The 63,077-nt window shown below is 41.6% G+C and overlaps 8 protein-coding genes and 1 pseudogene across 10 annotated transcripts in view; 3 read left to right on the forward strand and 6 right to left on the reverse strand.

Annotated features, from left to right (window-relative positions):
• Positions 1 to 497: 497 nt before the first annotated feature.
• LOC121758340 (transcription factor MYB101-like) lies at positions 498 to 3,578 on the reverse strand. The gene is made up of 3 exons (XM_042153749.1): positions 3,221 to 3,578; positions 1,849 to 2,446; positions 498 to 909 (listed from the first exon to the last, which is right to left on the reverse strand). Exons 1-3 carry the CDS (start codon positions 3,515 to 3,517, stop codon positions 674 to 676), a joined length of 1,131 nt encoding a protein of 376 aa, XP_042009683.1. The 5' UTR covers positions 3,518 to 3,578; the 3' UTR covers positions 498 to 673.
• Positions 3,579 to 6,245: 2,667 nt separating this feature from the next.
• LOC121759193 lies at positions 6,246 to 11,346 on the reverse strand (annotated as a pseudogene).
• LOC121759192 lies at positions 6,980 to 8,900 on the reverse strand. Of its 3 annotated transcripts, none has more exons than XM_042154694.1 (3): positions 8,279 to 8,900; positions 7,542 to 8,175; positions 6,980 to 7,271 (listed from the first exon to the last, which is right to left on the reverse strand). In XM_042154694.1, the coding sequence occupies exons 2-3, from the start codon at positions 8,172 to 8,174 to the stop codon at positions 7,110 to 7,112; spliced, it is 795 nt and encodes a 264-aa protein (XP_042010628.1). In that variant the 5' UTR covers position 8,175; positions 8,279 to 8,900; the 3' UTR covers positions 6,980 to 7,109. The 3 variants fall into 3 exon arrangements, with proteins under 3 accessions (XP_042010628.1, XP_042010626.1, XP_042010625.1); XM_042154692.1 differs by having other exon boundaries at positions 7,542 to 8,178; positions 8,279 to 8,898; XM_042154691.1 differs by having other exon boundaries at positions 7,542 to 8,896.
• Positions 11,347 to 12,153: 807 nt separating the features above from the next.
• On the reverse strand, positions 12,154 to 12,864 carry LOC121758616 (premnaspirodiene oxygenase-like). The gene has a single exon (XM_042153991.1). The coding sequence runs from the start codon at positions 12,822 to 12,824 to the stop codon at positions 12,246 to 12,248; it is 579 nt and encodes a 192-aa protein (XP_042009925.1). The 5' UTR covers positions 12,825 to 12,864; the 3' UTR covers positions 12,154 to 12,245.
• Positions 12,865 to 23,909: 11,045 nt separating this feature from the next.
• On the reverse strand, positions 23,910 to 25,711 carry LOC121757976 (premnaspirodiene oxygenase-like). The gene is made up of 2 exons (XM_042153419.1): positions 24,796 to 25,711; positions 23,910 to 24,702 (listed from the first exon to the last, which is right to left on the reverse strand). Exons 1-2 carry the CDS (start codon positions 25,708 to 25,710, stop codon positions 24,085 to 24,087), a joined length of 1,533 nt encoding a protein of 510 aa, XP_042009353.1. The 5' UTR covers position 25,711; the 3' UTR covers positions 23,910 to 24,084.
• A 4,376-nt stretch (positions 25,712 to 30,087) lies between these two features.
• LOC121759075 (premnaspirodiene oxygenase-like) lies at positions 30,088 to 31,383 on the forward strand. Its single transcript, XM_042154577.1, has 2 exons — positions 30,088 to 30,723; positions 30,910 to 31,383. Exons 1-2 carry the CDS (start codon positions 30,088 to 30,090, stop codon positions 31,381 to 31,383), a joined length of 1,110 nt encoding a protein of 369 aa, XP_042010511.1.
• Positions 31,384 to 42,763: 11,380 nt separating this feature from the next.
• Positions 42,764 to 44,565, reverse strand: LOC121757977 (premnaspirodiene oxygenase-like). The gene is made up of 2 exons (XM_042153420.1): positions 43,650 to 44,565; positions 42,764 to 43,556 (listed from the first exon to the last, which is right to left on the reverse strand). Exons 1-2 carry the CDS (start codon positions 44,562 to 44,564, stop codon positions 42,939 to 42,941), a joined length of 1,533 nt encoding a protein of 510 aa, XP_042009354.1. The 5' UTR covers position 44,565; the 3' UTR covers positions 42,764 to 42,938.
• A 4,375-nt stretch (positions 44,566 to 48,940) lies between these two features.
• On the forward strand, positions 48,941 to 50,236 carry LOC121759076 (premnaspirodiene oxygenase-like). The gene is made up of 2 exons (XM_042154578.1): positions 48,941 to 49,576; positions 49,763 to 50,236. The coding sequence occupies exons 1-2, from the start codon at positions 48,941 to 48,943 to the stop codon at positions 50,234 to 50,236; spliced, it is 1,110 nt and encodes a 369-aa protein (XP_042010512.1).
• A 9,810-nt stretch (positions 50,237 to 60,046) lies between these two features.
• Positions 60,047 to 63,077, forward strand: part of LOC121759078 — a 3,180-nt gene continuing 149 nt past the window's right edge. Inside the window, exon 1 of the mRNA XM_042154579.1 lies at positions 60,047 to 63,077. This exon is cut by the window's right edge and continues 149 nt beyond it. Within this exon, the coding sequence (XP_042010513.1) occupies positions 60,047 to 63,077 (3,031 nt within the window).

Here is a 63,077-nt window from a genome sequence, read left to right on the forward strand (position 1 = left end):
TACATCATATTTAGTAGTACCAAAAAAATTAGGATTAATGATCGAATCCATCTGAACTTTAGTAGTTTATCAATTTTATCATGGATTTTTGAAATTTATAAAATTTATCTATACTTTTTAATAATTGTATTATTATATCCTAGTATTTTTTTCAACTTGTATCAATTTCGATTTTAGAATTTTACTCCCACATATAGTGAAATCGTGACATGACAGTATCGGAAAATGGCCTATATTATTTTTAACCCAAAAATTAGTTATATACACGAATATAAATATTTATTTCTACTTTTAGAATCAATTATTTGGAAACAATTAATTGTTTAAATTGGTAACAGTTGAAAAAAATAAGATAGAATTGTGTAAGTAAAAAAGCTGTGAATTGACACAATTACTAAAAAAAATAAGGTTTAAATGATAAAATTACTAAAAGTTGAAATTGTTTCGATCATGAACTCAAAATTTGATCCAAATAACGTTTCCAAGGAATACACCCATAAAGAAAGTACACTTCATGAACCAACACACAATAATATTTGAAACTACACCCTATTCAAATCCATATATATAACACATATTCATAAGATAATCTTTCAATCTTTTACCTTTCCAAATATATATACTCTCAACTCTTCAAGATTGATGCATTTGGTAGGGTTCTTGATTAATCATATTAGTAAATGCTTGGCATATTATTCCAAAGGCAAGATCCTGCAACCGGGTTGTACTCTGAGGTGATGGGTTGACTATGCATGGTGTTGCTTGTACCATTGGTCAAAATTGGCGATTCGCTTCCATCTTCTTCATTCCAATCAGGGATCGGAACGGATAGCGGGAAGTTATCTAGAAGGCTCATTAGTTCGTCGTCCATTGGAGTGATGCCCATTCCGGGAGCCTTCGCATCGACACCTATGCCAAACCATAAGTTGTGAACAAGATCAGTAGCAATGTATCACAAAATACGATAGCTTAACCTAATACATATTAGGTCAATCTAGCTACATTTGCAAGAAAAAGGTAAATTGAATTGAAGAATGAGGTTAAGTCTTGATACACAATAGGTTTAGGGCAATCACCATTGACAATAAAAATAATTTGATTTCATAATATATAATATATTTGAACTCAATCAATAAAATAATATCTTCGTGTACATTTAACTTTTCAATTAAATGTAAGATTATATGTGGCATTTAACTTGTCAGAAAGGAGAAGTTCACAACTGTACCGCAACATCATTAATGTTAATATGGCGGCACAATAATTGACATTTTGTCGATGAGCGATGACTTTGCCGATACTATAATCAGCAAAATGCATTTAAATACATTAGCAATAGTATTCATGCTATGTGACCATATTATGCCATAAAACAATTCTTAAATCACAAATTACATTTAAATTTACTTTGGTATCAACTAAATGAAGAACCAAATTACTATTAAATCAAGCTTAATTGACATTTATCAATAAAACATAAAACTACATAAATCACAATCATCGATATAAGTCATCCAAACCAAAAATTGACTACAAATTCTAATTAGGGTTTTGTATAACACAAACACCAATCAATAATCATCAAATCAATCCAAAATCCATACTCCACTAAACTAAAACTAAGCACATAAATCTCATATGTGCTAGTACATTGTACTCATATTTACTATATGTTGTATTCTTATTCTTTTCAATAATAAACAAAAAAGGTAGCAATCCAATCAACCCAAAACTATAAATCAAACTATTTTGAATCAAATAAGTTTTTTTTTTTTTTTTGAAAAGGATCAATAATAGTTTCTCATCTAGTTAAATCAAATAAATTTCGATTATAAGAATTAATCATACCTTCATTGCTACCATTCGAGCTCGAACCACCATGGCTGAAATCGAGATTCATTTCTTCTTCGCGCAAATTTCCATCCAACAAATCCTCCAACAGCCCGCTTCTACTCCTCCCGGCCGCCTCATCGCTCGACGAAGCTGCCGGAGTCACCGCCGCCGATTGGATCGAAGGCTCCAATCCATATCCGACTGAATTGACCGAATTGAAACCGATCATCGGCAGCTGATTCAACAGCCCTTGATTGATGAAAGTCGACGAAGCCATCGTCGGATTCAAGGCGTCCAGCGACATCGTCAGGCCTCCGCCGTTGCTGTCGTGGTAGAGCTTCAGCTGACGGTGATGACTATTCGGAGCGGAATTGATCATCAGCGGCGGAGGAGGAGCGAAGGCGAGCAGCGGAGACGGGTTGTGGCGGTGGGATACGGCGAGGAGAGAGGAGAGGGACGGTATGGTTGTTTGTGGCGGCGGATTGTGGCGCTGCTCCTCCTCGAATTGTTGTTGCCGGTGCTCGAAGGGGTAGATCGGTAATCCGGCCTTCAGGCGCCGCTTCAGGCGAGTGTTCCAGTAATTTTTGATCTCGTTATCTGTTCTTCCTGGAATCTGTTAAAATCAAATAAAAAAAACTTAAATAGAATTAGTCGTCACATACATATATGCACATATAGAACATAAAACTCAAATTTAATTAATACTCCATTTCAGTTACCAAAAAAAACTCGAGAAAGAATTGGCCTTCACCAAGCATACACAAAAAAAACACACACATACTTGTAGAGAAGCCATACAAGACAAAGTTTACAGGTTTAATTAATTATAAAAAAAAATAAATTTGTGAAAGAATTGGCTTTCACTTAATAATACACATACATACAGAACCATTGAGAGACATGAGAAACCACAAAAACCAAATTTAATGTTTCAATTACAAAAAAAAAGAAGAAACTTGAGAAAGTAATGGTGAGAAAGAATTAACCTTCACCCAAACACACACACACACACACACACACACACACACATATATATGTATGTATATAGAGAGACTTGAGAAGCCATAGGATCCAAATTTAATGTTTCAATTACAAAAAAAAAATTACTTGAGAAAGAATTGCCCACAACACACATAGAATAGAGAGAGACTTGCTAAACCATACAAGGCAAATTTAATGTTTCAATTACCAAACAAAGAAACTTGAGAAAGAAATGGTAAGAAAGAATTGGTTTTCTCCCAAACACACACACACACACCCTATTTCAATCATAAAAAAAGTTAAAAGAAAACACACACATATGTATTTTTTTTATGCATTTAGAAATGCTTAAAACCAGAAATGGCGCACATATGTATAAAGAGAGAGAGAGAGAAAAGAGAGGGACCTGAGAAGCCATGCGAGCCCATTTGTTCCCCATTTGGGAATGAAGCTCAACAATCAGACCTTCTTCCTCTAGAGAGAAAGCTCCCTTCTTAAGATTAGGCCTCAAATGGTTAGCCCATCTCAGCCTACAGCTCTTCCCACACCTCACCAGCCCCGAGTTCCTCTGCACCGCGTTCCAGTTCCCCTCCCCGTGCTTCTTCACGTATTCGATCAACACCAAGTCCTCAGCCGCTGTCCACGGCCCCTTCTTCAACGTCGAATTAGAACTCCTTAAACCCCTCCCAACCTCCGGCTCCATCAACCCTTTTCTTTGAATTGATGAGAGAATTACACAAAGACAAAGAAAGAAAGAAAGAAAGAAAGAGAGGTGTTGAGTAAAGGAAAGAATGGAGACTGTGTGAGAGTGTGAGAGGTGATGGTAATTTATAGGTGAAGCCTTATACTTCGGCCCCTTGTTGAATGCTCCTCCTCCATTTCACAATTTGGTTGTGGAATTACCAAATCGCCCCTTCCTTTCTAATTGAGGCTAATCGGCGATAAGGTTAATTTGCCTGTAAATACACGACCTATAATTGCGTTTTGGTTCTTTGTCAAAAAAGATGCATGGCTTTTCGAGTTTGGAATTTTGTTAATTACTTGATTTTTTTTAAGTTTAGCACGAGATTTGCACGGTGTATTAATTTCTTATACCGCGTGGTGTAAGAATACAAATTCCGGTAGAATAAAAGAGGAAAAGATAGAGTTTTGTGGCTATAGATTTTAAGCCATTCCATGACTATTTTCGGTGAGTATCTTTGGATTTTAAATCAGTCTGAGTTGTTTCCTGCAAAATTTACACTCATGCGAATCTCACGATTAGTGCTAGTTAAAAACTACTATAACTTTATGTATGGTTAATATATTTATTAATAATTTAAAATATAGTAACAATAAATCATGAAAAGAAATAAAAAGAAGTATGGGTTTTGATTTGTGCAATGACCTTGGTCCGAATTCAGATAGACTTTTGTTTTGCATGTTTTTCATGAACCATGGTTTCATCACGGTATTCATTCAATATGTATATTTTAGTATGAGATCGTATTAATCTCTAGTAATTCACATGTATTGCACTTGATTTTAAGTTACTTACCTTATTTCATACATTGTCGAGATTCAATTTAATGTTATATGCATTTGTTTCTAAATGTGTAATAGTGAAACACCTATAAATTTGAGTTTGATGGACAACCTTGATAAAAGAAAAATAAATATGTCATAACTTTAATTAATCTATCTTGATCCATTAAACAAAGAAAAAGCTAAGATAATTTCCTATTGTTCCGAGTAATCCACAAGCAACCATTCCACTTCATAATATTCTAAATTTCTAATACCACTGCTCTCTCTAGAGCATATAAAAAATGGTCTCATGTTCCACTATTTTTTTCATTCAATTTTCTTTGTATACTTCTTAAAACTCATGTCAAACTCAAATGAGACTCAAAAATGGTCTAATTACCATGTGGCTCAGCCACTGGCTAGCTGGCCAGCCATACCGTTGAATTCGAAATCAATTTGGATTTGGATTTGGATGGCGTGAGTGAGATATTTGTTTCGTGTTAACTCTCTTCTGATTTTATTGAATCATAGAGTGAATGAGGTGATAAATATTTAATTTATTCTTTAACGTGGAACAAATTCGCTATCGTATTTTCTGTCTTTTTGATTGTTAGTTTTTGAATATGTAAGAATTGTAAATTTTTTTAATTTTGAATTATAAGCTCGAATTTATTTTATGTAATAATTATAAAATGTTTTATTATGGAACAAGCTTAAAGTGGGCTTAAATAGTTCAGAGCTTGGGCCTCTAGTGAAACTGCGTTCAATTAGGCTTTTGTAAAAGCCCAATAAAATTCCAAGTAACCTGTATTCTTAATGGGTTAGACTGGTTTTGCCCGAACCAGTTCAGTTACTAGATTTAGGCGTTAGAATACTAGTCAAGTAAAACTAATAGGGTAGGGCCAAAATAATAATTATCCAAATACTACTACTAAACTTAAAAAGAGGGGGGAAAATTCAATTTATGTACTAACTACTCTCTCGGTCCTTCATTAAATATCTCATATTTCTTTCTTTACGCATCTATCATTAAATATCTCATTTTATTTTTTCTATATTTGGTATGTGGATCCTACATTTTATTAGCTCATTTTTTCTCATATTTTATTAATATAAAATTGATATATTTAAAAATAGAACTCACATTTCATTAACTTTTTTGCCCATTTCTTTTATAAAGTAAATTTTTTTCCAAATATAGGAAATTTAATCATAGATGAGGAGAGTAACCAATACAAAATTAAATGTTGGTTCGACTTAACTCATTTGCACCCTTAATTAAAATGATCATAATATTTAAAAGTACAGACACCACGTAACTGCGGATTTTTTTATAGATGATAAAAAATAGTTCCCTATCTACTTCTATGTTGACTCGAACAACCGATCTAAGTTATTGTGGAACTTCTAATATCAATTAGTACTTCTAAGTTATTGTGGAACTTCTAATATCAATTAGTACTTCTTTCATCCCCCATCATTTGTGTCGCTTCTTAATTTTTAGACATCTCCTAGATGTCTTATTTCACTTGCATATTGATAAATAGACTTGATATTCCAGTTACTCATTTCACTCGTATTTTATTATATTACTCTTTCCATCTCATAAAAATATGTGCACTTTTTATTTTTATCTATTCCATAAAAATATTAGCATTTTTATTTATGGAAAGCTGCCATCAACTCAGTACTCATATACATTAATTTATTTACAACTTATATCACTATGGCCCACCATTACAACTCATGAAACACTAATAGTAATGTGAGTCTCACTATCCACTAATACTACTTTAACTATTCTTCCCTACCTCTTTTTTACATTACCAATTGTTACATTAATTCTTGTGCCATTTCAAATGCACTTATTTCTTTGGGACGGAGGAAATACCAAACATCAAAATACTATGATTTAATTTTTATTTCTTAAAGTCTGCGGTCATTCATAATGGGACACGTGTATTAAGGGACGAGGCAAAGTATATAAATAAACCTAAAAAACCAAACAAACAAAATACAGATACGACTTCTCCATCAGTTCCTTGAGGAATTCTCTCGAAAATAGCAAGTTTTACATTATCAATCTATTAGCTAATTATACGGAGTTGCAACCACAAATAAATCTTGTGTTCTTGAAGCTACTACCCCAAAAGTTTCAGTCATGTCCAAATCCTCAGCCCTGAAACTTTCTGGAAGCTTCCAATCGAAGTTGTACAATAACTGGGCTAGAGCCGACTCCACGGTAGCCAAGCCGAATGCCATCCCAGGGCACATTCTTTTTCCAGTTCCAAATGGCAAATATTCGAAATCACCACCTACAAAATCCACAGCCTGATTCTCGAATCTCTCGGGCTCAAACGTCTCTGGATCTTTCCAATACCTCGGGTCCCTCTGCATCGCCCAAATATTTACCATCACCATCGCTCTAGCAGGTATGGTGTATCCGTTGATAACGCGTTCCTCGTTGCAAGCTCTAGGCAGCATCGGACTAGGAGGGTGCAATCTTAGAATTTCTTTGATCACCAGTTGTAGATATATTTCAGATTACAAACGGTGTTGCTCTGTTCGACTATGCGGCACCGATACGGATACGCGTATCGGTATCCGAAGGATACGGATACGCGGATACGGCTCTTTCCCAAACAACCCGATACGCGGATACGTTTTAACTATTTTTTTTAATAAATAATAATAGTGCAAAATAAATTACAAAATAGATATTCTAATTCAACATAGAGACATTAAAGGTCTATTACACTCAAAATAACATGATAGCAGCAGGTTCTAAATTAGGAAATAATTAAAAGGTAGTAGCAAACTAGCATCAAGCCATCAACATCAAGCTTCTTCCTCATTCCCCGTCTCCTCCAGCTCCACACCTTCATCCTCGGCATCACCCAATCCAAATGATACAGCCTGCAACTCAGGTTCATCAATGGAGAGGTCAGCAACTTCAAGAAGACCAACACCACTAAGGGAATCAAAAGAATCTCCCCCAACATCCCACATCCTTGTCTCTCCTTTCTTGTATGCATCAGTTCTTCTTGACAAATGTCTCAGATTTGAGTGCACAAAGACCAAATCTTCAGCCCGCTCAGGAGTTAAGGCATTTCTCTTGACACTATGGATGAAGCTATATGTGCTCCAATTTCTTTCACAGCAAGAAGAAGAGGCCGGTTGGCTGAGCAGTTTCATGGCCATGTGCTCTTTGTACTCTCCAATAGAGTCTCTATGTGCCTTCTTTCTTGCTTGAGCAGTGATTCCCTTGCCCTGTTATACCCAGGTATTGTGTAACTTGGCAAATTGCGGCTGCAAGCAAATGCAAAAGCTTCTCTAAAATATGGGTTTCTCAGAAAGTTGAAAGAAATCCCTCCAGAAAACATTGCTCTAACAATTAAAGCATCCAAGTGCTTGCGGTCTTGCAATGCCCATGATTTTTCCAATTGAGAAACAGGCCCCCTCTTGGTCCTCTTGCTGTTGTCTGAAGGAGCTACAGGCAAAGAAACAGTGCATGCCTTTGATCTTTCCAATAGCTCCTTACACTTTTCCACTTCCCTCCTCATGTCACTCAGCATTTCAAATGAAACATTTGGACATGTCTTAATCCCCTGTCTTAATTTTTGCAGCAAATGAGCTTCAACTCTTGTATAGCTAGTGCTTTTTGAAAATGGACAATAGTTGCATCTCCATAATATATTTCCTCCACCAGGTTTAGGCTTCTCTAGAATGGTGACATGATCCCACAATGGAGCCCTGATATCAGTTATTTGTCTGGACCCAGATCCAACACTAGAACTAGCAGCAGAACTAGCACTAGAACTAGCAGCAGTAGCACTCAGATTTGGAGATGCCATACTGCTGAAATTATAATTGAATTGAATTGGGGGAGCAAAAAACTGAATTATAACATAGAAAAGCGATGGCAAAAATAGATACATAAAACTGAATTATAACATACCGAATCTATGGAGGCGGGGAGTTTTTGACCTAGCTGCGGCTTTCTCAATTGTGTGGAATCTTATATTGTATAGAGCATCATTATTTATAGAGCTAGATTTGTTCATCCAGCTGCAATGGGCTACATCACAAATGGGCTTTTTGGTCCAGCCCGTTAATTCTATCGGGCCGGCTCCTTTAGATGGGCTTTAAACTGGGCCGTATCCACCGAGATACGTATCGAATCTGAGGTTTCCCGGCCCAATACGGCCCATCCCGCGGATACGCCCAGGATACGTATCCGTCGCGTATCCGTCGCGTATCGGTATCGGATACGTATCCGATACGCGATACGGCAACAAAGTGAAGTATCCGTGTTATATAGCTGTTCGATACTCGGATTTTCTTTCTAGGCTTGTCGTACTTCAGCTTGTGCCTTGGCCATTATTAGAAATGAGTCACTCACCCCTTAAAAAGGTCATAAGGGGGAGGGTTATTATATAGAAGAGATAGGATAAACTCCATCATCAACTTGGGTGGGACAAGATATTAGAATTTTAACACGCCCCTCACGTGTGGGCCGGAATGACACATCAGACTTCCATCACGTGGGTAGGTAAGAGAAGAGATAAAGAAAATAAACTCCATCATCAACTTGGGTCCGCTCTGATACCATATTAGAAATTGGTCACTCACCCCTTAAAAGGCCTCATAAGGGGGAGGGTTATCCACACTTATATAGAAGAGATAGGATCATCACCAAGCCGATGTGGGACAAGATATTAGAATTTTAACGGCCATCACTCGAGGGTGCCTCAATAGTTCTACCATGGTCCAATCAATTGTCACCGCCGTAGTATCAGTTCCAGCAGTAAAAATATCCGCATAGTGTAATAGTTCAATTTTGTTAATTTTTGTGAATGGAGTGTATTGAAAAAAAACGTTAATCGAAGCGACAAACAGGATGATCTAATCAAGTCAAACTTACTTTGAATAAATTTGACTAAAACCTTGTGCATAAATAAATTTTCCTTACTAGTATAAACAATCGATTATTCTATAAGGATATACGCATAGTATGATGAAATGAAATGCTGGTAGAATATAACGATGGTGCGAAATACATGGATAATTTTGTCAAAGAATAAAATATAGCACCATTGACTAATACCATAGGTGACTATTCCTAATCTAGTGGAAGTGATGATTCCAAATAATCCGTCCGTCCACGAAAAATAGGGCACATTTGTCATTTTTGGTTGTCCACAAAAAATAGGCACATTCAAAAAAGAAAGTTTTTAACAATTTCTCTCTTACTTTTTTCCATTCTTTCTTACTAATAATATAGACCACACATTCCACTAACACTATTTCTCTCTTACTTTACCAATTCTACGTTAAAACTCGTGTCATTCACAAAATGCCCTATTTTTCGTGGACGGAGGGAGTAACATGAATTGCCTGATCTACATGGTTCCATTCAAAAATTAATGATGACATTTATTCTTAAATAAAGGGATGTACTTTTTTTATCAAGTTGGATAAGCTCTATATCAAACTAGACCAAATTTAAAGCCCACAGATTGTTGGATCGGTCATTTTTTCTGTATCAGCCCAAATACCTTGGCGACTTGTGATAGAAATCCATGAGATTTCATTCCGAAACTATGTAGCTAGCAACCATATTTCTCTTTACACCAAAGTGAGATACTCCACTTATTTGTTCCAATTATTTGATTTGCCAATAGAGCCTATTGTAATGCTTCCTCCGATCGCCATTAAATGTCTCATATTTGACCAGAATGAGTTTTAAGAAGTTGTATGACTTTATGAAGTAAAGTGGGTAGAAAAGTGGGTAAAATGTGGGGTCTACTTTTATATATTGATTTTATAATAAAATGTGAGTGAAATGTAGGATCCACTTGTAAAAGTGAAATGAAACATTTATTGGCGGACGGATGAAAAGGGAAAAATGAGATATTTAATGGCAGACGGATGGAGTAATAGAATTACTCCTATCAAGCAATACTGTACATAATTCATCCTATTCAATTCATAGAGAAATTTACTTACAAACAACACAGCCTTGATGTTATGGTTGTCGATGGGAAACTGCAGCTGCCCTTCCTCCATAGCCCATAGAAACACATCCACCAAATCCTCACCCCCAAACTCCGAATTCCGGCCGCGATTCCTCCTATGCCGGTCTATAATGTCATCCAAAATCACAACCAGCTCGCGCCGCATCTTCTTCATCCGCCGCAGCCTCGTCCAGCTCAGCGCAGCCGCAATCCTCGACGATGGAAACAGATCCGCCACCTCAAACCCCGCCGCCATCTGCAGCGAATCCGCCATCATCTTCATCAGCGTCTCATTATCCTCGCTTATGCCCCCAAAGGCAGCGCGACAAGTGACGAAGCTCGACAAAGAGAAGATATTCTCCGTCAAATTCACGGAGCTTCCAGAAGATTGGCGCAAGGAATCCACCAACCGATTAGACTCGTCTCCTCGGATTGATTCGAATAACCGAACCATTTTCGAGCTGAAGAGCTCGTTGACGCAGAGCTTCCGCATCTGGCGCTAGTAGTCGCCGTAGGGGCTGAAAGCGACGTCGTTGCAGTTGTGTACCTGTTGGCAAATGAAATAAAAAACTATAAAAATATCACATGTCGATGTAAAAAAATAGAACTGAAACCACTGTATAAGTCTCATGAGCCATTTCTCATATCACCAATTAATTTTAGGATGAAACCTTCTATCAATACCACATGATCTCGGCTGCAACGGTCCTAGGCCGGTCCACGAAGCAGGGGTCGAGGTCTTTGAGCATTTTTTTCGCGATGTCAGAAGACGAGACGACGATGGTGGACTTGCCGAGCTTGAGGTGCATCAAGGGGCCGTGTTTGTTGGATAGATCTCTGAAGCAGCGGAAGGGAGGGTTTCTCATCTGATGAAGGTTTCCGATTATAGGAAGTTTTCGAGGGGCCGGGTGGAAGCCGTTTCATCGATTTGCTACTTTTGGATTTCTTCCATTTTTTGAAGAAAATGAAGATTGCAGGAAGAATGAGAGCTGTGATTAGGTAAAGCATTTTTTTGATGGAATAATTGAAGAGGATAGATAGAATGGGTGCTATATATACTAAAAAATCAACATTTTTACTCTTTCCTACTTTAATTTACTGAAATCTCGTGGACAAAAGAATGCATCAATAGTATAACATGTAAAAAATGTAATTTTGAAGTATTTGACTGATTATTTTAAAAATAACATGATTTATTAATAAAATTTTATTTTAAAGTAAATTTCATTGAAATAGTATGGATAAAGGAACCCACCTGGTATAGATGGTTGGCCTTTCACTTTCGTTTAATTTGATAGATGGTTGGTTGGCCTTTCAATCTAGTAGCATTATTTTATTTTGAATATAGTGTACTCAATTCTTTTATTTTATTAATCGAGTATTCAGTAATACACGACATAAGCGCATACAATGTTTCTTTCAAGCTTCTAGCAATAGTTAGATATTATAGTTTAATGTAAAAAAAGGTACGTATTCCTAACATTCATTAATTTCCCCCAACTGTTTGGCCGATGTAACTTATTACTCCCTCTTCTTCTTTCTTCTTTTTTTTCGTTATTTATTACTCCCTCCTATCTTTATTAAATTTCTCAAATGATGCATGTTTTAAGAATTATTTGACTTAAGAAAATGGATAGAAAAAATTAGTGGGGTGTGATCCCGAAATTTATATATTAATTTTTTAATAAAATGTAAGTGGAATGACAACAACAAACTAATTTTAAGGAGACACAAAATCGAGTCCCAATTACTTGCATTGAAATTTTATTAAAAATAACAACAATATAGGACGCAAAAGAAAGTGTTCCAAAATTAAGGTCGAATAATTCAAACCTAATTCTTATTATTGATGGGTTCAAGTAAAAGCATAACGGAAAAGAACCGAAAAAGAAAAACCATTGAAGGAGTCTACGACTCAATTGTAGGCGTATATGGAATGGCGATAACAAATAAATGTTGTTGTCTTGAAGCTGTATTTCCAACATTTTCAGTCATGTCCAAATTCTCAGGATTGACACCTCGCGGAAGTTCCCAGTCAAAGTTGTAGAGCAATTGAGCTAGAGCCGACTCCACGGCAGCTAAACCGAACGTCGGCCCGGGGCATATTCTTCTTCCAATCCCAAACGGCGAGTATTTGAAATCACCACCTACGAAATTCAGATCTTCAGTCTCGAATCTCTCGGGCTCAAACCTCTCTGGATTTTCCCAGTAGCTCGGGTCCCTCTGCATGGCCCAAATATTTACCAACACCATTGAGCCAGCCGGTATGGTGCATCCGTTGATCACGTGTTCCTTGTTGCAAGATCTAGGAAGCATCGGAACCGGAGGATGCAGCCTCAGAGTCTCTTTGATCACCAGTTTTAGATATTTCAAATCATAAACGACGTCGTTTTGTTCAATTTTATTAGTATTACTTTCATCCAAGGCTTGTCTTACTTCAGCTTGTACCTTGGTCATCACTCGAGGGTGCCTCAACAATTCTACCATGGTCCAATCGATAGTTGATGCTGAAGTATCAATTCCAGCAGTGAAAACATCCTGCATTTTTATATAAAAAAAGTGATTTTGTAAATTGATACTCCTTCCGCCCTTATTAAATTTCCAACTTTGACTCAACACAGTGAGTGAAATAATTTATACTCCCTACGTCCCTGAAAATTTGTCACTTATTTCCTTTTTCGTACGTCCCTAAAAATTTATCACCTTTCACTTTTACCATTTTTGTAGTAGAACCTACATTCCACTAACTCATTGACACTTACATTTTATTTTAAAACTAATGCTCACTCCGTCCCATAGAAATAAGCCATATTTCCTTTTTCGTTCGTCCATTTATGGTAACCATTTTCTCCTTCCTTTTTACTTTATTATTTATGGGTCCCACTAACCCCTACACATTTTCAACTACTTTTTCTCCTTCTCTTAATTTACCAATTATTCATTAAAACCCGTGCTGATACCAAATGGCCTATTTCTATGGGACGGAGGGAGTATATAAAAGTAGGACCTACACACCATTAACTTTTTCAACTCAGTTTCTATTACATTTCTTAGAACCCGTGCCCGATCAAATGGTGACAAATTTTAAGGGATGGGGGGAATAATAAAATATGAATGAAAAAAGTTAGTGGATCGTGAGATGTATTTTGCGGGAAATGAGACATTTAATAGAGGGACAAAAGAGACTACTTACAAACAACACAGCCTTAATGTTGTTGTTATCAATAGGAAACTTGAGCTCCTCTTCTTCCATAGCCCTAGAAACACATCAACCAAATTCTCACCCCCAAACTCCGAATTCCCCTGTTTCCGGATTCAACCAGCTTCCTTCTATGTCTGTCGATAATATCGTCCAAAATCTTGTCGAGCCTTCCCCGCATCGTCTTCATGAGCCGCAGTTTCCTCCAGCTCATCGCGCCGGCAATTCTCCACGACGGGAACAGATCCACCATCTCAAACCCTCCGACCATCTTCTGCGAATCCGCCATCATCTTAATCAACGTCTCACTATCCTTGCACGCGCCGCCGAAGGCAGCGCGGCAAGTGATGGAGCTCGACATTGCGAACAGCTTCTCCGTGAAATTCACGGGGCTTCCGGAAGATTCCCGTAACGAACGGACCAAGCGAGCATTCTCGTCCTCTCGGATCGATTGGAACAGACGCACCATTTTCGGGGTGAGAAGCTCGTTGACGCAGAGCTTCCGCATCTGGCGCTAGTAGTCACCGTAGGGGCTGAAGGCGATGTCGCTACGGTCGTAAAACATGATCTTGCTGGCCACGCTGATACGGACCCCGTACCGGACCCGCACCAGCCGGCGATGGAAGCAGCTAGAGAGGGACCGACACCGGCGATTGAACCAGCGCGAGAAGCACCGGCGTCGGGGGAGAAGGACATGCACACGTCGATCGCGACGGCTAAGGCGAGGAGGAACCGACGCCCGCCCGTCCTGTTCGGTGATTACGTCCCGAAGTAGTTAGGAGTATTATTTTCCTTTTTATTTATTTTTATTCTTTATTATTGGATATTATTTATTTTGTCTATTTAATTACATTAAAGAGTCGAGCGTAATTATAAGCTCCGTTTCGGGTTTTCTTTGTTGGTTCTTTCCCGAGATGAATTAGGATTAGGAGTCGAACCAACCCTATGGTCCTTAGTCTATAAATAGGGCTATGTTCATACACTTTATCATAAATGAGAATTACGTTATTTGCCCACAAAATACACGCGTATTGCTAACCCTAGTTTGCCGCTGCCCGACGGAGGAACCTCCGTGCACAGCCGCCACTAGAAGTCACCGCCGATCCTGTTGCAGGACACCGGGAGTATTTCTGATCGCCGAGCAAGTCAGCCGCCGATCGTGGTTAAGGAATTGAGTCCTTAACGTCTGGTGCTTTCATCCAGTACTCATGAAACGTTTTGACAACAACAACTACAACCACAACAACGGTAAAGCCGTTTGGGGCTCCGGACGTCACGATTCCTACCCGGCGTTTAGGTTTGGATGCCGTCCTCCGAGGACGAGCCGCCGCGAGGGTGGGGGTTTTCGGGGACACCATGGGGACGACGGTGAGGCAGAGACTCGCCAACCGGAGGAGGCGCGACTTGAGGAAACCGGCCCCGCTACCCTCGATCATGTGTTGGAGAGATTGGGAAAATTCGAGACAGAGAGAGATGATACAGACCGTCGTGTCGAGAATCTTGACCCTTCTTGGTCGCGTGAAACGGAGCCACCTTCGGGTTTTGGCGTCGGAGATGACTGGGAGTTCGACGAGGCGCGTCGCATGAGATCGGGAGACAGGGCTGGTCACGGGAGAAACCCTAATTGGGGTTTCCGCGAGGGTTCGCAGGACACCAGGCCTATACGCGATAACTTCGGTCGTAATGGGCCCGGTTGGACGACACAAGGCAACCGCAATCCGAGGGTGGGGGGTTCGATCAAGCTTATAATCGCCCGAAGACGTGTTGGGACCCCCCTCAAAGATATCAGGGTAATGCGCAGGTTTCGAGAGGCAGCAGGGGTGTAGGATGGATCCACCGCGATTCGACGGGTTAGACGCGACAAATTGGATCTCTAGAGTCCAATATTACTTCAATCACCTTATGATGCCCGAGGCTCAACGATTACATTATGCGGTGATGTTATTTGACCAACCGACTGCAGAATGGGTTTATAATTATTGTGCAAACAACGAGTTCGTTACGTGGAACGAATTTCTGGAGGATGTTCGGGATCGCTTCGATAGGAGGAGCTTTCAGAATTATTTTGGGCTGCTAGAAAAACTCACGCAAACGGGGCCACTGTTGGAGTACCACAATACGTTCGAAAAATACTTGAATCGGGTCCATGGGGTCCCGGAATCGGAGTTGTTCACTTTGTTTGTAGCAGGCCTCAAACCGGACATTCAGGAGTGCGTGAGGTTACACAGACCGGAGTCATTGTCAGCCGCGATGGCCTTGACTTTGGAGTGGACGGAAGCTACGCATGAGCGCGGACCGCATCAAGCCTTTTCAGCCGCACAACGTCGGCCTTGGCAGAACCGTGAGGGCCGAGGGCAGGCAAGCACCTCAGCGGCACCGACATCGGCAACAGGCACAGCCGCCGCATGACAGACCTCGAGTTCAGTGGCTCGCAGTGGGGAAAGGCCGCGGCCCGGCGCGATTCGGGTATCCCAAGCTGAAAAGACGGAGCACGCCCGTCAGGGTTTGTGTTACTATTGCCCCGAGAAGTAGAGTGTCGGGACGTGTGCAAACAGAGACTACTATGCTACGCGGAGGAAGAAGAGGGTGATGATGATGAGTCGGAGGGATTTCCGACTGATGAGGCTGTGCCGACTGACGTGTCGCATATTCACGCGATGGATGGGGGTCGTCAATCTCGGCCTATGAAGGTCGTGGGGTGTTATACACGATCGCCAAGTGTGTGTCCTAATTGACACAGGGAGCGACCGGGATTTTCTCCACCCGAAGGTTGCAGAATCATTGCACTTATCGCTCTCGCCTATTCGTCCATTCAACGTGATTGTGGGCAACGGGGCGGCCCTTCTTTGCACACACGTTTCCAGACAGACGAAATTGGAGGTGCAGGGCTAGGTTTTCATGGTGGATCTCCATATTTTACCTATTCACGGTCCAGATGTGATTCTGGGAATGGACTGGCTTGAATCGTTGGGGAAGGTGACCGCGGATTTCGCAGGAAAAACATTGGAATTTGTTCACGGAGAGAGCCGTATTACATTGACGGGGGTTACGCCACCTGCCCGTAAGATGGATGGAGCCTCGCTGGCGGCTTTGATGTCCCCTTCAGGAGGTTTGGAAGTATTTGAGATCATGTTCTTGGAACCGGAAACGACCACCACCACGTCCGAGGCCCGAGAGGACTTTCCAGCGGATCTTACGCCGGCTATAGCAGCGGTTTTGGAGACTTACAGACCGGTTTTCAGCATGCCGTCAGGGATGCCACCATCGTGTTCTTATGATCACCGCATACATCTGTTGCCGGGCACGAAACCGATCAACGTCAGGCCGTACCGCTACCCCTATTTTCAAAAAAACGAGATAGAGCGTGAAAGGAAGGAATTTTGCACGCGTGTCGTAGGCGCGTGTTCTTCCTATTCAACAATACTTATGCGTTCCCACTTCCCAAAATACTATTAATTAGTATGTGGTAAGTCAGATGTCGATCCCACGAGGAACGGTCGTATCCATTATGTATTTCAACACTTAAGAGTTTGGCGATGCCACCACGCTTTAATTTGGGGTTGGGAATTAAACTACGAAATATAAACAAGGCTTAAACTAATGTGGGAACTAAGAGTGCAAATAAAATTCAATATTCCTTCATATACACTGGAACGTAAACTGGGCAAGCTAATAAACTGGGCAGTTTGGCAGCAAAATAAAAAAAAACAGCACCTAGAATAATGACAACACTTTGTAAAATAGCACTTTCAAGAAATAAAGGAACAAGGGGAAAGGAACTAGCTTTTGTCACTAAAATTACTAAGTAAAAGAAGCAAAAGGAACTAAGTAGAAGGTTGCTAACTAAATTCTAAGTGTTCACACAAAGCTAGAGAAGCTAATTTACTAGGAAAGAGACACTTAAAAGGTGGGATCTAAAAGCCTACTTAACTAGCTAATTTGGAGACTTCCTAAAGTGACTAAGCTGACATGAAAAGCATGAGAGAGAGAGTTTAAAACTGATTTTGGAGGCTCCATGTCAAAGAGTGAAAAAGAATTGTACTTGTTGCTTGCTATTGGCTATTAACCAATGGTAAAAGGTAGTTGGCAACTAAACTAAACTAATGGTAAAAGGATTAGCACTTTGAAATCAGCTTTTCGGGTTCCTAAATGCACTAAGGTACGAAAACATGAGTAAAGAAAGGACTAAATGGCTGCTACACACTTAACTATGCTAGAGAAACACCAAATCAATAAGTTAGCTACCTAATTATACCTTGAAAACACCAAATAAAAAGCTGAAAATTAACAACTTGGAGAAGATAAACAAATCTTAAGAACATTCAACAATGGAGGATAGAAATAACTAAAGAAATTACAGCAACTAAAACACACTAGCATACAAGAACCAAGCTACTAAGCAGGGAAAAATCACCATACAAATTGCAACTTAAAACACATTGTTTCTCTTCTTTTTTTTACTGATTTTCAAAATTAAAGGAATGGAAAAGAAGATTAAATAGCAGAACTAAACACTTAGGAAAGATCAAAGAAATAAGATGCAAAAGAAAAATCTAAACAAGCTAAGCAAGTAAAACCAAACTAGCAACAACTACTATTTTTTTACTTCTTTTCTTCCATCTAAAGTTTCAAGTAGAATCAGCCCCTGCAAAACCCTTTTAGAAGCATACAAACTTCAAATAAACAAACAAAGAAATCAACAAAGACAAAGGCTGGCTAAGGAACAAAAAAGTAAGTCAATGCAAGAAATTTTAACTAAAAGCTCAAGAACACCAACAACCAAACATAAATAAACACCTAGAGATTTAAATACACCAAAAGCTTTTTTTAAATCAGTCCAAAAACCTTAACTAGAGAGTTAAGATGCTGGAAAATGAGTACAACCAAGGAATTAGATCATTCAAAGCATTAAAACACTACATAACTACAAGCTTCACCCCATGGTGAGCAAAAAATGGCCATGGCTGCCTATGGTTCGAAATTTGCTTCAAGGATGAGAGAAAACTAAGCTTAGAGAGAGAAACTAAAACTAACTAAAGCTAGCTAAAGAGTGGTTCCCCCCCCAAAAGTTTTGCCAAAAGATAAGTTTTGTTGATTTTGTTACACATCTTCCAACCAATCTGATGTGGAAGTCTTCTCCACTCCCCATGATGGTAGTTGGCTTCTTTTTCCTTCAAAAGTGTCGCTTGTGGGCATTGGTAGCACAAAGACTCGTCAACTTAGCTTTGAAATGCGACTTTGAAGAGCTATCAACATTGCTCAGACACTGGCCAATCCATCAAACTGTGCAGTTTGTGTCTTGTGGATTCTTTTTCTTCTCAAACTACTGAATTTGCATCCAATTTGCTTATACTTTTGCATGTAATTCAGAATCCCTTCCATTAGCATGCTCGTCGGACCACTCCATTCATTTCCTGCCAAAACATGCATCTTCTCATGCAAATATTCAACTAAAGAATGCAAAAAGTGGTCCAATTCAAGTGACGAAAACTAGCCTATCAGAGCGGCAGGTAACCAGAGGATTATTCAGAGAAGCAACAGTCCATTCTCCTCACCAGTGCTACTGATTCGTAAGAAAGATGGATCTTTTCACTTCTGCATTGATTATCGTGCGCTGAACACCGCCACTGTACCGGACCATTTTCCAATACCCACGACGGATGAGCTTTTTGATGAATTGGGTAAGGCCCGGGTGTTTACGAAGCTAGATTTGCGGTCGGGTTACCATCAGATCAGGATGCATGATGAGGATGTATTTAAAACTTCCTTTTGAACACATGACGACCATTTTGAATTCTTGGTGATGCCTTTTGGGTTGACGAATGCCCCATCAACTTTCCAGGCAGCAATGAACGCAATTTTTCAACCTATGCTACGGAGGTTCGTCATTGTTTTCTTCGATGACATACTGGTTTACATCCCGACTCTGGAGGATCATGGAGAGCACTTGTCCGCTGTATTGAAGGTTTTACAAGAAAACAGTTTCTTCGTCAAGTTATCCAAGTGCTCTTTCTGCAGTTCCACCGTGGAATATTTGGGGCACTTGATCAGCAATGGCTCCCTTATGGCCGACCCCAACAAAATTAGTGCGATGACGGCTTGGCCGAAGCCGAAGAATGTTAGGCAACTCCGTGGGGTTTTGGGACTAACAGGCTATTACCGTCGTTTTGTAACGGGATACACGCTGATTGCGTCACCCTTGACGGATCTGTTGAAGAAGGACGCGTTCGTATGGACCCCGGAGGCGGATTCTTGTTTCTTGGATCTTAAAGGAGCCATGACGACAGCCCCGGTGTTTCGTCTACCTGATTTTGAGATGACTTTCTGCGTCGAGACGGACGCTTCTGATACGGGCATTGGCGCAGTGTTACTCCAGGATAATCACCCGATTGCTTTTTTTAGCAAGAAACTTGGCCCTCGCCGCCAAGTCACTTCCACTTATCACAAAGAATTATAAGCTATTGTCGAGGCGGTGCAGAAATGGGGTCAATACCTTCTTTGGAGAGAGTTCATCATTAGGAGTGATCAGAAGAGCTTGAAAGAATTGCTCCAGCAGATAGTGTAGACGCCGGAGCAGCAGCTGTATGTACGTAAACTCATGGGGTATAAGTTCGTTATCGAGTATAAGAAGGGGATCACGAACCGAGCAGCTGACGCGCTGTCAAGGGGTGAGGCAGACGAGCCGTCCGACGTGCATGCGGTAGCGACACCGGAGATCGAAGAGGGCCCCGATGCAGAGCATAGCGGCAAAATTCTGGCAGCTGCGGCACATCCTATCCCGCAGCTGCTGGATTTACTTCGGCGGGAAACCGCGGCATCCCCGGAGATGTGGGAAATCACGGCCGATATAAAGGGGGGTCGGGCCCCACCTCATTTGGCCTTAGTGGACGGGTTGGTGTACTACAACCGGCGCTTATTTGTGAGCTCACGGTCGTCGGCGAGGACGCCAACGGGTGGGTTTGCCAACGGGTGGGTTTGCCACCCCATGATAGGCATACATGTTTTGGACAGGTACCACATTCTGCCTTTGATCTAACTGTCTCTGCAAGTCTTCGAGTTGTTGTTGAAGCTGAGCATTCGTTGGAGGAGGAGGTGGTGGTGGAACATTATTCCCTTCTACGTTCTCCATCAGGATAGGAGAATGTGGCTCAAACTGAATAGGGGAGTGAACTGGTGACAGAGTAGGTGACGGTGATTCTTGAACCGGTGAAGGTGATCATCTTTGGACCGGAGAAGAGACTCGAATCCTTTGATTTAGCCTTCTCAAAGCGTTTCTCCTTCTGTTGGATGCTTCGATCTCAAGATCGATAGGCTCTAAAGGTGGACCTCTAGAGCGTGTGTGCATACAACCTGAAACAAGAAAACTCAATGTGAGAGCTCAAAAATAAAACAAAAATTAAAGCAATAAAGTCTAAACTAGTAATCTCTATCTTTACCACGATATTGAGCTAAATTAACACAAATTGTCCCCGGCAACGGCGCCAAAAACTTGACTCGACTTATTTTAACACAAGAGATTCCCGCAAGTGTACGGGGCTAGTGTAGCACAAAGCAAGCAAGAGTATCGTATCCCACAAGACAAAATGTATAAACTCAAGTACCACGGACCGATGTTAACTACTATCTAGACAAATCAAAGGTTTGGTTTGATTCTTGGAAAAACAATTAAACATAAACAAGTTAAAAGCACGCAGCAAAGGATAGGTTTCAAATAAGAGAATAAAGTAGAGCTTTGGATCCAACTACAACGAACACAATGTGAACAATTCAACAACTTCGATTACCCAATTGAAGTCTCTAGGATTACTAGGAAAGCCGCTAGTCTATGCTAAGCCCTCTCTCGAGTGCACTCAACCCTTTGATTAACCATTAATATTGAAGTCTCCCTCTAATACTTCACAATTAACTCCGTAAAACAAAAGGCTCAAGCCCTCACTCTAGAATTCCTTCTCTCGAATGTAAATTATCTAGGTGTTGTTCATTCTTTTATCAATCCTAATTAGGTATCTCTCGATTACTCAAAACTAGGTCAACAAACTCAATTGGTAGCTAAGCAATTGAATTGAAAAAGCTCAAGAATGAAACAAAGGAATCACAAGGGCATAGGTAATCAAAAGTCCTTGAATTAATCAAAAGCGTTCATTGTAGTCTTCACCAAAACTCTACAAGAGATTTAGCTACTCATATGCAACACAAATTCACAAGATAAATCCATAGAAAATAAGTTGGATAGCAAACTAATGAAAATACTCCCAAGGGTGGATTGGAGGGCAATTCGTCTTCGTCTTCAACCTTGTTGAGGGTTGGGATTCCTTGTCTTGCAAATCCGCTCTCAAACCTCTCCAAAACTACTGCTGGGCGTGTATTGTATCTCTGGTGTTGAAAACCTAGCTGTCTTTTATACTCGGGGCGGAAATAAAGCATTTGTAACGCTCCGCACAAATCGCCCGGCCGGGTGATATGTAAGTGGGAAAACACCCGACCTGGTGTTTCCTCAGGATCCCGTGTGTCGTACAAAACACCCGACCGGGTGATTTGGAATTTGGAAAACACCCGGTCGGGTTTTTCCTCTGGACCTCGACAGCTTCTTCGAAACACTCGACCGGATGTTTTGGCCGTTGAAAAACACCCGACCGGGTGAACCCTCTGGACTTTTCAACACTTGTTTATTTTCGCTCGCTACAAAGAAATCAACCTACTTATTTAGCGGACCTATTTTACTTTTATTCTACTGCACTTCAACATTTTCCTAATTAGTGTCATAATAGTATTAGGCTAGTTTGAAATTTGAATTGATGTGTGGAAATTTGGGACTTTACAGTTTAGCCAAATTTGAACGTTATGCATGGTTGTTGTGCACAAGCACATCCAGGATTCAAGAATGCTTAACACAAGTATTAAGCGGCGTATATGATAAATCAACTTCAGTTCTCATGTTTTCAAAATTAACAAACTAATACTACTAGTCAAACACTTATAGCACGAGGTATTCTTCAGTAGACTAAAAGTCATAGATAATACTCCCTCCTTCCGCGAATAAGAGTTCCGGGTTTTACGATATGTTAAGAAAAATGGGTGAGTAAAAGTTAGTGGAATATGAGTCTCACTCATCTATATTAGTTTTAAAAGAAATGGGAGTGGAATGATTTAATGAATTATGGAGCTTATATACCATTACAATTAAAATGAATCGAGACTCTTATTTGCGGACGGATCAAAATAGAAACACAAGATCCTATTTGCATACAGAAGAAGTACTGGTCAAACATTTATAGCACGAGGTATTCATCATTAGACTAAAATCTACTCCGTCCATCCTAGTTTAAGAGTCCTATTTTGCCTTTTTTGTCTGTCTCATTTTAAGAGTCCTATTTAGAATTTACCATATTTGGGCATAAAATTTAACTTTATTGTTGATGAAATTTACATTCAAATGTCATTACTTTCATAAAATAAAACAAAACAAAATCTTAAACATACAAAAAGTCAAAAGGGTCTCACTTTCCACTACCTCACTTCAATTAATATACACTCCAACAACCATTACCTCATTTCAATTATTACACACTCCAACAATTTCTTAAAACTCCTTTAATAATTGCACTCCTAAGTGGGACAAAGGAAGTATATACTAGTCACACATGTGTAGCAATACTAGTCACACACGAGGTGTAGTCCTCATTAGACTAAAATTTATATGGATGCACGATAAATAATAGACTAAATTTAAAATATGGACACCTCGTATGTCCCACTCCTTAATTCCTCGTACGTAGTGATATCAGTTGGACGTGAAAGAGTGACCAAATTTACAAAATTAAAAGAAACTCTAATTTCTTGAAAAATTAGTTTTTATTTAATATTCCTTCGTCTCATAAAAGTAGAAACTTTTGGGATATTATTATTGAGAATGGAGCTCACCTAATAAAAGAGTTCCTAAAATAGAAGTTTGATATTTTTATGAGATTGATGAAAATGGAAAATTGTTTATTTTTGTGGGACAGATGGAGTATATAAAAACTGATTGCAAAACAATTATTTTCCATTATTTATATGTGGTGCCGAACCCTCTACCAACTAAAAATAAAATAATGGATATAAAATAAATATGAGAAAAAATGCTTATTTAGACTATTTAACGTTGGTTTGTATTTCTTGTGAGAATTTCAAGTCATTTTGAAACTCTGAATTTTTCAGCTTCGGCAATTGGGAATGCTCATGTTATAATCCATGATTACTTTCAATTTTCGCCTGTGATCGAACAAAATACACAATTGTTTTGGTAAGGAGGGTGTTAAATCTCATTAAACCTAAACGAAAATTCAAACTATTTAATTTAAATAAATACGTGAAGAGAATGAGAGTTTAGGGTCTATTAAAAGGTACTTCTTATTATTGATGATTCCAAACATATGATGTAGTTACATCACTTATAGAAAGGAAATCATCTAATCCTATCGGTTCAAATAAAAGCATCAAGGGAAATGAACCGAAAAGAAAAACCCTTGAAGGAGTCCACGACTCTACAAAAAGTATTACAATTCCTTACTATGGCTTCTCATATGGAGTTGCCATCACATGTAAATTTTGTATTCTTGAAGCTGTGTTTCCAATATTTTCAGTCATATCAAAATCCTCAGCCTTGACACCTTCTGGAAGTTTCCAGTCGAAGTGGTAGAGCAGTTGAGCTAGAGCCGACTCCATAGCAGCCAGACCGAACGAAGTCCCGGGACATATTCTTCTTCCGATTCCAAATGGCAAGTACTTAAAATCACTACCCACGAAACTCAGTTCTTCATTCTCGAATCTCTCGGGCTCAAACGTCTCCGGATCTTTCCAGTACCTCAGGTCCCTCTGCATCGCCCAAATATTTACCATCACCATTGACCCAGCCGGTATGGTGTATCCATCGATCACGTGCTCATCGATGCAAGCTCTAGGCAGCATCGGAGCAGGAGGGTGCAACCTCAGAGTCTCTTTGATCACCAGCTTTAGATACTTCATATCATGAACGGCGTCGTTTTGTTCAATGCTAGCTCTATTTCCTTTCAAGGCCTGTCTTACTTCCGCTTGTACCTTGGCCATCACTCGAGGGTGCCTCAACAGTTCTACCAGAGTCCAATCAGTAGTTGACGCTGACGTATCAGTTCCAGCAGTGAACATATCCTGTATTTTATTAAATACACATTATAGCTAGTACTATTGTGTTATTTAAATCAATTTCATTAATAGAGAGAATATATATAGATATATACTTACAAACAAAACAGCCTTGATGTTGTTGTCATCAATTGGATACTGGAGCTGCCCTTCTTCCTTAGCCCTGAGAAACACATCAACCAAATCCTCACTCCCAAACTCCGAATTCCCCAATCTCCGCCCACCGGATTCCGCCCGGTTACTCCTATGGCGAGCGATGACATCATCGAGAATCGCATCGAGCCTGCGCCGCATCACCTTCATGAGCTGCAGCTTCCTCCAGCTCATCACGTCGGCGATTCTAGACGACGGAAACAGATCCACAATCTCAAAGCCTGCGACCATCTTTTGCGAATCCGCCATCGTCTTCAGCAGCATCTCATTATCCTTGCAGGCAGCGCCAAAGGCAGCGCGGCAAGTGACAGAACTCGCCATTGCAAACAACTTCTCAGTGATATTCACTGCGTTTCCAGAAGATTCGCGCAACGATTTGACCAAGCGAGCTGACTCGTCTTCTCGAATCGATTGAAACAAGTCCACCATTTTGGGGCTGAAGAGTTCGCTGATGCAGAGCTTCCTCATCTGGCGCCAGTAACCGCCGCAGGGGCTGAAGCCGAGGTCGGTGCGGTCGTACCACATGATCTTACTCGCCACGCTCTGAGGCCGCTCTGCGAAGCCTGGGTCGAGATCTTTCAGCATCTTCTTCGCCATCTCTGGAGACGAGACGACGATGGTGTTGGACTCCCCGAGCTTGAGGTGCATCAAGGGGCCGTGCTGGTTCGATAGATCTCTGAAGCAGCGGAAGGGAGGATCACTCATTTGGTGAAGGTTTCCGATTATAGGAAGTTTTCGGGGGCCGGGTGGAAGCTGTTTTGTTGATTTGCTATTTTTGGATATCTTCTTCCCTTCATTGAAGAGGAAGAAGAAGATTGCAGAGAGAATGAGAGTAGAAACGATTGGTATTAGCTCGACCATGTTTTTGGTTTTGATCGAATACAACTAGGGAGAGAATCGATGTTTGCTATATATAAACACAATCTCACAATTTTCTTTTTTTTTAATTGGCAAATAAACATAAATTTAAAGGTTGCGAGGGATCACCAACTTAACATTCCCATAATTTTCTTTTTTTTTATTTAATTGGCAAATAAAACAAAATTTCTAAAAGTAACTACTCCCTCCGTCCTAAGGAAAATGATCTCTTCCTTGGGTGGCATGAGATTTTGTATGTGTGTTAAGTATAGAGAGTAAAGTAAGAGAGATGAAATAGAGTAGAAAAAAAGGTGTTTCCGTTTTTAGTAATGGATCATCTTAGTTGGGACAGATCGAAAAGGAAAGTGAGTCATCTTCAATAGGACGGAGGGAGTATATTATAATGATTTGAACATTCTTAAGTGCAAGTATGCATGCATGTGCTTATTTTCAACATTCTAAAATCTAGAGACAATAATGTTTCTATTTTTCGAATTTTGTCATTTAGAGTGGGACATCAAAAAAAAAAACAATGGTTCACTTAGAGTAGAACAAAGGGAGTAAATATATCTCAGTGTTGATTGAGAATTATTTCACCTCATCTTTCTTATTTTATTTCTATTTTGTTTTACTCTCTTCACAATAACCTTGTAAAAATTTATTAAAAGTTAAAGTGGAAAAAGTAAAATAAGAGAGAAATAAAGTAAGAAAGTTTAGTAGAGAGTAAAATATGAGAAAAAATAAAGTAAGAAAGCTGAAAAGAGAGTAAAATAGAAGAGAAAATAAAACTTTAAAAAAAAGAAAATAACTTAAATTGTTTAAAAGAAACTCAAAAGGGATACGACTTATATAGCTTATATCAGCAAATGTCACTTACATTTGCTTCTTGAAAATTTTAGTGGTTACAAGTTAATGTATATAGACTTTATTTCTAATTATGTTGTGCAACTATAATGTAAAGACAATCATTTTCTCTAAGATAAAAAATATCTCAACTTTTTAAATTTAATTTAACTCTTCCGATTTTTTTACAAAATATTGTACTAAATCAAAAGTAATTTTAAAATGATACAAACGATAGTGTAACTAGTGCGGAGTATGTTGATATTCAATGAATGTTGTCTGATTTAGATCTCCAATTCATTTTTGCACACAATATACCAATCTATTTATATAATCAAACCGCTATGAGAATGTCAGTTGTATAACATATGTCAGTTTATTTTGACCTTTATCTATATACTTATCTGTCTTATTATAATTGAGGCTTTTTTTTGGCACGAGCTTTATGAAAATTATATTAAAAAAAGTGAAGTAAAGAGAGAACCGTAAAAGAGAAAATAAATTAAAAACATAAAGAAAGAATGAAATAGATGAGAGGATAAGTTTAAGAAATTAATAATGTTATTTTTTGCTTAAATGAAAAATGATCATTTTAGGTGGAACGGGGAGGAAGTAACTATTATTAAAAAAAATTGACCCATAAACACAGACATTTTAACTAGTGAATGTATCATTATAACACAGAAGAGCATATTATTATGCATGTAATATATCAATATTATGTATATACACATATCATATACATATGAAATGAAAATAATAAAGATCACTCTGATTGTGGAAACGTGGAGTAATTTTAGAATATGCCACAACTATCTTAGTTTTAATGGAATAAATATTCTTTTCTATTTAAATTAATTATAAAATATTACAATATTTGAAGCTTTGATGAAATTAGATCAATAAATCAAATAAATATTAATAATTTTAATTGTGATTTGAGTTGTGCTTGAACACAATCTATATGTAGATATGCAAGGACAAGTATTGACACCTGAGATTTTTGAATTTTCCTTTTCATTTATTCTCGGCTAAAATTTTCAACACTTGTTTATTTTCCCTCGCTACAAAGAAATCAACCTACTTATTTAGCCGACCTATTTTACTTTTATTCTACTGCACTTCAACATTTTCCTAATTAGTGTCATAATAATATTAGGCTAGTTTGAAATTTGAATTGATGTGTGGAAATTTGGGACTTCACAGTTTAGCCAAATTTGAACGTTATGCATGGTTGTTGTGCACAAGCACATCCAGGATTCAAGAATGGTCAACACAAGTATTAAGAGCATCCGTAATGGCGGACTTCGCCGTGGAATTCCCACGGATGTGCCGGAATTCCGTGGCGGACGTCCGCCATTAGGCACGAATGGCACGGATACGGAATTGAGTTGAGGATGTCGCAGGTCCGCGGCCTTCCGCGGAATTCCGCAGGGACGTCCGCCATTGCGTCGACTCCCGCGGAATTCCGCTCGAAATTCCGATTTTTTTTATTTTTTTTGTAATGTTTATATATACTGCTCGTTGAATTTCACTTCATTCGCACCACTTGTTTTAACAAGTTTCTCTCTCTCTAAATTTCTTTTATATAATAGTAATGGCTGGTAATGGTAGTGGTAGTGGTAGTGGCCATCACGAAGACCCTATGGCTCGGATTTGGGCACATGTGCGGGAAGCCGCTGCGAGAGAGGAACAAGCGGCCTTGGCGCCGGCGGTGCCTCGACCCATCCATCGTTGCACTATAGTATCCTGCGACCATCTCGCGGCCCACCGTCGGTTGTACGATGACTACTTTGCGCCAGAGCCACGGTTTGGGGAGAACCTATTTCGGCGACGGTTTATGCGTATCGTTGGCGCTTTGGAGCATCGATACGGGTATTTCAGGGTGCGGGAGAATGCAGCGGGTAAACCCGGCCACACGCCGATCCAGAAGTGCACTGCCGTAATCAGGCAGTTGGCGTACGGAGGTGCGGACCTCCACATCGGCGAGTCGACAGCCCGCGAGTGCCTGAAGTATTTTTGTCAAGGCGTGAGAGAGTTATTAGGGGATAGGTATCTTCGGAAGCCTACCCCCGAAGATTGTCAGGCTCTGCTGGATATGTACGGGTCTCAACACGGCTTCCCGGGGATGCTGGGCAACATAGATTGTATGCACTAGGAATGGAAGAATTATCCCGCTGCCTGGAAAGGGATGTACACTACCGGTTTCAAGGCCAAGAATCCTACGATGATCCTTCAAGCGGTAGCTGACTACCGGTTGTGGATTTGGCACGCCTATTTTGGAGTAGCCGGGGCGAACAACGACATCAACGTCCTCCAGTCGTCGCCCCTTTTCAACGACCAATGCATGGGCGTTGGTCCGGCCGTCAACTTCGTCGCCAACGGCAACCAACACAACATGGGCTATTATTTGGCGGATGGGATATACCCGATGTGGCCCGTCTTTGTGAAGACAATCAGATGCCCAACGGATGAGAAGAAGGTATACTTTGTGCAACGTTAGGAGGCAGCGCGCAAGGATGTGGAGCGGGCATTTGGTGTGCTCCAAGCTCGATGGGCGGCAGTGAAGGGTCCGTCACGGCTGTGGTACGTTGACAGCATCGCCGACATCATGTACGCATGTATTATCATGCACAACATGATCGTCGAAGATGAAGGCCCAGCACTGACCGATTAGGCCAACGATGATGCTGACGCTGCGTGTCCAAGCCAAGGCGTGGCCACGAGCAATGTAAGCATGAGGATACCCCATGACAACGTCGATCGAGTCCGTGCATTTGCCGACATGCGCCAAAACAAGCTCACGTTCGACTCCAGAACGATATTATCGAAGAAGTGTGGCGGGTAGGGGTCGTCGTTAATGTAGTTTTTAATTATTGAAATGTATTTTTTTTAATTTGGTGTTATGTACTTTTCTTTTTTTAATGGAATTTTTCCCCATTTGTGTCGAAATTTTAATTCCGTAATTTGTTTACTTCCGGAAATTGGTTAATTTTTGAATTTGTGAATTTTTTTTAATGTGGTAATTCCGTCAGGAATTCCGCAGGGGAATTCCGCCACTGTGCAGTGGGAAGTCCGTATGACGTGGCAGAGCAGTGGGAAGTCCTTATGACGTGGCAGAGTAGTGGGAAGTCCTTCTGACGTGGCAGTGGGAATTCCGTAGGGAATTCCGCCGGGACATCCGCACCACTGCGGATGCCCTAAGCGGAGTATATGATAAATCAACTTCAGTTCTCATGTTTTCAAAATTAACAAACTAATACTACTAGTCAAACACTTATAGCACGAGGTATTCTTCAGTAGACTAAAAGTCATAGATAATACTCCCTTCGTCCGCGAATAAGAGTTCCGGGTACTTCATGAATACCAAATCAACGAAAATGCTGCCACCCGGCCTGAAAAAAATTCTTATAATCGGAAACCTTCATCAGATGAGCAACCCCCCTTCCGCTGCTTCAGAGATCTATCCAACCAACACGGCCCTTGATGTACCTCAAGCTCGGGGAGTGCAACGCCGTCATCGTCTCGTCCCCAGAGATGGCGAGAACAGTACTTAAAGATCTCGACCCAAGCTTCGCTGACCGCGTGCAGAACGTGGCCAACAGGATCATGTGGTACGACGGCAGAGACATCGCCTCCAGCCCCTACGGAGACTACTGGCGCCAGATGACAAAGCTCTGCATCAACGACCTTCTTAGCCCGAAAATGGTGCGCTTGTTCCAATCCATCCGCGAAGAGGAGTCCGGTCGATTAGTCAATTCGTTGCGCGAATCTTGTGGAGGCACTGTCAATTTATCGGAGAAGTTGTTTTCGTATTCGAGCTCCATTACTTGCCGCGCTGCCTTCGGTAGCGTGAGCGTGGACAGTGAGGCGTTGATTAAGATGATGGTGGATTCGATGAAGATGGTCGGAGGCTTTGAGATGGCGGATATGTTCCCGTCGTCTAGAATCATCTGCGCGTTGAGCTGGAGGAAGGTGCGGCTCATGAAGGCGATGCGGCACAAGCTCCATCGGATTCTTGATGATATTATCGATCACCACAGAAGGAACCGAGCGGAATCCGGTGGCCGGAGATTCAAGGATGAGGATTTGGTTGATGTGTTCCTTAAGGCTAAGGAAGAAGAGGAGCTCAAGTTTCCAATTGATAACCACAACATAAAGGTTGTGTTGTTTGTAAGTACTAAAATTACATTTAACTTTAATCACATTTCACTAATTTTCAACCTATTTCTTAAAATAGATATCGAGTCAAAGTGAGACATTTAATTCTGGACAGAGAGAGTATATCTCTTTACTCTTTATTAGAGGTATTCTATTTCAATTTACGAAAATTGGATTTTAATACTAACATTAATGCAGGATGCGTTCACTTCTGGAACTGATACTTCCGCGGCAGCTATTGACTGGACCATGGTAGAGCTGATGAGGCACCCTCGACTGATGGCCAAGGTACAAGCTGAAATAAGACAAGCACTAAAAGAGAACAATGAACAAGAAAATGATCTAAAATATCTAAAACTCGTGATCAAAGAGACTCTGAGGCTGCACCCTCCGGCTCCAATGCTGCCTAAAGCTTGCAACAAGGAACACGTGATCAACGGATACACCATACAGGCTGGATCTATGGTGATGGTCAATATTTGGGCCAAGCAAAGGGACCCGAGATATTGGAAAGATTCGGAGATGTTTAATCCCGAGAGGTTCGAGAGTGAAGATCTGAATTTCGTAGGCAGTGATTTTAAATACTTGCCATTTGGATTCGGTAGGAGTATGTGCCCCGGGTTGACGTTCGGTTTGGCTTCTGCTGAGTCGGCTCTTGTCCAACTACTCTAAAACTCCGATTGGAAACTTCCGGAGAGTGTTAGGGCCCAAGATTTGACATGATAGAAAATGTGAGAATAACAGCTACAAGACAACAAAATTTGTCTGTGGTCGTCACTCCATACAAGTAGGAAAGTAAAGAGCTGTAATAGTTCTTATTTTATGCAGAGTTGAAAAACTCATTCGAGGGTTTTTCTTTTCGGTTCTTTTCCCTTGACGCCTTTACTTGAACCGATATGGTTAGGTAATTTCCTTTGTAAGTGTTAGATGATTGATTGCATGGAATGCATGGAGCTTAATCAAGCTCATTAATCGACTGTTGGAGGAGGTTAAGCATGAGAGAATCTGAGCCGTCCATTGCATGATTAGTTAGTCAATGAATACTAGCCGTTGGATTAGATTCGGTTAGTTATGAAAGGTTAGTTGAGTTGTATACATCTACAACACTTGTATCTTCTTAATTCTGTAATTCACATTCATTGAATAAGATTTCCTTTCCCAAAAATCTGAGCTCTCAAGTTTCATCATCTTTCAATTCTCAATCGTTGATAACAACATTTACAATTGGCGCCGTCTGCCGGAAGCGAATCAAGATTCTGAGTTTGTGATTGAAGCAGAGGTACGGATCAAAAGTCTCGAAGATGGCAGTTCGACTTGAAGCCGAGAAATTTACCGGTACAAATGATTTCGCGATATGGAGGATGAAAATGCGAGCAATGTTTACACAACAAGGACTTGCATCGGCTTTGGAGACGAAGGAGAAAGATCCAAAGGAAAAGGGGGTTCTAGATGAGAAGCTCTTGCTGAAGCAGGCCGAGATCGAGGCCAAGGCTCACTGCACGATCGTATTGTGCCTCGCCGATAAAGTCTTACGGGAGGTGGCAAAGGAGACGACTACTGCAGGCATTCTCACCAGGTTAGAGGACCTTTATCTAACGAAATCTTTGGCCAACAGGTTATATATGAAGCGTAGGCTATATTCATATAGATTTCTTGAGAATAAGGGTGTGTTGGAACAATTGGAAGAGTTTAACAAGTCCATAGACGATCTGGAAAATATTGATGTTGCCATAGGAGATGAAGATAAGGCGATCCTGTTGTTAAATGCTCTTCCTAGGTCATTTGATCAATTGCGAGATGCTATATTGTATGGGAAAGATAAGGCGATTACATTTGTGGAGGTTCAAACCGCTGTGAGAGCTAAGGAACTTCACAAAGAGGGTAGAAGCAGTGAAGCTGGTTCATCTATTGCAGAAAGTCTAAACGTCAAGAAGCTTAAGTTCAAGAAACCCTTTAAGAAGGATCATGATGGTTCGAAATCTGTCCAGAATGGCCAGAAGGAAAGCAGGTCTTGTCATTGGTGCAAGAAACCTGGACATCTCAAGAAAGATTGCTTTGCTTGGAAAAGGAAGCAAGCACAAACCGGTGAGAAAATAGTTAATGCGACTGATGGTGAAAATGAGATGAATGAAGATCAGATTCTCAATGTAATGGAGAGTGGGGTCGGTGGATCTTGGATTATGGATTCAGGCTGTAGTTTCCACATGAGCTCAAATTTGTTGTGGTTTCAAGATCTGGGTGAATGTACTGGATCAGTCATTTTAGGCAACAACCATGTCTGCCAAGTAAGAGGAATTGACTATGTGAAGCTGAAAATGAAAAATAGATGTGTGATAACTCTTACTGATGTGCGGTATATTCCTCAAGTAAAGAGGAATCTGATATCCCTTGGACTTCTTGAAAAAAAGGGGTGTGTGTTTGCCTCTTCTGGTGGAAGGATGGTAGTCAGTAGAGGAGGAAAGACAATGATGGAGGCTGATAGAAGAGGAAGTTTGTATTACCTGTTGGCAGAAGTGCAGATCTCCACTGAATCAAATAAACTCTGTTGTCACAGATAAAAGATTGTGGCATATGAGACTTGGACACCCTGCTCAAGGGAGTTTAAGGGAGCTGGTGAAGAAGGGAGCAGTGCAAACTCAGATTGATAAGCAACAACTCAAGTGTGAAGAGTGTGTGCTTGGAAAATCAATGAAACAATCATTTCCAAAGGGAAGGCATTTGTCTACTCAGCCATTAGATTATGCCCATAGTGACCTTTAGGGGCCTGCTCAAGTGAACTCCATAGGAGGTGGCAGATACTACATGACTATTATTGATGATTTCTCAAGAAAAATATGGATCTATGTACTCAAAGAGAAGTCATAGGCTTTCAAGAAATTCTCTATTTGGTGTTCTGAAGTTGAGCTTGAAAAGGGCTTGGTGTTCAAGTGTCTCAGAACTGATAACAGTCTAGAGTTTTTGTCTAAGGAGTTTGGTGACTACTGCAAGAATAAGGGGACGAGCCGCCGCGAGGGTGGGGGTTTTCGGGGACACCATGGGGACGACGGTGAGGCAGAGACTCGCCAACCGGAGGAGGCGCGACTTGAGGAAACCGGCCCCGCTACCCTCGATCATGTGTTGGAGAGATTGGGAAAATTCGAGACAGAGAGAGATGATACAGACCGTCGTGTCGAGAATCTTGACCCTTCTTGGTCGCGTGAAACGGAGCCACCTTCGGGTTTTGGCGTCGGAGATGACTGGGAGTTCGACGAGGCGCGTCGCATGAGATCGGGAGACAGGGCTGGTCACGGGAGAAACCCTAATTGGGGTTTCCGCGAGGGTTCGCAGGACACCAGGCCTATACGCGATAACTTCGGTCGTAATGGGCCCGGTTGGACGACACAAGGCAACCGCAATCCGAGGGTGGGGGGTTCGATCAAGCTTATAATCGCCCGAAGACGTGTTGGGACCCCCCTCAAAGATATCAGGGTAATGCGCAGGTTTCGAGAGGCAGCAGGGGTGTAGGATGGATCCACCGCGATTCGACGGGTTAGACGCGACAAATTGGATCTCTAGAGTCCAATATTACTTCAATCACCTTATGATGCCCGAGGCTCAACGATTACATTATGCGGTGATGTTATTTGACCAACCGACTGCAGAATGGGTTTATAATTATTGTGCAAACAACGAGTTCGTTACGTGGAACGAATTTCTGGAGGATGTTCGGGATCGCTTCGATAGGAGGAGCTTTCAGAATTATTTTGGGCTGCTAGAAAAACTCACGCAAACGGGGCCACTGTTGGAGTACCACAATACGTTCGAAAAATACTTGAATCGGGTCCATGGGGTCCCGGAATCGGAGTTGTTCACTTTGTTTGTAGCAGGCCTCAAACCGGACATTCAGGAGTGCGTGAGGTTACACAGACCGGAGTCATTGTCAGCCGCGATGGCCTTGACTTTGGAGTGGACGGAAGCTACGCATGAGCGCGGACCGCATCAAGCCTTTTCAGCCGCACAACGTCGGCCTTGGCAGAACCGTGAGGGCCGAGGGCAGGCAAGCACCTCAGCGGCACCGACATCGGCAACAGGCACAGCCGCCGCATGACAGACCTCGAGTTCAGTGGCTCGCAGTGGGGAAAGGCCGCGGCCCGGCGCGATTCGGGTATCCCAAGCTGAAAAGACGGAGCACGCCCGTCAGGGTTTGTGTTACTATTGCCCCGAGAAGTAGAGTGTCGGGACGTGTGCAAACAGAGACTACTATGCTACGCGGAGGAAGAAGAGGGTGATGATGATGAGTCGGAGGGATTTCCGACTGATGAGGCTGTGCCGACTGACGTGTCGCATATTCACGCGATGGATGGGGGTCGTCAATCTCGGCCTATGAAGGTCGTGGGGTGTTATACACGATCGCCAAGTGTGTGTCCTAATTGACACAGGGAGCGACCGGGATTTTCTCCACCCGAAGGTTGCAGAATCATTGCACTTATCGCTCTCGCCTATTCGTCCATTCAACGTGATTGTGGGCAACGGGGCGGCCCTTCTTTGCACACACGTTTCCAGACAGACGAAATTGGAGGTGCAGGGCTAGGTTTTCATGGTGGATCTCCATATTTTACCTATTCACGGTCCAGATGTGATTCTGGGAATGGACTGGCTTGAATCGTTGGGGAAGGTGACCGCGGATTTCGCAGGAAAAACATTGGAATTTGTTCACGGAGAGAGCCGTATTACATTGACGGGGGTTACGCCACCTGCCCGTAAGATGGATGGAGCCTCGCTGGCGGCTTTGATGTCCCCTTCAGGAGGTTTGGAAGTATTTGAGATCATGTTCTTGGAACCGGAAACGACCACCACCACGTCCGAGGCCCGAGAGGACTTTCCAGCGGATCTTACGCCGGCTATAGCAGCGGTTTTGGAGACTTACAGACCGGTTTTCAGCATGCCGTCAGGGATGCCACCATCGTGTTCTTATGATCACCGCATACATCTGTTGCCGGGCACGAAACCGATCAACGTCAGGCCGTACCGCTACCCCTATTTTCAAAAAAACGAGATAGAGCGTGAAAGGAAGGAATTTTGCACGCGTGTCGTAGGCGCGTGTTCTTCCTATTCAACAATACTTATGCGTTCCCACTTCCCAAAATACTATTAATTAGTATGTGGTAAGTCAGATGTCGATCCCACGAGGAACGGTCGTATCCATTATGTATTTCAACACTTAAGAGTTTGGCGATGCCACCACGCTTTAATTTGGGGTTGGGAATTAAACTACGAAATATAAACAAGGCTTAAACTAATGTGGGAACTAAGAGTGCAAATAAAATTCAATATTCCTTCATATACACTGGAACGTAAACTGGGCAAGCTAATAAACTGGGCAGTTTGGCAGCAAAATAAAAAAAAACAGCACCTAGAATAATGACAACACTTTGTAAAATAGCACTTTCAAGAAATAAAGGAACAAGGGGAAAGGAACTAGCTTTTGTCACTAAAATTACTAAGTAAAAGAAGCAAAAGGAACTAAGTAGAAGGTTGCTAACTAAATTCTAAGTGTTCACACAAAGCTAGAGAAGCTAATTTACTAGGAAAGAGACACTTAAAAGGTGGGATCTAAAAGCCTACTTAACTAGCTAATTTGGAGACTTCCTAAAGTGACTAAGCTGACATGAAAAGCATGAGAGAGAGAGTTTAAAACTGATTTTGGAGGCTCCATGTCAAAGAGTGAAAAAGAATTGTACTTGTTGCTTGCTATTGGCTATTAACCAATGGTAAAAGGTAGTTGGCAACTAAACTAAACTAATGGTAAAAGGATTAGCACTTTGAAATCAGCTTTTCGGGTTCCTAAATGCACTAAGGTACGAAAACATGAGTAAAGAAAGGACTAAATGGCTGCTACACACTTAACTATGCTAGAGAAACACCAAATCAATAAGTTAGCTACCTAATTATACCTTGAAAACACCAAATAAAAAGCTGAAAATTAACAACTTGGAGAAGATAAACAAATCTTAAGAACATTCAACAATGGAGGATAGAAATAACTAAAGAAATTACAGCAACTAAAACACACTAGCATACAAGAACCAAGCTACTAAGCAGGGAAAAATCACCATACAAATTGCAACTTAAAACACATTGTTTCTCTTCTTTTTTTTACTGATTTTCAAAATTAAAGGAATGGAAAAGAAGATTAAATAGCAGAACTAAACACTTAGGAAAGATCAAAGAAATAAGATGCAAAAGAAAAATCTAAACAAGCTAAGCAAGTAAAACCAAACTAGCAACAACTACTATTTTTTTACTTCTTTTCTTCCATCTAAAGTTTCAAGTAGAATCAGCCCCTGCAAAACCCTTTTAGAAGCATACAAACTTCAAATAAACAAACAAAGAAATCAACAAAGACAAAGGCTGGCTAAGGAACAAAAAAGTAAGTCAATGCAAGAAATTTTAACTAAAAGCTCAAGAACACCAACAACCAAACATAAATAAACACCTAGAGATTTAAATACACCAAAAGCTTTTTTTAAATCAGTCCAAAAACCTTAACTAGAGAGTTAAGATGCTGGAAAATGAGTACAACCAAGGAATTAGATCATTCAAAGCATTAAAACACTACATAACTACAAGCTTCACCCCATGGTGAGCAAAAAATGGCCATGGCTGCCTATGGTTCGAAATTTGCTTCAAGGATGAGAGAAAACTAAGCTTAGAGAGAGAAACTAAAACTAACTAAAGCTAGCTAAAGAGTGGTTCCCCCCCCCAAAAGTTTTGCCAAAAGATAAGTTTTGTTGATTTTGTTACACATCTTCCAACCAATCTGATGTGGAAGTCTTCTCCACTCCCCATGATGGTAGTTGGCTTCTTTTTCCTTCAAAAGTGTCGCTTGTGGGCATTGGTAGCACAAAGACTCGTCAACTTAGCTTTGAAATGCGACTTTGAAGAGCTATCAACATTGCTCAGACACTGGCCAATCCATCAAACTGTGCAGTTTGTGTCTTGTGGATTCTTTTTCTTCTCAAACTACTGAATTTGCATCCAATTTGCTTATACTTTTGCATGTAATTCAGAATCCCTTCCATTAGCATGCTCGTCGGACCACTCCATTCATTTCCTGCCAAAACATGCATCTTCTCATGCAAATATTCAACTAAAGAATGCAAAAAGTGGTCCAATTCAAGTGACGAAAACTAGCCTATCAGAGCGGCAGGTAACCAGAGGATTATTCAGAGAAGCAACAGTCCATTCTCCTCACCAGTGCTACTGATTCGTAAGAAAGATGGATCTTTTCACTTCTGCATTGATTATCGTGCGCTGAACACCGCCACTGTACCGGACCATTTTCCAATACCCACGACGGATGAGCTTTTTGATGAATTGGGTAAGGCCCGGGTGTTTACGAAGCTAGATTTGCGGTCGGGTTACCATCAGATCAGGATGCATGATGAGGATGTATTTAAAACTTCCTTTTGAACACATGACGACCATTTTGAATTCTTGGTGATGCCTTTTGGGTTGACGAATGCCCCATCAACTTTCCAGGCAGCAATGAACGCAATTTTTGAACCTATGCTACGGAGGTTCGTCATTGTTTTCTTCGATGACATACTGGTTTACATCCCGACTCTGGAGGATCATGGAGAGCACTTGTCCGCTGTATTGAAGGTTTTACAAGAAAACAGTTTCTTCGTCAAGTTATCCAAGTGCTCTTTCTGCAGTTCCACCGTGGAATATTTGGGGCACTTGATCAGCAATGGCTCCCTTATGGCCGACCCCAACAAAATTAGTGCGATGACGGCTTGGCCGAAGCCGAAGAATGTTAGGCAACTCCGTGGGGTTTTGGGACTAACAGGCTATTACCGTCGTTTTGTAACGGGATACACGCTGATTGCGTCACCCTTGACGGATCTGTTGAAGAAGGACGCGTTCGTATGGACCCCGGAGGCGGATTCTTGTTTCTTGGATCTTAAAGGAGCCATGACGACAGCCCCGGTGTTTCGTCTACCTGATTTTGAGATGACTTTCTGCGTCGAGACGGACGCTTCTGATACGGGCATTGGCGCAGTGTTACTCCAGGATAATCACCCGATTGCTTTTTTTAGCAAGAAACTTGGCCCTCGCCGCCAAGTCACTTCCACTTATCACAAAGAATTATAAGCTATTGTCGAGGCGGTGCAGAAATGGGGTCAATACCTTCTTTGGAGAGAGTTCATCATTAGGAGTGATCAGAAGAGCTTGAAAGAATTGCTCCAGCAGATAGTGTAGACGCCGGAGCAGCAGCTGTATGTACGTAAACTCATGGGGTATAAGTTCGTTATCGAGTATAAGAAGGGGATCACGAACCGAGCAGCTGACGCGCTGTCAAGGGGTGAGGCAGACGAGCCGTCCGACGTGCATGCGGTAGCGACACCGGAGATCGAAGAGGGCCCCGATGCAGAGCATAGCGGCAAAATTCTGGCAGCTGCGGCACATCCTATCCCGCAGCTGCTGGATTTACTTCGGCGGGAAACCGCGGCATCCCCGGAGATGTGGGAAATCACGGCCGATATAAAGGGGGGTCGGGCCCCACCTCATTTGGCCTTAGTGGACGGGTTGGTGTACTACAACCGGCGCTTATTTGTGAGCTCACGGTCGTCGGCGAGGACGCCAACGGGTGGGTTTGCCAACGGGTGGGTTTGCCACCCCATGATAGGCATACATGTTTTGGACAGGTACCACATTCTGCCTTTGATCTAACTGTCTCTGCAAGTCTTCGAGTTGTTGTTGAAGCTGAGCATTCGTTGGAGGAGGAGGTGGTGGTGGAACATTATTCCCTTCTACGTTCTCCATCAGGATAGGAGAATGTGGCTCAAACTGAATAGGGGAGTGAACTGGTGACAGAGTAGGTGACGGTGATTCTTGAACCGGTGAAGGTGATCATCTTTGGACCGGAGAAGAGACTCGAATCCTTTGATTTAGCCTTCTCAAAGCGTTTCTCCTTCTGTTGGATGCTTCGATCTCAAGATCGATAGGCTCTAAAGGTGGACCTCTAGAGCGTGTGTGCATACAACCTGAAACAAGAAAACTCAATGTGAGAGCTCAAAAATAAAACAAAAATTAAAGCAATAAAGTCTAAACTAGTAATCTCTATCTTTACCACGATATTGAGCTAAATTAACACAAATTGTCCCCGGCAACGGCGCCAAAAACTTGACTCGACTTATTTTAACACAAGAGATTCCCGCAAGTGTACGGGGCTAGTGTAGCACAAAGCAAGCAAGAGTATCGTATCCCACAAGACAAAATGTATAAACTCAAGTACCACGGACCGATGTTAACTACTATCTAGACAAATCAAAGGTTTGGTTTGATTCTTGGAAAAACAATTAAACATAAACAAGTTAAAAGCACGCAGCAAAGGATAGGTTTCAAATAAGAGAATAAAGTAGAGCTTTGGATCCAACTACAACGAACACAATGTGAACAATTCAACAACTTCGATTACCCAATTGAAGTCTCTAGGATTACTAGGAAAGCCGCTAGTCTATGCTAAGCCCTCTCTCGAGTGCACTCAACCCTTTGATTAACCATTAATATTGAAGTCTCCCTCTAATACTTCACAATTAACTCCGTAAAACAAAAGGCTCAAGCCCTCACTCTAGAATTCCTTCTCTCGAATGTAAATTATCTAGGTGTTGTTCATTCTTTTATCAATCCTAATTAGGTATCTCTCGATTACTCAAAACTAGGTCAACAAACTCAATTGGTAGCTAAGCAATTGAATTGAAAAAGCTCAAGAATGAAACAAAGGAATCACAAGGGCATAGGTAATCAAAAGTCCTTGAATTAATCAAAAGCGTTCATTGTAGTCTTCACCAAAACTCTACAAGAGATTTAGCTACTCATATGCAACACAAATTCACAAGATAAATCCATAGAAAATAAGTTGGATAGCAAACTAATGAAAATACTCCCAAGGGTGGATTGGAGGGCAATTCGTCTTCGTCTTCAACCTTGTTGAGGGTTGGGATTCCTTGTCTTGCAAATCCGCTCTCAAACCTCTCCAAAACTACTGCTGGGCGTGTATTGTATCTCTGGTGTTGAAAACCTAGCTGTCTTTTATACTCGGGGCGGAAATAAAGCATTTGTAACGCTCCGCACAAATCGCCCGGCCGGGTGATATGTAAGTGGGAAAACACCCGACCTGGTGTTTCCTCAGGATCCCGTGTGTCGTACAAAACACCCGACCGGGTGATTTGGAATTTGGAAAACACCCGGTCGGGTTTTTCCTCTGGACCTCGACAGCTTCTTCGAAACACTCGACCGGATGTTTTGGCCGATGAAAAACACCCGACCGGGTGAACCCTCTGGACTTTTCAACACTTGTTTATTTTCGCTCGCTACAAAGAAATCAACCTACTTATTTAGCGGACCTATTTTACTTTTATTCTACTGCACTTCAACATTTTCCTAATTAGTGTCATAATAGTATTAGGCTAGTTTGAAATTTGAATTGATGTGTGGAAATTTGGGACTTTACAGTTTAGCCAAATTTGAACGTTATGCATGGTTGTTGTGCACAAGCACATCCAGGATTCAAGAATGCTTAACACAAGTATTAAGCGGCGTATATGATAAATCAACTTCAGTTCTCATGTTTTCAAAATTAACAAACTAATACTACTAGTCAAACACTTATAGCACGAGGTATTCTTCAGTAGACTAAAAGTCATAGATAATACTCCCTCCTTCCGCGAATAAGAGTTCCGGGTTTTACGATATGTTAAGAAAAATGGGTGAGTAAAAGTTAGTGGAATATGAGTCTCACTCATCTATATTAGTTTTAAAAGAAATGGGAGTGGAATGATTTAATGAATTATGGAGCTTATATACCATTACAATTAAAATGAATCGAGACTCTTATTTGCGGACGGATCAAAATAGAAACACAAGATCCTATTTGCATACAGAAGAAGTACTGGTCAAACATTTATAGCACGAGGTATTCATCATTAGACTAAAATCTACTCCGTCCATCCTAGTTTAAGAGTCCTATTTTGCCTTTTTTGTCTGTCTCATTTTAAGAGTCCTATTTAGAATTTACCATATTTGGGCATAAAATTTAACTTTATTGTTGATGAAATTTACATTCAAATGTCATTACTTTCATAAAATAAAACAAAACAAAATCTTAAACATACAAAAAGTCAAAAGGGTCTCACTTTCCACTACCTCACTTCAATTAATATACACTCCAACAACCATTACCTCATTTCAATTATTACACACTCCAACAATTTCTTAAAACTCCTTTAATAATTGCACTCCTAAGTGGGACAAAGGAAGTATATACTAGTCACACATGTGTAGCAATACTAGTCACACACGAGGTGTAGTCCTCATTAGACTAAAATTTATATGGATGCACGATAAATAATAGACTAAATTTAAAATATGGACACCTCGTATGTCCCACTCCTTAATTCCTCGTACGTAGTGATATCAGTTGGACGTGAAAGAGTGACCAAATTTACAAAATTAAAAGAAACTCTAATTTCTTGAAAAATTAGTTTTTATTTAATATTCCTTCGTCTCATAAAAGTAGAAACTTTTGGGATATTATTATTGAGAATGGAGCTCACCTAATAAAAGAGTTCCTAAAATAGAAGTTTGATATTTTTATGAGATTGATGAAAATGGAAAATTGTTTATTTTTGTGGGACAGATGGAGTATATAAAAACTGATTGCAAAACAATTATTTTCCATTATTTATATGTGGTGCCGAACCCTCTACCAACTAAAAATAAAATAATGGATATAAAATAAATATGAGAAAAAATGCTTATTTAGACTATTTAACGTTGGTTTGTATTTCTTGTGAGAATTTCAAGTCATTTTGAAACTCTGAATTTTTCAGCTTCGGCAATTGGGAATGCTCATGTTATAATCCATGATTACTTTCAATTTTCGCCTGTGATCGAACAAAATACACAATTGTTTTGGTAAGGAGGGTGTTAAATCTCATTAAACCTAAACGAAAATTCAAACTATTTAATTTAAATAAATACGTGAAGAGAATGAGAGTTTAGGGTCTATTAAAAGGTACTTCTTATTATTGATGATTCCAAACATATGATGTAGTTACATCACTTATAGAAAGGAAATCATCTAATCCTATCGGTTCAAATAAAAGCATCAAGGGAAATGAACCGAAAAGAAAAACCCTTGAAGGAGTCCACGACTCTACAAAAAGTATTACAATTCCTTACTATGGCTTCTCATATGGAGTTGCCATCACATGTAAATTTTGTATTCTTGAAGCTGTGTTTCCAATATTTTCAGTCATATCAAAATCCTCAGCCTTGACACCTTCTGGAAGTTTCCAGTCGAAGTGGTAGAGCAGTTGAGCTAGAGCCGACTCCATAGCAGCCAGACCGAACGAAGTCCCGGGACATATTCTTCTTCCGATTCCAAATGGCAAGTACTTAAAATCACTACCCACGAAACTCAGTTCTTCATTCTCGAATCTCTCGGGCTCAAACGTCTCCGGATCTTTCCAGTACCTCAGGTCCCTCTGCATCGCCCAAATATTTACCATCACCATTGACCCAGCCGGTATGGTGTATCCATCGATCACGTGCTCATCGATGCAAGCTCTAGGCAGCATCGGAGCAGGAGGGTGCAACCTCAGAGTCTCTTTGATCACCAGCTTTAGATACTTCATATCATGAACGGCGTCGTTTTGTTCAATGCTAGCTCTATTTCCTTTCAAGGCCTGTCTTACTTCCGCTTGTACCTTGGCCATCACTCGAGGGTGCCTCAACAGTTCTACCAGAGTCCAATCAGTAGTTGACGCTGACGTATCAGTTCCAGCAGTGAACATATCCTGTATTTTATTAAATACACATTATAGCTAGTACTATTGTGTTATTTAAATCAATTTCATTAATAGAGAGAATATATATAGATATATACTTACAAACAAAACAGCCTTGATGTTGTTGTCATCAATTGGATACTGGAGCTGCCCTTCTTCCTTAGCCCTGAGAAACACATCAACCAAATCCTCACTCCCAAACTCCGAATTCCCCAATCTCCGCCCACCGGATTCCGCCCGGTTACTCCTATGGCGAGCGATGACATCATCGAGAATCGCATCGAGCCTGCGCCGCATCACCTTCATGAGCTGCAGCTTCCTCCAGCTCATCACGTCGGCGATTCTAGACGACGGAAACAGATCCACAATCTCAAAGCCTGCGACCATCTTTTGCGAATCCGCCATCGTCTTCAGCAGCATCTCATTATCCTTGCAGGCAGCGCCAAAGGCAGCGCGGCAAGTGACAGAACTCGCCATTGCAAACAACTTCTCAGTGATATTCACTGCGTTTCCAGAAGATTCGCGCAACGATTTGACCAAGCGAGCTGACTCGTCTTCTCGAATCGATTGAAACAAGTCCACCATTTTGGGGCTGAAGAGTTCGCTGATGCAGAGCTTCCTCATCTGGCGCCAGTAACCGCCGCAGGGGCTGAAGCCGAGGTCGGTGCGGTCGTACCACATGATCTTACTCGCCACGCTCTGAGGCCGCTCTGCGAAGCCTGGGTCGAGATCTTTCAGCATCTTCTTCGCCATCTCTGGAGACGAGACGACGATGGTGTTGGACTCCCCGAGCTTGAGGTGCATCAAGGGGCCGTGCTGGTTCGATAGATCTCTGAAGCAGCGGAAGGGAGGATCACTCATTTGGTGAAGGTTTCCGATTATAGGAAGTTTTCGGGGGCCGGGTGGAAGCTGTTTTGTTGATTTGCTATTTTTGGATATCTTCTTCCCTTCATTGAAGAGGAAGAAGAAGATTGCAGAGAGAATGAGAGTAGAAACGATTGGTATTAGCTCGACCATGTTTTTGGTTTTGATCGAATACAACTAGGGAGAGAATCGATGTTTGCTATATATAAACACAATCTCACAATTTTCTTTTTTTTTAATTGGCAAATAAACATAAATTTAAAGGTTGCGAGGGATCACCAACTTAACATTCCCATAATTTTCTTTTTTTTTATTTAATTGGCAAATAAAACAAAATTTCTAAAAGTAACTACTCCCTCCGTCCTAAGGAAAATGATCTCTTCCTTGGGTGGCATGAGATTTTGTATGTGTGTTAAGTATAGAGAGTAAAGTAAGAGAGATGAAATAGAGTAGAAAAAAAGGTGTTTCCGTTTTTAGTAATGGATCATCTTAGTTGGGACAGATCGAAAAGGAAAGTGAGTCATCTTCAATAGGACGGAGGGAGTATATTATAATGATTTGAACATTCTTAAGTGCAAGTATGCATGCATGTGCTTATTTTCAACATTCTAAAATCTAGAGACAATAATGTTTCTATTTTTCGAATTTTGTCATTTAGAGTGGGACATCAAAAAAAAAAACAATGGTTCACTTAGAGTAGAACAAAGGGAGTAAATATATCTCAGTGTTGATTGAGAATTATTTCACCTCATCTTTCTTATTTTATTTCTATTTTGTTTTACTCTCTTCACAATAACCTTGTAAAAATTTATTAAAAGTTAAAGTGGAAAAAGTAAAATAAGAGAGAAATAAAGTAAGAAAGTTTAGTAGAGAGTAAAATATGAGAAAAAATAAAGTAAGAAAGCTGAAAAGAGAGTAAAATAGAAGAGAAAATAAAACTTTAAAAAAAGAAAATAACTTAAATTGTTTAAAAGAAACTCAAAAGGGATACGACTTATATAGCTTATATCAGCAAATGTCACTTACATTTGCTTCTTGAAAATTTTAGTGGTTACAAGTTAATGTATATAGACTTTATTTCTAATTATGTTGTGCAACTATAATGTAAAGACAATCATTTTCTCTAAGATAAAAAATATCTCAACTTTTTAAATTTAATTTAACTCTTCCGATTTTTTTACAAAATATTGTACTAAATCAAAAGTAATTTTAAAATGATACAAACGATAGTGTAACTAGTGCGGAGTATGTTGATATTCAATGAATGTTGTCTGATTTAGATCTCCAATTCATTTTTGCACACAATATACCAATCTATTTATATAATCAAACCGCTATGAGAATGTCAGTTGTATAACATATGTCAGTTTATTTTGACCTTTATCTATATACTTATCTGTCTTATTATAATTGAGGCTTTTTTTTGGCACGAGCTTTATGAAAATTATATTAAAAAAAGTGAAGTAAAGAGAGAACCGTAAAAGAGAAAATAAATTAAAAACATAAAGAAAGAATGAAATAGATGAGAGGATAAGTTTAAGAAATTAATAATGTTATTTTTTGCTTAAATGAAAAATGATCATTTTAGGTGGAACGGGGAGGAAGTAACTATTATTAAAAAAAATTGACCCATAAACACAGACATTTTAACTAGTGAATGTATCATTATAACACAGAAGAGCATATTATTATGCATGTAATATATCAATATTATGTATATACACATATCATATACATATGAAATGAAAATAATAAAGATCACTCTGATTGTGGAAACGTGGAGTAATTTTAGAATATGCCACAACTATCTTAGTTTTAATGGAATAAATATTCTTTTCTATTTAAATTAATTATAAAATATTACAATATTTGAAGCTTTGATGAAATTAGATCAATAAATCAAATAAATATTAATAATTTTAATTGTGATTTGAGTTGTGCTTGAACACAATCTATATGTAGATATGCAAGGACAAGTATTGACACCTGAGATTTTTGAATTTTCCTTTTCATTTATTCTCGGCTAAAATTTTCAACACTTGTTTATTTTCCCTCGCTACAAAGAAATCAACCTACTTATTTAGCCGACCTATTTTACTTTTATTCTACTGCACTTCAACATTTTCCTAATTAGTGTCATAATAATATTAGGCTAGTTTGAAATTTGAATTGATGTGTGGAAATTTGGGACTTCACAGTTTAGCCAAATTTGAACGTTATGCATGGTTGTTGTGCACAAGCACATCCAGGATTCAAGAATGGTCAACACAAGTATTAAGAGCATCCGTAATGGCGGACTTCGCCGTGGAATTCCCACGGATGTGCCGGAATTCCGTGGCGGACGTCCGCCATTAGGCACGAATGGCACGGATACGGAATTGAGTTGAGGATGTCGCAGGTCCGCGGCCTTCCGCGGAATTCCGCAGGGACGTCCGCCATTGCGTCGACTCCCGCGGAATTCCGCTCGAAATTCCGATTTTTTTTTATTTTTTTTGTAATGTTTATATATACTGCTCGTTGAATTTCACTTCATTCGCACCACTTGTTTTAACAAGTTTCTCTCTCTCTAAATTTCTTTTATATAATAGTAATGGCTGGTAATGGTAGTGGTAGTGGTAGTGGCCATCACGAAGACCCTATGGCTCGGATTTGGGCACATGTGCGGGAAGCCGCTGCGAGAGAGGAACAAGCGGCCTTGGCGCCGGCGGTGCCTCGACCCATCCATCGTTGCACTATAGTATCCTGCGACCATCTCGCGGCCCACCGTCGGTTGTACGATGACTACTTTGCGCCAGAGCCACGGTTTGGGGAGAACCTATTTCGGCGACGGTTTATGCGTATCGTTGGCGCTTTGGAGCATCGATACGGGTATTTCAGGGTGCGGGAGAATGCAGCGGGTAAACCCGGCCACACGCCGATCCAGAAGTGCACTGCCGTAATCAGGCAGTTGGCGTACGGAGGTGCGGACCTCCACATCGGCGAGTCGACAGCCCGCGAGTGCCTGAAGTATTTTTGTCAAGGCGTGAGAGAGTTATTAGGGGATAGGTATCTTCGGAAGCCTACCCCCGAAGATTGTCAGGCTCTGCTGGATATGTACGGGTCTCAACACGGCTTCCCGGGGATGCTGGGCAACATAGATTGTATGCACTAGGAATGGAAGAATTATCCCGCTGCCTGGAAAGGGATGTACACTACCGGTTTCAAGGCCAAGAATCCTACGATGATCCTTCAAGCGGTAGCTGACTACCGGTTGTGGATTTGGCACGCCTATTTTGGAGTAGCCGGGGCGAACAACGACATCAACGTCCTCCAGTCGTCGCCCCTTTTCAACGACCAATGCATGGGCGTTGGTCCGGCCGTCAACTTCGTCGCCAACGGCAACCAACACAACATGGGCTATTATTTGGCGGATGGGATATACCCGATGTGGCCCGTCTTTGTGAAGACAATCAGATGCCCAACGGATGAGAAGAAGGTATACTTTGTGCAACGTTAGGAGGCAGCGCGCAAGGATGTGGAGCGGGCATTTGGTGTGCTCCAAGCTCGATGGGCGGCAGTGAAGGGTCCGTCACGGCTGTGGTACGTTGACAGCATCGCCGACATCATGTACGCATGTATTATCATGCACAACATGATCGTCGAAGATGAAGGCCCAGCACTGACCGATTAGGCCAACGATGATGCTGACGCTGCGTGTCCAAGCCAAGGCGTGGCCACGAGCAATGTAAGCATGAGGATACCCCATGACAACGTCGATCGAGTCCGTGCATTTGCCGACATGCGCCAAAACAAGCTCACGTTCGACTCCAGAACGATATTATCGAAGAAGTGTGGCGGGTAGGGGTCGTCGTTAATGTAGTTTTTAATTATTGAAATGTATTTTTTTTAATTTGGTGTTATGTACTTTTCTTTTTTTAATGGAATTTTTCCCCATTTGTGTCGAAATTTTAATTCCGTAATTTGTTTACTTCCGGAAATTGGTTAATTTTTGAATTTGTGAATTTTTTTAATGTGGTAATTCCGTCAGGAATTCCGCAGGGGAATTCCGCCACTGTGCAGTGGGAAGTCCGTATGACGTGGCAGAGCAGTGGGAAGTCCTTATGACGTGGCAGAGTAGTGGGAAGTCCTTCTGACGTGGCAGTGGGAATTCCGTAGGGAATTCCGCCGGGACATCCGCACCACTGCGGATGCCCTAAGCGGAGTATATGATAAATCAACTTCAGTTCTCATGTTTTCAAAATTAACAAACTAATACTACTAGTCAAACACTTATAGCACGAGGTATTCTTCAGTAGACTAAAAGTCATAGATAATACTCCCTTCGTCCGCGAATAAGAGTTCCGGGTACTTCATGAATACCAAATCAACGAAAATGCTGCCACCCGGCCTGAAAAAAATTCTTATAATCGGAAACCTTCATCAGATGAGCAACCCCCCTTCCGCTGCTTCAGAGATCTATCCAACCAACACGGCCCTTGATGTACCTCAAGCTCGGGGAGTGCAACGCCGTCATCGTCTCGTCCCCAGAGATGGCGAGAACAGTACTTAAAGATCTCGACCCAAGCTTCGCTGACCGCGTGCAGAACGTGGCCAACAGGATCATGTGGTACGACGGCAGAGACATCGCCTCCAGCCCCTACGGAGACTACTGGCGCCAGATGATAAAGCTCTGCATCAACGACCTTCTTAGCCCGAAAATGGTGCGCTTGTTCCAATCCATCCGCGAAGAGGAGTCCGGTCGATTAGTCAATTCGTTGCGCGAATCTTGTGGAGGCACTGTCAATTTATCGGAGAAGTTGTTTTCGTATTCGAGCTCCATTACTTGCCGCGCTGCCTTCGGTAGCGTGAGCGTGGACAGTGAGGCGTTGATTAAGATGATGGTGGATTCGATGAAGATGGTCGGAGGCTTTGAGATGGCGGATATGTTCCCGTCGTCTAGAATCATCTGCGCGTTGAGCTGGAGGAAGGTGCGGCTCATGAAGGCGATGCGGCACAAGCTCCATCGGATTCTTGATGATATTATCGATCACCACAGAAGGAACCGAGCGGAATCCGGTGGCCGGAGATTCAAGGATGAGGATTTGGTTGATGTGTTCCTTAAGGCTAAGGAAGAAGAGGAGCTCAAGTTTCCAATTGATAACCACAACATAAAGGTTGTGTTGTTTGTAAGTACTAAAATTACATTTAACTTTAATCACATTTCACTAATTTTCAACCTATTTCTTAAAATAGATATCGAGTCAAAGTGAGACATTTAATTCTGGACAGAGAGAGTATATCTCTTTACTCTTTATTAGAGGTATTCTATTTCAATTTACGAAAATTGGATTTTAATACTAACATTAATGCAGGATGCGTTCACTTCTGGAACTGATACTTCCGCGGCAGCTATTGACTGGACCATGGTAGAGCTGATGAGGCACCCTCGACTGATGGCCAAGGTACAAGCTGAAATAAGACAAGCACTAAAAGAGAACAATGAACAAGAAAAGGATCTAAAATATCTAAAACTCGTGATCAAAGAGACTCTGAGGCTGCACCCTCCGGCTCCAATGCTGCCTAAAGCTTGCAACAAGGAACACGTGATCAACGGATACACCATACAGGCTGGATCTATGGTGATGGTCAATATTTGGGCCAAGCAAAGGGACCCGAGATATTGGAAAGATTCGGAGATGTTTAATCCCGAGAGGTTCGAGAGTGAAGATCTGAATTTCGTAGGCAGTGATTTTAAATACTTGCCATTTGGATTCGGTAGGAGTATGTGCCCCGGGTTGACGTTCGGTTTGGCTTCTGCTGAGTCGGCTCTTGTCCAACTACTCTAAAACTCCGATTGGAAACTTCCGGAGAGTGTTAGGGCCCAAGATTTGACATGATAGAAAATGTGAGAATAACAGCTACAAGACAACAAAATTTGTCTGTGGTCGTCACTCCATACAAGTAGGAAAGTAAAGAGCTGTAATAGTTCTTATTTTATGCAGAGTTGAAAAACTCATTCGAGGGTTTTTCTTTTCGGTTCTTTTCCCTTGACGCCTTTACTTGAACCGATATGGTTAGGTAATTTCCTTTGTAAGTGTTAGATGATTGATTGCATGGAATGCATGAAGCTTAATCAAGCTCATTAATCGACTGTTGGAGGAGGTTAAGCATGAGAGAATCTGAGCCGTCCATTGCATGATTAGTTAGTCAATGAATACTAGCCGTTGGATTAGATTCGGTTAGTTATGAAAGGTTAGTTGAGTTGTATACATCTACAACACTTGTATCTTCTTAATTCTGTAATTCACATTCATTGAATAAGATTTCCTTTCCCAAAAATCTGAGCTCTCAAGTTTCATCATCTTTCAATTCTCAATCGTTGATAACAACATTTACAATTGGCGCCGTCTGCCGGAAGCGAATCAAGATTCTGAGTTTGTGATTGAAGCAGAGGTACGGATCAAAAGTCTCGAAGATGGCAGTTCGACTTGAAGCCGAGAAATTTACCGGTACAAATGATTTCGCGATATGGAGGATGAAAATGCGAGCAATGTTTACACAACAAGGACTTGCATCGGCTTTGGAGACGAAGGAGAAAGATCCAAAGGAAAAGGGGGTTCTAGATGAGAAGCTCTTGCTGAAGCAGGCCGAGATCGAGGCCAAGGCTCACTGCACGATCGTATTGTGCCTCGCCGATAAAGTCTTACGGGAGGTGGCAAAGGAGACGACTACTGCAGGCATTCTCACCAGGTTAGAGGACCTTTATCTAACGAAATCTTTGGCCAACAGGTTATATATGAAGCGTAGGCTATATTCATATAGATTTCTTGAGAATAAGGGTGTGTTGGAACAATTGGAAGAGTTTAACAAGTCCATAGACGATCTGGAAAATATTGATGTTGCCATAGGAGATGAAGATAAGGCGATCCTGTTGTTAAATGCTCTTCCTAGGTCATTTGATCAATTGCGAGATGCTATATTGTATGGGAAAGATAAGGCGATTACATTTGTGGAGGTTCAAACCGCTGTGAGAGCTAAGGAACTTCACAAAGAGGGTAGAAGCAGTGAAGCTGGTTCATCTATTGCAGAAAGTCTAAACGTCAAGAAGCTTAAGTTCAAGAAACCCTTTAAGAAGGATCATGATGGTTCGAAATCTGTCCAGAATGGCCAGAAGGAAAGCAGGTCTTGTCATTGGTGCAAGAAACCTGGACATCTCAAGAAAGATTGCTTTGCTTGGAAAAGGAAGCAAGCACAAACCGGTGAGAAAATAGTTAATGCGACTGATGGTGAAAATGAGATGAATGAAGATCAGATTCTCAATGTAATGGAGAGTGGGGTCGGTGGATCTTGGATTATGGATTCAGGCTGTAGTTTCCACATGAGCTCAAATTTGTTGTGGTTTCAAGATCTGGGTGAATGTACTGGATCAGTCATTTTAGGCAACAACCATGTCTGCCAAGTAAGAGGAATTGACTATGTGAAGCTGAAAATGAAAAATAGATGTGTGATAACTCTTACTGATGTGCGGTATATTCCTCAAGTAAAGAGGAATCTGATATCCCTTGGACTTCTTGAAAAAAAGGGGTGTGTGTTTGCCTCTTCTGGTGGAAGGATGGTAGTCAGTAGAGGAGGAAAGACAATGATGGAGGCTGATAGAAGAGGAAGTTTGTATTACCTGTTGGCAGAAGTGCAGATCTCCACTGAATCAAATAAACTCTGTTGTCACAGATAAAAGATTGTGGCATATGAGACTTGGACACCCTGCTCAAGGGAGTTTAAGGGAGCTGGTGAAGAAGGGAGCAGTGCAAACTCAGATTGATAAGCAACAACTCAAGTGTGAAGAGTGTGTGCTTGGAAAATCAATGAAACAATCATTTCCAAAGGGAAGGCATTTGTCTACTCAGCCATTAGATTATGCCCATAGTGACCTTTAGGGGCCTGCTCAAGTGAACTCCATAGGAGGTGGCAGATACTACATGACTATTATTGATGATTTCTCAAGAAAAATATGGATCTATATACTCAAAGAGAAGTCATAGGCTTTCAAGAAATTCTCTATTTGGTGTTCTGAAGTTGAGCTTGAAAAGGGCTTGGTGTTCAAGTGTCTCAGAACTGATAACAGTCTAGAGTTTTTGTCTAAGGAGTTTGGTGACTACTGCAAGAATAAGGGGATCAAACGCCACAGAACTGTCCCTATGAACCCACAACAAAATGGTGTGGCAGAACGAGCAAATAGAACTATTGTTGAAAGAGTAAGATGCATGTTGCTTTCTGCTGGTCTGGAGAGAAAGTTTTGGGCTGAGGCTGTCTCCACAGCTGTTAAACTACTGAATATGTGTCCATCATCAAGTATTGAAGGTGACATCTGATAAGTCGCATTCTAGGCCTCGGTTACTGGTCAGTATGATGTGCATAATTGAAATATATCTGCAAAAATAGTTGCTGAAGTGTGCAGGAAGGCGTTCTAGCCAGTATGGCAATGATCGGAGAACTTAAGTGAAAAGGGGCGTCAGGATGTCGTCATCCTGACCAGTATGCATGCCAAAAGGCTCGAGATGGAGAAGAAGGATAGCTGAGAAGATCAGCCGCAAGCAAGGGGGCAAAAGAGTCATTTCACGTCTGAAGTCTACCCTAAAAATCAAGGGAGGCCTCCCTATAAAAGGAAGCCACTTGAAGAGAGAATAAATCATCAAGTAGTTAGAAAACTCCTAAGCTTAGTTAGCAATCTCTCTTCGGTCGATCACTCCTTCAGCATTATCCTTCGAGTTTCTCATTCCTCGCCACAGCCATGGTCACTTGAGTTCCGGTAATTCCCGGAGTTCCAGAGTTCTCGTCCCAGCCAGCGTGTTCCACCGTGTTACTTTTCTATCGCCCGGAGTGGCAAAACACTTTTTACTTGCTTTCTTAGTTTTCGCACTGAGTTTTCTTTCGTTGGATCTGCTGTGTTCACAAGCATTTTTGTACTTTTAAGTTTTAGTTGTGATCCAAACGTTTTCTAAATGCTATGAAGTTGTTTTCGTTTCGTTGCTCTTTTCTTTCCGCCTAGATAGCTTCGATCTAGCTGTTATGGTAATCTCCAGCATTGAATCGCATGTTTAAATTTACGTAGTTAATCCTTCTGTGTTTGCAAGCCTAGTTTGTCTTTAGATTTTAGATCTGAATTTGGTTAAGTGTGAAAAGCCCCTGTTCACGTGGTTTCTGCACCCTTGAATGTTGACCAGTGAGCGTAACTGCAGTTTCAGTGTTCGATCCTTTTGTTTAAGGTTTTAAATGCAGATCTGTTTCTTGAGTTGTTATTCTGTGTTTAATGGTGCTGAATCTGGGTTGTTTATCTTATTTTAGTTTATGTTGGTTGAAGAAGATGATGTCCACATCCAATGTTGGGGACCACTTTGCTTTTTAGATGCTTTTTGCTTTTGTCCTTATTTTTCTGCATGTACCCTACAGATCTGTCAGATCTGTCGCCTAACCGCCACTCACCCTCTGTTAATCTGTTAAACCTTTTATAGTAAACTCGTACCTTCTGCATATTACCCAGACATCATGTCCCACATATTCACGTACACAGCCAATGTCCAACTCCTTTCCCACCTCCTAGTCAGTAGAGTACCACCTTAAATTCCAGCGTAGATAAAGTCTCAACCCAAAGCGTGGTAGCTAACCAACCACACCCAGAATATCACCGCAATAACCTTAACGCACCATCCCTGTGGGATTCGACCCTTGCCATCACTATACTGATCAGTAGAAGTGGGTTGAGGATTCTTTGAAACCAGGTTCTAGGTTAGCGGGGGCTCTTATCCTGATCAGTAGGATACATCCTTGCTTGAACGACACCTGCGAACTTGCACCTTTCAAATGGCGCCGTTGCCGGGGGTGGATGGCGTTATTTACTGTTGTCGTGAGTGATACTTTGGTGTATATATTGTGCATAACTTTTCTTTTTCTTTTCTTTTCTGTTTATGAGAAGCAGTTCGGCTCCTGACCAGTGGAGACCGAAGATACTCCAGCGAGGAACCATATTCGTAACTACTCGTTCTGGCCTATCGACAGCTCTGTCCGACCTAGGCACGAGTAGCGACGAGGAGCAGTACACCATAGAAGGACCCATACCAGAAGAAATACCACTGTTGGAGGGCAATCCGAGAAAGATGGCTGCCAACGTGGATGAAGTTCCAGAGATCAGTACGCTGAATGCATATACCGAAGGAGAACCACCGCAAGCTATCGTGGTCACCCCTGGTCAGACTGCGTGCGATGTGAAGCCTCACGTTATCGCGATTCTACCTACATACAGCGGGAAAAGCTATGAAGGCCCTTACGAGTTCCTTCATGAGTTTTGTAAGATTTGTAGGGCGCAGAGGAGACCAGCAGGGGCGACCGAGGACGACTACAGATTGAAGGCGTTGCCATTCGTTCTGAAAGGAGAAGCTAACACCTGGTTCATGAGACTACCCCCAGATTCCATCGAGAGTTGGGCGGATTTCATGTCGACATTCTTAGGGGAATTTTTTCCGTCCTCGAAAACAAGCGCGTTAAAAAGAGAGATCACTAGTGTGAAGCAAGGATGTGATGAACCATTGAGTGATTATTGGGCAAGGTATATGAGCCTCCTGGATGCGTGTCCTAATCATCGCATGGCAGGAATAGAAATACATCATACCTTTTATGAAGGGATGAACAAGGCAACTAAGGACCTGGCGAACTCCTCATCTGGGGGAAGTTTCACGCAGCTGAGGGTCAGTGAAGCAAAGAAGGTTCTGGGAAAACTCTTGAGTGCGAAGAAGGAGTACGACAATTCCAGAGATGGATACAACCGGAGACGGAAGACGCCAAAGTAGAGAGTAGTCCCACTACCCAGAAGAATCCACCAACCGAGGCGGAGGAGAAAGCCCGATACCAAGAGGAGAGGAAACGGAAGGGCAAGGCCGTTATGAGGAAATAGCCTAGTACCAAGAAACCGCGTATCGTGAACGCCGCAATCGTCATTACTGAAGCAACTCAAAGAACTCCACCAAGCCGGCGGGAGTTAAGTGACGACGAGTATACAGCCAGCACTGAATCATCTTCCGACAGCAATATCTCTCTGGCCGATGAGGAGTACACGGAACAGCAGCTCTTGGATGATCATAGAGAGTTAGTCCACCCACCGGTAGAGAGATTAAGATACCGGAGGTGGACGGTTGACCTCACTGACGACGTAGTAGAAGAGATGAAGATGTTCGACTCCAAGAGGCTCCAGGACGCCTACCGCACAAAGAATGACAAAAGCAAACAAGAAATACAACTGGTGAAAGATGACTTGACTGCAGCTTTTGATATGAAGGACTTGGGTCCGGCTAAGAGGATCTTGGGTATGAACATAGTCAGGGACAGAAAGAGGAAACTAATATGGCTGAATCAACATGATTATGTACCAAAGGAAGTTCAAAATGGACAATATCAAGGAAGCTGCAACTCCATTGACTCAACAATTCAAGCTGTCAGTGCAGCAAGTACCAAAGTCAGTGGCTGAGGCAAATGAAATGCAAAAGATCCCATTTGCTAATATAGTTGGTAGCATCATGTATGCTATGATCTCAACGAGACCAGATGTGGCTCATTCTATAAGTGTGATCAGTAGATACATGGCCAACCATGGAAGAGAGCACTGGAGGGCACTTAAATGGCTAATGAGGTATCTAAAAGGGGTTGAGGATGTTGGTATATTGTTCAGGGGTAATAATGAGTGCAAGGGTGATGCAATAGTTGGTTATTGTGATTCTGATTCTGCGGGGAACGTTGACAACAGAAGATCACAAACCGGATACTTGTTCACCATGTTTGGAACAACTATAAGCTGGAAATCGAGCCTTCAAAGTGTAGTTGCATTATCAACCACAGAGGCTGAGTTTATGGCTTTGACAGCAGTCGTGAAAGAAAGCTATTGGTTAAAGGGGATAGCTACTGATTTTGGTTTTGAGCAACAAGCTATTTCGATTGGTTGTGACAACAATAGCGCATTGTGTTTGGCAAAGCACAAGGTGTATCATGAGAGGAGTAAGCATATCGACGTACGTTTATACTTCATCAAAGAAGGCATAGAGAAGGGTGAAGTAAAGGTGTTTAAGGTGCACACCGATGACAATCCGGCTGATATGTTGACGAAGCCGCTGAACAGAGACAAGTTTGAATAGTGCAAGCTCTTGGTGAGCGTATGCAAGCTGAAGAAAGATTGAGCATTCAATCAAGGTGGAGACTGTTAGATGATTGATTGCATGGAATGCATGGAGCTTAATCAAGCTCATTAATCGACTGTTGGAGGAGGTTAAGCATGAGAGAATTTGAGCCGTCCGTTGCATGATTAGTTAGTCAATGAATACTAGCCGTTGGATTAGATTCGGTTAGTTATGAAAGGTTAGTTGAGTTGTATACATATACAACACTTGTGTCTTCTTAATTCTGTAATTCGCATTCATTGAATAAGATTTCCTTTCCCAAAAATCTGAGCTCTCAAGTTTCATCATCTTTCAATTCTCAATCGTTGAAAACAACATTTACAGTAAGAGTATGGAATCATCAATAATAAGAATTACCTTTACGTCATGAACCCTAACGTGAAATTTATTTATCTCAATTACTTTAGCATCTACTTCCTATACCACATAAAAATAGAGACTTTTTCTAATTTAGTTTATTCTATAAAAGTAGTCCAATTTTATTTTTGATAAATATTTCTCTCTAAAAAATTGGGTCTCGTTCTCCACTAACATTAGTTCAATCACTTTTTTCTATCTCTTTCTTATTTTACTAACTGTACATTAAAACTCAGGAAGTTGCAAAAGTATTTATTATTATGAGATGGTGGGAGTATAATATCTAAATAACCAAACACTTCTTTTATTTGATATTCTAAATTAATACACTTTCCTCTCGTTCCATCTCAAGTGATTGATTTCTTTTTGGCATGAGATTTAAGACAGTGATATTTATTAAATTAATTGGTTAAAAGAGTGAGAGAAAATAGAATAGAGAAATAAAGATAGAATAAAGTAGTTGGAGAGAAAATTAAGTAAGAGAGAGTAAATTGATTTTTCTTTTTGCTAAATCACTTGTAGTGGAATGGAGTACATCATTTTTACATCATTACACTCCGTCCCATTCCAATTGAAGCATTTTATATTCGGCATAAGATTTTGATGCAGTTCTAGAATATATGACTTGGAGGCTAAACAAGTTACTATTTTGGTTTTATTTATTTCCTAGTTAATAGAATTAGTAGCTAGAAAATATTAGGACAGATTGTTTTTCCTTCTACCAAATGAGGTTTTCCTTTTTTGCTTATTATCTTTGTAGTTATTTTTTTCCCACAAGTTTAGGATTTCCCTTTGCCTATATAAAGGCCCCATTGTTGATTTTAAAAGACAGACTTTGAATATATATTTTTACGTTTGAGTATTATACTCTGAAGTTCTCATTGAGTTTGAGTTCTTTTATCTATCAGTTAATCATTCTCAAAGTTTCGTTCATTTTGCATTAGATTTTATATAGTTATGTTTTGTGAGTTGAGTGGAGATCAAATAAATTATGAGAAAGAATAATAAATAGGGATAATGATATTTCCTTTTTAAATGTGTCAATTAGATTAAGATATTAAAAAAAATAATGTCCGTAGGAAGAGGGAGTATATATTTTATTTGCATTATAAAATAATTTATTAACTTTGGATTTCAGAAAATAATACTAGTATTTAAAAGTTAAAATATTATGATAATGTCATCATTCTCGCGAGTTTGAGCAATTTCACGTAAATTTTTTATAACGATATACACTTAATCTTAATGTATAATGTTGTAACTCAAATGTCATAATGAAGTAGTATATTCAATATTATGATGATAAATATTTTTGAATTTGTAAAGATGTATATGTTGACTATTGAGCTGGTTAATTGGTGGACTATTATTTTTTTGCTGGGCCTGGAATTTTGTATGGCCCATCAGGTAACTTGGGGCTGCATTTGCCCTAGCCCATTACTGGTTTGATATACTCCCTCCCTCTACTCACCGCCTCACTTCACTCTCTACTCTCTGATTTCTCTCACTTCTCTCTCGAGTTCTTGAGTTTCCCTTGAGTTATCCTTCTCTGATGTTTCTCTGGTTGTTCCACTGTGGTTTATCACTGATATTTGTGTGAATAAACGGTGTGTGGGTTTGAGATTAGCAACTACTTCGGTTGCTAGGGTTCCAGAGAAGTTAGGGTTTCTTGTGGAGAGGTTTCTGTGGTTGTGAGCGTTGAGAGCGACTAGATCTGGTGTAGTGGAGTGGTTTGGGGTTGCAACCGGAGGTTGGTGAAGAGTTTCACCGTTGAACTCAACGTGGCTCCCTTGGATGTGATTTTGGTGAATAGATCTGTACTATTGGCGGGTTTCTGAGCCATAGCTATTTGATCTATGCGATTCCTTTGTTATTTCATTGATTACTGCATGTTTTGTCATGATCCAAGAGGATCTTTCATATTATTCTAACTAGCTTCCTAGTGTGCAGGATCATTGGAGATTACTTGGAGTTTCTTGGAGCTTCTGACCAAGAAGACTCTAATTGAGTCAACAGCTCTTACGGTTTTGATAACTTGTAATAGCTAGCTTAAATTCAGTTGCGTGGTTGATGGTTTGACTGAGCCATCTTCTAAACAAGACCAAAGAGGTCTCGGTTAATAGTGAATCCGGATAGTCTGATCCCTACAGTGGTATCAGAGCCCTGGTTCAGGGGCTGGGCCTGTGTGAGGGTTCGGTGGTTGCGCTTGCAAGTTCTCCGATGTGGTGTGTGAGCTCGACCAAGACCCGGGGTGACCTGGTGACCTGTAACATGGGGGCAGAGAGACATGTGGTCTTGGTCTGGTGGTCTTGGTTTGAGGGGAGGATTGTGGTGAAGCAAACCATATCCCATATCGGAGAATGGACAAGAGTTGCAAGCATATAAATGGGCTACCCCAACTCCATTAGTATGAGGCCTTTTGGGGAGCACCCCAAGAGCAAAACCGTGAGGGCTTTTGATACGGGAACACACCCGACAACAGTCACAGAAGCGCAAAGGGACGAAGTGAGACGGGAGGAAGGCTGCGAGGTACCGAGAGCAGAGGAGAATCAGTTGGTGTTTGAAACTGCAGGGGAAGAAAGGGCGCCAGCGGCAGTGCCGAGCAGGAGCGACCGGCCACGACGGGAGTCGAGACCTCCAGTGAAGTATGGAGACTTCGTGGTCGCACGGAAGAAGCGTTGAAGGTTCAGACGTGGAGAGTTATTTTGCTTTCTTTAATATTAGTATTTATTTTGGATGTTGCTATTTCATTATTTGGACCGATTTAATTAAAGTTTAGAGTCGAGCCCAATAAGCTCCCTTCCGGGTTTTCTTGGTGATTCTTTCCCGGATCGCAAAAGAGAGTCGAATCATCTAGGGTCCTTAGATTATAAAAGGGGATTGTGTTATGAATTGTTCATCAAGAAATAACATATTTTCCTACTTCTCGTTGTTTTACTTTCCGTCACCCAAATATTGGAGCTGATCGCGGGGCAAGCCCGTGACGTCCACGTTATCCATTCCGTCGTCGACTGCTCGTCGCCGACGAATTCGCGTTGAGGGAGTCTTTTCTTAACAACTGGTGCTTCCATTGTTGAACTCATGACAGGTTCTCAGTCCGGAGTTGAGCGATCGGAGGTTATGTGTTCCTTGCCGGTGGTGACCAGCCCGGTAGTGTCTCAGTTATCGGAGTCGCCGGCTCTGGATCCGGTGAAGACCTTGCTGGAACATCTGGTGGCGAATATGGCTAGGTTTGAGGTTCGAATGGATGATTTCGAACGACGTTCGATGTCGACGCGGCATGCGGCTAGACCCGATCCGGATCCACCATATTCTGGGTCCACCACTGAAACAGTGGCGGCTGCAATACCGTCGTTGCCACCATCTTCGGCGATCAGCATCGCAATCCCATCATGTCCTCCTGCGGCGAGTGTCCCTTTTCTAGGGTTTCAGGAGGGGTTCCGACCTAACCCTACTGGGCCACAGGCCTTGGGCCATAGATTTTCCGGTCCGCCGCATCACTCTTCGTGGGATGCACCGCCTGCCTCTCGTCCATCCGCAGCATGGGATGCGTGGGGCCATCGGCCGTTGCCGGAGCAGCAATTTCAGAATTCGGGCCCAGTTTGGGAGCCTCAGGGATCGCGTCAGTGGGCCAGCTCTCATTCATCGGACAGACAGGCCGGATTGACGATGAAACCGCCGCGTTTTGATGGTTCAAACGTGGTAAGTTGGATTTCTAGAGTTCAATTTTATTTTGATCACTGTCGACTAGTAGAGGATCAACGCTTACATTATGCGGTTATGTTGTTTGAACCATCGGTGGCTGAATGGGTTTTCAACTATCGGGAGGGTAATCCAGCGGCTCGTTGGTCGGAGTTTTTGGAGGATGTCCGCCACCGTTTTGATCCACAGTGCTTTGTCGACTATTTCGGGGTGATTGCCAAATTATGCCAAACGGGATCGTTGGAAAAATATAACAGTGAGTTTGAGGGTATGTTGAATAGAGTTCGAGGGGTGCCGAGTAATCGATTGGTGACTTTGTATGTGGAGGGGTTGCAACAACCGGTTCGAAATCAAGTGAAGTTTCAGTACCCTCCGTCGGTGGCTGCGGCAATGGCCTTAGCCGTGGAGTTTGATGCGGCGACCGACAAGCCGCCACCTAAGCAATCATTCCAGCGTCGTGCGTGGCTACCCCGGGAACAAACGCAACAGCCGCCGCCTTTGGCTATCACACCATCGGGAGCAACGCCTGGAGCGGAGGCTAATCGTGGGGGACAACCCAAAGGGAGGAGTGCGGACTTTGCAGGCTTACCGGTGGTTCGCATTTCGGCTGCTGAGAGAGCTGAGCATACACGGAAGGGCTTGTGTTGGTATTGCCCGGATAAATGGATTCCCGGACACGTTTGTAAAGGGAAATTCTTGGTGTATATGGGCATGGACGATGAGGAACTGGAGCCCGAGGAGTCGGATCCACCAGCCGAGGAGATCATTACCGCGGACCTGTCACACATTTATGCGATGGGAGGACGACCACATTCGGCCTCAATGGAATTGCGGGGTCAGATGGGACGGGAACAGGTGACGATTCTTGTCGATACAGGCAGCTCCCATGACTTTTTACACCCGCAAATTGCGGAGAAGCTGAAACTACCGCTGACTGCAGTGCGGCCATTCCGAGTCTACGTGGGTAATGGGGCGTCGTTGGTGTGTTCTTTTGCTAGCGTGGCAACGGAATTTTTTATTCAGCAGGAGAAGTTTATTGTCACGTTGCATATTCTGCCCGTCCATGGTTTGGATGTAGTATTGGGGTTATCATGGTTGCACTCTCTTAGACGGGTCACCAACGACTTTGTTAAGGGCACTATCGAGTTCTTAAGGGATGATGTCCCAGTTTGCTTGAAGGTGGCACCCTCCGTGCCTCGAGAGGTTTCTAACAGCGCCGCTGCCTCGCTGCTCCGTTTGAGGGGGGAGGCTAATGTGTTTGAAGTGTTACAGTTGGCGCCAGATCTGGGTACGACCGAGGATGCGATGGTTTTTCCCTCTGATTTGTCAGCTCCTGTGTTGAGTGTGTTGGAACGACATCGCGCGGTTTTTCAGCTCCCGTCGGGAATGCCGCCAGCGCGGCCATTTGACCATAGGATTCACCTACTGCCTAATTCGAAGCCTGTTAATGTCAGGCCTTACAGGTACCCTTACTTTCAAAAGACAGAGATAGAGCGGCAAGTGAAGGAAATGCTAGACGCGGGCATAATCAGGAGGAGCCAGAGTCCTTTCTCGTCACCAGTGCTACTTATTCGGAAGAATGATGGGTCGTTTTGTTTCTGTATCGACTACAGGGCTTTAAATGCAGCGACGGTGCCAGACCACTTCCCCATTCCTACGACAGATGAGTTATTTGATGAACTCGGGGCTGCCCGGGTATTCACAAAGCTAGATCTCCGGGAAGGTTATCACCAGATCCGGATGAACTCTGAGGATGTGTTCAAGACAGCTTTCAGAACACATGATGGTCACTTTGAATTTCTAGTAATGCCGTTCGGGCTTACAAATGCACCGTCGACATTTCAGGCAGCTATGAATGACATATTTCGACCTCTTCTTCGCCAATCAGTCATGGTTTTCTTCGATGACATCTTAATTTACAGCCCGACATTGGAGAGACACACGGAACAATTGCATGAGGTGCTCTCTATCCTACAGGCCCATAGCTTCTTTGTGAAATTATCAAAGTGCACTTTTTGCTGCTCTACGGTGGATTACTTGGGCCACTTGATCGAGGCTGGACAGCTAAAACCCGACCCAAGCAAGATAGAGGCGATGGTGGCTTGGCCAAAGCCCACGACAGTCAAGCAATTGCGTGGTTTTTTGGGGTTAACAGGGTATTATCGACGGTTTATCGCAGGGTATGCATCCATCGCGGCTCCCCTTACGGAGTTGCTTAAAAAGGACGCTTTCGCGTGGTCGTCCTTGGCGGATGACAGTTTTGGACGGTTGAAAGAGGCCATGACATCAGCCCCGGTTTTGCGCTTGCCAGATTTCTCTAAGGTGTTTTATGTAGAGACGGATGCTTCGGATTTTGGAGTGGGCGCGGTGTTGTTGCAGGATGGCCACCCATTGGCGTTCTTCAGTAAGA

Source organism: Salvia splendens, chromosome 12 (assembly GCF_004379255.2).
Source record: "Salvia splendens isolate huo1 chromosome 12, SspV2, whole genome shotgun sequence".
NCBI lineage: Eukaryota > Viridiplantae > Streptophyta > Magnoliopsida > Lamiales > Lamiaceae > Salvia > Salvia splendens.

Bases quoted from the DNA above. Each gene is read 5' to 3' on its own strand.
- LOC121758340 (XM_042153749.1), bottom strand. From the start codon at position 3,517: ATGGAGCCGGAGGTTGGGAGGGGTTTAAGGAGTTCTAATTCGACGTTG. The intron at 2,447-3,220 runs GTCCCTCTCTTT...TGATTTTAACAG, and splicing joins GGGCTCGCATGGCTTCTCAG to ATTCCAGGAAGAACAGATAA. The intron at 910-1,848 runs GTATGATTAATT...GGTTTGGCATAG, and splicing joins CTCGAATGGTAGCAATGAAG to GTGTCGATGCGAAGGCTCCC.
- LOC121759192 (XM_042154691.1), bottom strand. From the start codon at position 8,258: ATGTATCTATTTTTGCCATCGCTTTTCTATGTTATAATTCAGTTTTTT. The intron at 7,272-7,541 runs TTGGAGAGTACA...GTCTTCTTGAAG, and splicing joins GAAGGCACATAGAGACTCTA to TTGCTGACCTCTCCATTGAT.
- LOC121758616 (XM_042153991.1), bottom strand. From the start codon at position 12,824: ATGGTAGAATTGTTGAGGCACCCTCGAGTGATGACCAAGGTACAAGCT.
- LOC121757976 (XM_042153419.1), bottom strand. From the start codon at position 25,710: ATGGTCGAGCTAATACCAATCGTTTCTACTCTCATTCTCTCTGCAATC. The intron at 24,703-24,795 runs GTAAGTATATAT...AATAAAATACAG, and splicing joins ACATCAAGGCTGTTTTGTTT to GATATGTTCACTGCTGGAAC.
- LOC121759075 (XM_042154577.1), top strand. From the start codon at position 30,088: ATGGCGAGAACAGTACTTAAAGATCTCGACCCAAGCTTCGCTGACCGC. The intron at 30,724-30,909 runs GTAAGTACTAAA...ACATTAATGCAG, and splicing joins ACATAAAGGTTGTGTTGTTT to GATGCGTTCACTTCTGGAAC.
- LOC121757977 (XM_042153420.1), bottom strand. From the start codon at position 44,564: ATGGTCGAGCTAATACCAATCGTTTCTACTCTCATTCTCTCTGCAATC. The intron at 43,557-43,649 runs GTAAGTATATAT...AATAAAATACAG, and splicing joins ACATCAAGGCTGTTTTGTTT to GATATGTTCACTGCTGGAAC.
- LOC121759076 (XM_042154578.1), top strand. From the start codon at position 48,941: ATGGCGAGAACAGTACTTAAAGATCTCGACCCAAGCTTCGCTGACCGC. The intron at 49,577-49,762 runs GTAAGTACTAAA...ACATTAATGCAG, and splicing joins ACATAAAGGTTGTGTTGTTT to GATGCGTTCACTTCTGGAAC.